The sequence below is a fragment of the Ochotona princeps genome, chromosome 18 (assembly GCF_030435755.1).
Source record: "Ochotona princeps isolate mOchPri1 chromosome 18, mOchPri1.hap1, whole genome shotgun sequence".
NCBI lineage: Eukaryota > Metazoa > Chordata > Mammalia > Lagomorpha > Ochotonidae > Ochotona > Ochotona princeps.
Window position 1 is genome coordinate 49,498,128 of NC_080849.1, and position 72,089 is coordinate 49,570,216.

Below are 72,089 nucleotides of genomic sequence, written 5' to 3' on the forward strand. Positions count from 1 at the left end.
TGGGCCAAGTCTTCTAGCTTTTTTTTTTTTTTTTTAAGATTTATTAATTTTGGGCCCGGCGGCGTGGTCTAGCGGCTAAAGTCCTCGCCTTGAAAGCCCCGGGATCCCATATGGGCGCCGGTTCTAATCCCGGCAGCTCCACTTCCCATCCAGCTCCCTGCTTGTGGCCTGGGAAAGCAGTTGAGGACGGCCCAATGCTTTGGGACACTGCACCCTCGTGGGAGACCCGGAAGAGGTTCCAGGTTCCCGGCATCGGATCGGCGCGCATTGGCCCGTTGCGGCTCACTTGGGGAGTGAATCATCGGACGGAAGATCTTCCTCTCTGTCTCTCCTCCTCTGTGTATATCTGGCTGTAATAAAATGAATAAATCTTTAAAAAAAAAAAAGATTTATTAATTTTATTGGAAAGGCAGATATACAAAGAAGAGAGGAAGATCTTCCATCCAATGATTCACTCCCCAAGTGGCTGCAATGGATGGTGCTGAGCCAATCCTAAGCCAGGAGCCAGGAACCTCCTGGGCCTCCCTCGTGGGCGCAGGGTCCCAAGGCTGTGGGCCATCCTCCACTGCTTTTCCAGGCCGCAGGCAGGGAACTGGATGGGAAGTGGAGCTGCCGGGATTAGAACTGGCGCCCACCCATATGGGATCCCTGGGATCCTTGCACATTCAAGGTGAGGACTTTAGCCATTTCGCTATTGTGGAGGGGGGGGCGCGCATTTTCCAGCTTCTGTGATGACAACTCTAACAGATGGGGATTGGTATGTTGATTCTGTCCTTTTTTTCTCCCTCAAGGAGGGATGCGAATGTGCTTCTGGGAGTGTAAGAAATGGGAAGAAGCAAGATTTTACATTTTAAAGGGTAAACTGACCAGGGACCCTAACTGCCTACTCTCCCATCTGACTCCTCACACTGTGAGGAGAGTGGTTACACAGCAATGCAATACCGCCCCCTCTCAAGTTCCAGGTGATAGGTTAGTATTACAGTTGGGCAGAAAGCACCACAGAGGTGGGGAAGGTGTGGCTTCTACTTCCAAGACCCTGACTCTGAACTAGCCGCCTAAGACCACAACTCTCCCTGGTGGAGGATGGCCTGGGACCACTTCCACCCTGCAGGGTGACCACGTGAGACACATGGCCTTCCAAGGTATATAGCACTGGGCCTTTATACATTATTGGTATGGGCGATGGGAGAAGGTATCAGGTCCTGAGTTTGTGCATGGCAGTGACCTGTAGCACAGGGTACCCATCCTCGTGGGCTGAGACAAGGTCTGAGTGGTTCCTGCAGGGCATTCCAGACATTCCTGAGGAGATAAGGCCGGGCTGATCCCTTGTGGACTCACTGTCACTGCCTCAGACCAGCATCCTGCTCTGCCCAAACTAATATTATGGATATTAATCCTCTGTCAGTTGCATAATTTGCAAATATTTCCTCCCATTCTCACAGTGGTCTCTTTACTTTGTGGAGTGTTTTGTTTGCTGTGCAGTAGCTTCCCAGCAGGTTGTAGGCTCGCTTGTCTGTTTCTGCTTTTTAAAAATTTATTTATTTAAGATGCAAAGTTACAAAGCTAGAGAAATCTTCCATGTACAGACTGCAGTGCATTGGTCATCAAAACCATCCGGTACTGGTACAGAAGCAAGGAAAATCAGTGGAACAGAATGTAAAGCCTAGAAGGGAGCCCACACATACAGCCAACTGATCTTCGACAAGAAAACTGAAAATAATCCAGAGAAATAGTCTGTTCTCTTCAACAAATGGTGTTGGGACAGTGGGATAACAGCCTGTAGAAGAAAGAAGCAAGACCCTCCTCTTTCAGTTCATACAAAAAAGAGCTGTAAATGGATCGAGGGCCTACATCTGCTCTCAGAAACCATCATTCTATCACAGGAAAATGTAGGAAGCACTTTGCAAGATACAGGCATTGGTAAAGACTTCTCAGAAAAGCCACCAAAAGCACAGGTAGTCGAAGTCAGAGGAACAAATGAGATTGCATCAAGGCAAGAAGCTTCTGTACAAGAAAGGAAATGATGAAGTCAATAAACAACCGATTGGATGGGAGAAAATTTTTGCATAGTACACAACTGATAGGGAACTAATATCCAGGATTTAGAGAGCTTCAGAAACTCAGTGACAGCATAACAAACAACCTTGTGAAGAACTGGGTAAAGGAAATGAACATTTCTCCCAAAACAACAAATTCAAATGGCTAATATACATGAAGAAATGCCCAGGCTCTCTAGCTCTCAGGGAAATACAAATGAAAACCACATTGAAGTCCCACCTAACTCCAGTGAGTTTGGCCTACATTCAGAACTCTAATAACTCATACATTCACATGTATGTGGGGAGAAAATGCACCCTCCTTCACTGTTGGTAGGAGTGTATGGTAGTGCAACCACTGTGAAGTTAGAATGGAGAGTGCTAAGAGAACTGAAAATTGATCCGCTGTATGACTCAGCTATCCAACTTCTGGGAATGTATCTAAAGGAAATGAAATCTACATATGAGAAAGTGACCTGTACTCCTATATTTACAGCAGCACAATCTACCATAATGAAGGCATGGAAACAACCCAGATGACCATCAAAAGAGGAATGGGTAAAGATGTGGTAAATCTACTATATGGAATACAACTTGGCCATTAAAGAATGAAATTTACTATTTGCAATAAAATGGTTTCAATCAAGGCCCGTTATGGTCAGTGAAATAAGCCTATCTTAAAAGGACAAATACCATATGTTCTGTCTGCTATAAGGCAACCTTTATGCAAAATGCAAGATGGCTAGGTAAGTGTGTGTGTGTGTGTACCACGGTCTATACCTACAGTGTCAGGATACAGTTACATAGAATGGTAGACTTGTGACTTGTTGAAGGAGTAAACTGTTGTTACAACATAGGAGAAAACTGTGTGGAAGAGGGTAGGGGAAGATGGAAGGGGAAATCCCTGAGTCTAAGAAACTTTATCATGAAAAATAATTTATTTAAAAAATTATACCAAAGGCATTAAAAACATCTCATGGCTTTAAACAAAGCAGAACAGCAACACGATTGAAAGTGAATACTGTGTAACATTTGTAGTAGTTAGGGACTGGCTGTGGGTTTGGAACTCAATTCTTTCTCCAAAGTTCCAGGCAAATGACTCGGGACTGCAACTTTTTTTTTTTTTTTAAAGATAAAATCCTTTATCCAAAAAAGAATACTTTTTCTTCTGATATATTTCTTCCCTTGTAGAGTTTACCTCACAGATCAAAACAAAATGTGCCCCTGACTTCTTCCTACTGCTAGTTTGTTGTTTGGGGACCAGGGCAATGAGCTTGCGTGAGATGCAAGTTTGTGATCTTGAGACCTCACCTCGGCCCACAAGTACTATTAACATTTCATTGCAGTGACAGAACATACTATATAGCAATAATGTCAACACTCCCAGAGGGATTATGGATATTTTGAAAAATTACCAATTACCAAATGCAATTACAACTTTCTAGTGAACATCTCCAGAGAGGAAGACAGTATTTTTGTGGAACTTCTTTTCTATAATTCATGTAAACCCTCAGAGGCTCAGGGTGGCTGGAGCAGAAATTGTGGTGGTGTGAGATGTAAGGTACTGAGAGCAAAACTTTATCTTACTGGAGTCTCTGCTTCCCTGAGGTGTTCCAAATCTAATTTTTTTGGTCAAATACCCTATCTCAGCAGTGTATTTTCAAATAAAATTTTAAAAAAATTTATCACCCCATACCCAACATTTCTACTGTAGGGCCTTCACCATTTAGAAGTAAAAACACATGATTTATCCCCAGCTCTAGACAACTGTCTAGGCTGCCTCGTACCCCTGCATGTGTTAAACTCTTGGAAGAAAGACAGTCAATAGCTAGTGAGCATTCTGGGCTTGGTTAATGCCAAATCTGTGTTAACTATACCAATGGGTCAGTGTAGTTGCCTATTTTTTTTTTTTTTCCAAGATATGCAGGGAACTCTCGTGGTAGATGGGGGAACCCCAGCATGAGACATGCTGCCCTGGCCCCTAGACACACCATGTGCCATGTGTAGTGGTGATGGTGGGGAGACAGTAGATTACCCATGGAAAGGGGATCTGGGGATATGTTGGAGTGGCAGCCATTGGGGGAATGTTTGACAGGTAGGCAGTACCTTCTGGGGGCTTCCATGGAATGGGCCACTGCTCCCACAGGCCATGGAGCTGAGATGGAGTGGTTTAACGGGTAGAAACTAGAGGGCATATCTGGGTCAGGCCAAGATACCCACCAACATGGGAGACCTGGGCTGGGTTAAGTAGCATCACCTACCACCTACCAGCACACATAAAAGCTGGGGGCCCTGTCTGGCTGGACTAGACCTCAGTATTCACCAGTGAGTGTTGGGGCAGGGGATGGGCCACATCAGACTAGGCCAAAGCACCTGTCAGAATACAAGAGAACTGAATCTGGGGGCAGGTTCTGTAGGGGATTTGTGAGCTTGCTCTTTGTAGGGCTATGGAATTCACTGATTTGTGTGAGGGCTATGAGTGGTGACAGGCTGAGCTAGGCTTGACCATGGAACTCACTGACATTTGCCAGGTTGGGTTGGATCAAGCTACAGCATCCACCAGCACCTGCAAAACTGCCAGGCAGGGCCAAGGCACCCACCAGCACGTGTGGCAGCTGGTGCTGGGAGTAGGCCTGGTAGTGGAACTTGGGAAACTTGCCTGGTAAGCAATAGCTCCTGTTGGGGAGCAGAGTAAGGGCTGGGGATAAGCCAGGCCACACTCATTGTGTGTGGTCTGGATCTGGAGGCAGGCCAGGCTGGGCCAGTCCATAGCACATGCTGGCATGTAAGCCAGGATGAAGTGAGTTGCAGGGTGGGTTGAGCTGCAACACCTTTCAGTTCACATGAGGGCTTGCACTGGGGTGGACTAGGTGGGCTAGGCTGCTGCACCTACGAGTGAGAGCTTGTATTGGTGACAGGCTGGACTAATGCAGGCTGCAGCACCTGCCAGCAAATGCTGACATGGGTTGTGGGTTGTGCCAGACTGGGATGCAGTACCCATCAGCGTGCGCAGGACCTGGGGCTGGGAGTGGGCCTGGTAGGGAAACTTCAGGGACTCCCCTGATAGGCTGCTGCTTTCACTGGTGTACACGAGAGCTTGGGACTAGGAATGGACCTGTCTGGGCAGAGCTGTAGCACCCACTGGTGCATTTGAGAGCCAAAATGGATATGGGCCTGCCGGATTGGGCCACAGCTGAGAAGTGCTGGAACTGGGTGCAAGTCATGTCACCCACAGTACTCCCTGGAAAGCACAAGATTGGGGCTGTGGTGGGCCTGGTGGCAGTACTGTGGGCACTTGTTTCCTAGGCTGCAGCTCCTGTTGGTGAGCCTAACAGCCAGGGGTGAGCCAGGCTGGATAAAGTAGCAGCACCCGTTGGCTTACATGTGGGCCATGTCTAGGGATAGGTGAGACTGAGCTAATTGCAGTGCCCAGGTGTGTGCACGAGAGGTGGATTGGATGCAGAATGGTGTGGACTAGGTTGCAATGCATGTTGACACTTGCAAAAATGGGCTGACTTTAAGCCTGGTGGGGGTTATTGTGGGTCACTCTGACTAGGCCACAGCACCCATAGGTTCATGTGAGAAATGGAGTTGGGGGAGGAACTGACTAGGCAACTACATTCACTGGTATATGTGTTGGCTAGTGCAGGTGATGGACCAAGCTTGACCCTTCACTGGGGCACACAAGAATCAAGTCTGGGGTCACCTCAGATTAGGTTTCTTTGGGGACCTCCTATCTAGGTTACTGGACTCAAACGCTGACCACAGGAAAAAATCACGAATGTGGTTTTACATTTGAGTGTATGTATCAGGACTGGATCTCACTTGATGCTCATACAGTGGAGTGCATACACCTATACACATAGAAGACAAGGCAGCCAGCTCGTGTAGGTCAGCAGAGGACACTGAGTGCCATGTCGGAGGATGGAAAGCAGAACAGATCTGAGCACTCTCCTGGCCAACCGTTGCAGCAAGTGTCTGTCCATGGATGCAATGAAGTGGACTTGGTCAGCCAACAGACCCTGGAAATATTTTTTCAACACTGCAATTATCTGACAATGTATCAGAACTATTAAAATCATGCAAGTAACACCCTTGGAACACTCTTCCTCAAATCCAGGTTCCTAAGGAATCATCAAAGGACCATCCCAAATTCCTGGGTGCTGATACAGCACGGAGGGGCCCTGACTGCTTCCCCTTCAGTAGACACCGGAGGGAAATAACAAAAAAAGAATTGAAATATTTGTCCCACCCACTTTCCTTCATCCCTCTATCTTTCCCATCCTAATTATAGTCCCACTGCCTCCCTCTCAATAAAATGAAATAAAAAGCAAAAAACAAACCAAAAAACCACATGGTTTAAGAATGCACATCTCGGGCTTGGCGGCGTGGCCTAGCGGCTGAAGTCCTCACCTTGAACGCGCTGGGATCCCATATGGGCGCCAGTTCTAATCCCGGCTGTTCCGCTTCCCATCCAGCTCCCTGCTTGTGGCCTGGGAAACAGTCGAGGATGGCCCAATGCTTTGGGACCCTGCAGCCGCGTGGGAGACCCGGCTTCGGATCGGCGCGCACCGGCTGTTGTGGCTCACTTGGGGAGTGGATCATCGGACGGAAGATATTCCTCTCTGTTTCTCCTCTCTGTATATCTGACTTTGCAATAAAATCTTAAAAAAAAAAAAAAAAGAATGCACATCTCTACAAATAACATAATGTTTCTATACTTTAAGCAGCCCAATGTCCAAAAAGAAGAAAATGGATAATTATTTTGTAATATATACATGTAAGATAAAATTATTCTGTCATAAAACAGGAAACTACTTGCTTTATTCACATGAATATAAATTGGATCTCAAAAAATTGTTTCAAGATTTAAAAAAAGTGGAAATAAAACAGGGCACCTTGTGATTTGTTTAGTTTTTATGAAGTTCAAGAGCCAGTGGATCTGACACATACTAACAAATGAAAATAGACTTGATGGGAATGTCAGTTGGCTTGTGTTTTCTGAAAAGTTACAAGCTGGTTAATTTTAGTGTTAAGAAAGAATGTGTCAGTTGGTATGTGCTTTGGACACATTAGGATAGTTTTAGGTTTTAAGATTTCTCAAATTGTATGCTTAATATTATGATTAAATACCTTTGGTTTCTATATTGAATATATCAGCTACAAAAGAAGGAAAATTGCCTAATAATGGAGACAAGCATATTTTATTTACAAAAATCCCTTCTCAGTACCTTCATGTGATCAATTCAGGCTACTCTTGTAGGACAGAAAGAGAGCTGGAGGAACCACAATTCCAGACCCCAGGACATACTACAGGGCTGTGGCCATCAAAATAGTTTGGTATTGGTACAGAAAAGAAGTTAGTGGAACAGAATAGAAACTGGAGAAGGGAACCCACACACATACATCTTCAACAAGAGAACTGAAAATAATCCAGGGAAGATTGGTCTCTTGGTCCCGGCGCAATAGTATAGCAATTAAAGTTCTTGCCTTGAATGCACTGGGATACTATATGGTCACCAGTTCTAATCCCACGGCCTTGCTTCTCATCCAGCTCCCGGCTTGTGACCTGGGAAGGCAGTTGAGGATTGCTCAAAGCCTTGGGTTCCTGTGCCCGTGTGGGAGACCCAGAAGTTCCTGGCTCCTGGCTTCCGATCGGCTCAGCTCCAGCTAATGCTTGGACGAAAGATTTTCCTCTCTGTCTCTCCTCCTCTCTGTATATCTGCCTTTCCAATAAAAATAAATGTTTAACAAAAAAAAAAAAAAAGGAAGATTGGTCTCTTCAACAAATGCTGTTGGACAGTTGGACAGTTGGACAGCAGCCTGCAGAAGAAAGAAGCAAGACCCCACACCTTTCACTTTGTAAACAAATCAGCTGTAAATGGATCAAGGGCCTAATAAATATGCACCCAGAAACCATCAACCTATTAGAGGAAAACATAGGAAGCACTCTCCAAGATACAGGACACACACACACACACACACACACACACACGCAAGAAGATGCCTTTCTTTAGCTGCGATTTTTATAATCTTCCTTTTTTTAAAAAAAAAAAAGATTTACTTATTTTTATTGGAAAGTCAGATATACAGAGAGGAGGAGAGACAAAGAGGAAGATCTTCTGTTCATTTGTTCACTCCCCAAGTGACCGCAATGGCCAGAGCTGAGTCCTCAACTGCTTTCCCATGCCATAAGCAGGGAGCTGGACACGAACCAGTGCCCATATGGGATCCCAGCACGTGCAAGGCAAGGACTTTAGCCACTAGGCTATGAACCAGGGCTTCTTCCCACTTTTTATTTTCCTAATTGTGCCTTGCCTCCCTTTCTAGCCCTGTTCACGCTGTGTGGGCTACAACCCGGAGGACATAATTTTCAGTGAAATAAGTCAGGAAGAGATATACAAATGCTACATGTTCTTCCTTGTATTTTAATAAAGAAGCTTCAAGCCTGGTGAGGTGGTCTAGCGGCTGAAGTCCTTGCCTTGAACGTGCCAGGATCCCATATGGGTGCTGGTCCTAATCCCGGCAGCTCCACTTCCCATCCAGCTCCCTGCCTGTGGCCTGGGAAAGCAGTTGAGGACTGGCTTTTGTGGCCGTTTGGGGAGTGAAACATGGGCTGGAAGATCTTCCTCTCCATCCCTCCTCCTCTCTCTATATCTAACTTTGCAATAAAAATAAACCTTGAAAAAAACTTATGTAGTTGAAATAGCTTATATTTTTATTGGATTATAGTTTATAGGGAAGGCTCCGCTTTGGCCTGAGCAACATGTCCAGGGTTGGCGCTGGATAGCACCAGGCAAGACAAAGACTATGGAAGCAGTTCATGACCTGTTCAATCCGCAGAAAAAAATGAGTTTGGTTTCACTGTTTACAGAGGGACACATACAGTCCCCACAGCCCCCAGTTTCCTCATCCCCAAGATTTCTACTTCTCTATTAAAGTTCAGAGCTGGCCCACGGCTCTGGTATTAGATGCTGCAATGGCCAGATCTCCAACAGTGCCTTAAGCCAGAGATTATCATGGTCAACTCAGCAAGCAGGGGGGCTGGTGTCCATGAGAGGGGGCTGGACTGGTCCTTGACAGGTTGTTAACTCTTACTAGCATGTTCCTTGGTCTTACAGTCCCCAGCTGTCTGTGTTCAATGTAAAACTCGATCAAGTTTGTGCAAGCTGTTTTCTTCTCGCAGCAGCTCCTGCTGCTCCCCCTGGACTATGATCTTTTGGTTGGTTGAATTCTTTATTTAGTATTATTAACTTTGACAATAATGTAGATGAAAAAATTTTATATAAAAAGATACTAAATTTAAAAATTTAAATAAAAAACCAACCTAGGAACACACGCATACACAAATATTAAAAAAATTTACCTGCAAAAATACCCACTATATTTTAGAATTAGCATTTTTATTTCTCATTTAAGTTTATATTTGGTTTTATTTTTTCCATTAGGTTATGAGTAGAATAACGGTATCTTAAAAATAGAATGTTTGCCTTACAAACTCTTCTAGGAAATTATCTGCTTTTAAAAATTATACATATATGCACACATATATGGTAAACAAATCTCATGTATATCACAGTACAGATTTAGCAGCGATACATCTCTTCCTGCCCTCCCTCCCAACCCATGTTCCCACTCTCCTTCCTGTTTTCTTTTTCCCCGTTTTTAACAATTTTCTTATTCTTGAAAGGCAGATTTACAGAGAGAAGGGGGAAGGAGAGACCTTCCATCCAGTGATTCATTCCAAGTGGCTGCAATGGCCAGGGTTGAGCCACAGGGTGGCGGGGAACAAAGCACCCAAGCCATCCTCTCTGGGTTTCCCAGGCCAGAAGCAGGGAGCTGGATGGTAAGTGGAACAGCCAGGACATGAGCCAGTGCCCAGATGGCATGCCAGCACTGCATGCAGAGGTTTAGCCTGAGATACCACCATCCCACATCTTTGCATTTCTTCTTTGTTTGGTTACAAATTTTAAAAATCATTATTTTATGATACAGTTCCATAGGCCTTGAGATTTTCCTTTCCCCCACTCCAAGTCCCCCCCCCCCATTGAGTTCCCCTATATTATTACTATAGAATAATTCTTCATTAAGTCATACCTCCATCATTGCAGGCATAGACAATGACAGAGTCTCCAGCATCCTATTGTCAAAATATAGTTAACAGTTTCACTGGGAGTCCATCTTTGATCTTGAAGGAGAGATACATGCTGCCTCGTATCCTCACATCTGGATACAGTTCATCACCCAAATTAGCCTATGCACACTGGTAGTCGCAATTGTTGGGTCAGTTCTGTCTCCAGCCCTGTGTTTTACGCAAACCAATGGGTGTTGGAATTCAGCCTAGTTCTGCCCACGACATACTCAGCCTTCGCATAAACAGGTGTGTGCTGAAGCCTAGTTTGAGTGATCTGCATTCACCCCCACCAGGCCTGCCCCCTGCCCTGGTTCCTGTGCTTGCTAGTATTTTTAGGAGACTGGTCCTGTTTGTCCCACATCCCATTCGGCTCTCGTGCATGTCAATGGCCACTGAAGCCCAGTTCATCCCAACCAGCCCCACTATCTAGTCCACACTGGTGCCAGCGAGTGCCACCATCTGTAATGCCATGTCTGTGCCTGACAGAATTTGACCCCCATGCCAGCATCTGCCAGCTGATGCTGTGGCAAAGCCCAACCCATCCACACCCACTTTGGCTTATGCATGTACCATAAGGTACAGTCAGCCCAGCCTGGCTTTTCCCTGATCCAGCTCAAATATAGGCAATCAGATGTTGTAGCCTTTCCTGGCCCAGTCTACTCCCCCATTCCAGCTCTCATGCTCACCAGTGAGAGTAGTGGCCCAGTAGGGTGGCCCACAGCCACCCCATTGGGTCCATTCCTTCCCTCTTCACCCCCGGGTTTCACATGTGCTGGTTGGGTGCTGCAGCCCAGTCTGGCACAGCCTGTCCCACTTCAGCATTTGCCATTGGGTGCTGCATCCTGGCCTGGCCCAGCCCACCCCCAATTCCAGCAGTGCTGGGCTGTAACCTAGCCCAGCCCTGCCAGCCCCCAGTCCCAGGCCTAATGTTGACTTGCTGGTATTGAGTCCCAACCCAACCTGGCCTCACACGCCATTCTGGCACTCGGATTTACCAGTGGGTGAAATGAATTGACCAAGGCTGGCCTGCCCCTGACCTGTGTCACATATGTATCTGTGGGTACCATATTTTGGCTTGGTCTGGGCTGCTCCGCATCTTGGTTCTTGCACTAACCCGCAGGGATTATGTCTCGACAGAGGAGTTCTCCAAGCTCCTCCATCAGAACCTCTCCCAAGGGGGCCCGGCAGCGTGGCATAGCGGCTAAAGTCCTCGCCTTGAACGCGCCGGGATCCCATATGGGCGCAGGTTCTAATCCCAGCAGCTCCACTTCCCATCCAGCTCCCTGCTTGTGGCCTGGGAAAGCAGTCGAGGACGGCCCAAAGCTTTGGGACCCTGCACCCGCGTGGGAGGCCCAGAAGAGGTTCCTGGTTCCCAGCTTCGGATTGGCGCAGCACTGGCCGTTGTGGCTCACTTGGGGAGTGAACCATCAGACGGAAGATCTTTCTCTCTGTCTCTCCTCCTCTCTGTATATCTGACTTTGTAATAAAAATAAATAAATCTTTAAAAAAAAGAACCTCTCCCAATGCCAGATTTTGTGCACACCAGTGGCTATCCCTACATAGTCCACCCCCTGTCCCACAGGACAAATGGCTTTTCCTGACTGGCCATCACTCATTCTGGTTCTTATTGTTGGGTGCTACAGCTCAGCCAAGCCTGGTCCATACCCAGACACAGCTCATGCATGGCTCAGCAGGGGCAGATACCTAGCCTAGCCTAGCCCATTCTGTTTTGGTAAATTTCCAGGAGTGGGACAGTGGATTGTATGGTAGATCTAGTTTTAGATCTCTAAGAAACCTCCATCCTTTTTCACATAATGTTTGTACTACGTTATATTCTCACCAACAGTGTTTTAGGATAACTCTTTTTCCCCCATTTGAATTTCATCCCTTGAAAAATGCCTGTTCAAGTTCTTTGCCCATTTCTTACTTGGATTGTTTATTTTGTTGTTGTTGTTTCCTGGAGCTCTTTATAGATTCTAGATATTAGCCTTTTATTTGTTGGGTAATTTGCCAATATTTTTTCTCATTTTGTCAGTTGTCTCTTCATTTTTCTTTTTCAAGTTTCCTTTGCAATGTATAAGCTTCTTAGTTTTCTATTTTTACTTTAATTGCCTAAGCTTCTGGGGTCATTTTGAAGAAGTCCCTGATTATGCCATGTCTTGTAAAATGTTTCTGATGTTTTCCTCTTGTAATTTGATGGTGTTAGGTTATAGATTTAGATCTTTGATCTATTGTGTGTTGAATTTTGGATGAGGTATAATGTAGGAATCTTGTTTCAGCACCTGGAAGTCTGCTATTCCTAGCACAAAGTTTTGAAGAGACTATCCTCTTTCCAGAGATGATTTTGGCTCATTCATCAACAATTATTTTATTTTACGTGTATGGATTGACTTTTGGGGCTTCTAGAATGTTCCACTGGTCTACATTTCCATTTTGTGCCAGACTCTTTTGATTGTTGATCTGTAGTATGTTCTGAAATCTGCTTTTGTGATGCCTTCAGCTTTCACAAATGTTTTTAATTAAAATATTTATTTATTAATTATTTTTTATGATTTTTACATAGTTAATTAGGGTGATAAGGGCCAAGGGCCATAGGAAGGTGAGTGAGACCATCATTTCCACATTATCTTTTTTCCCTTCCTATATCTGGGGGAAGAGGGAGATAAGGAGAGGAGCCACACTCAGCCTCCTAAATGCCTCTGCAGCCTGGGATGGTGGACAACCACCTGATACCACCCCAAGGTCCCTGATGTGGGGCATGCTCTGAGTGTCCTGCTCATGAGGTTTTGATATTTCAACAGTTACGAATTACTGCTGATATTGCTACTCCAAGCATGATAAAATCTATCCAGAATTCACTGGTTGATATAGTCCACCTTAGAGTCTCTGTCCAGATTTTCACTGCCAACACATGCCTGGGGTAGTGGATTGATTTGTTCTGTCCTCTGCCATGGTGCCAGATGTCTCCGCAGGTGCCAACGTACTGCCCTATCCTCCGTGTGCACCTGCATATTCTGTCCACTGCTCTGTCTGAGCCACTGAGGCCCAGCTCTGATACGTGCACTCCACAGTCATGGATGGGGTTTTGAGTCCAGCGATTCAGTTGGGGGGATCCCCAAAGAAGCTTTATCTGAGATGTTCCCAGACCTGATTCTTGTGTGTGCCTGCTGTTGCAGGTGCTTGGGGAGTGAATCAATGGATGGAAGATTTTCCTCTCCGTCTCTCCACCTCTCTGTACATCTGACTTTCCAATAAAAATAAATAAATATGTAAGATTCTAAAAATTGATGCATAACACTTAATATTTTTATTATTTTTAGCTAATTTATTTTAATTGGAAGTCAGAGAGACAGATCTTTAAAAAACATTTATTTATGTTTCATTACAAAGGCAGATTTATAGAGAGAAGTAGAAAGAAAGATCTTCCATTTGCTCATTCACTCCTCAAATGTCCTCGACAAGCAGGCTGAGCTGATCTGAAGTCAGGTGGCGGGAGCTGCTTCTGGATTTCACGCATGTGCAGGGTTCCAAGGCTTTGGGCCGCCTTTCTCTTCTTTTCCCAGGGAATAGCAGGATGCTAATACACATTATTTTCAAAAGCTGGACAAGGGTATTTAAAGTGATCTAATAATAGCATTGTGTTCATGATAGCAGAAATCCAGCAACACCGGTGTTATCAAATAATAACAGGAACTATCAAAGTGTGATGGAGTTCAGAGTACTTATCAACGTGCTAAACAGCTTTTACAACTAATAGTTTGAGTCAAGTTACACAATACATACAAAAATCGGTTCCATACATTAACAATGTCAGAAAAAAGTAAGAAAAATAATTCTGTTTACCATATCATCAAAAGAATGGAATACTTGGGAATATTTAACATAGAGAGCAAAAAAAAAAAAAAATCCATGCACTGAGTTACACTGAGGGAATAAGTTCCTCATATCACACAGCATAGTGATGTCTGTAATTCACAATGGCCTGGGGTATGTTGGGTGAACAAAAGTTTCAGGCCTAAAACTATAAGGACATTTATGTATGTTACCTATAAATTGTGTACGTCTAACATTATGAAAAATTTAAACTAGCAAGTACTTGAGGCTGAGAATGTTTGAAAGGAGGGGGGATGCTGGATAAAGGATGCTGAAAGACAGTAGGGTGAATGCAACAGATTTTAGTGTTTTCCGTATAGGAAATGCTTTGGTCGATTAGTTTTGATCACTAGGCATCGCATACATGAATCGAAATATATGTAGCTCAATTAGTGTGTATGACTATTACTAAAAATTTTTAAAAATTAGCAAAATAAATTGAAAAAGTCATAAATAAATGTCATTGCATTTCATGCCTGTGAGTTCAATGAATTGTTTTTGAACATCCATCTTGTGATTTAATTTAAAGATCTAATGCAGTCTTAAAAACTCAAATGGAAGTTTTGATGAAAATAAAAAGCCAAGGGTCTGGTGCAGTAGCCTAGCAGCTAAAGTCCTCACCTTGCACACACTGGGCGCTGGTTCTAATTCCACCAGCCCCGCTTCCCATCCAGCTCCCTGCTCGTGGCCTGGGAGAGCAGTTGAGGATGGCCCAATGCTTTGGGACTCTGCGTCTATGTGGGAGACCTGGAAGAAACTCTCGGCTCCTGGTTGGGGAGTGAATCAGCAGACCAAAGATCTTCCTCTCTGCATCTTCTTCTCTTTGTATATCTGACTTTCCAGAAAGAACAAATAAATCTTTAAAAAAAGGACACCATAAATAAACCTTGTATAAACCAGTAGATTAATTTTAATGAAGTCACAAGAATACACAATGGAGAAAGAATAGACTTATCAGGAAAGGTAATGGAAAAACCAAAAATGCATATTCAAAACATGTGAAAACCTACATTAAAAATGTAAATTTAGAATGAGTTAAAGTCTAAACCAAAAGGCATGAAACCATACATGTTTTCTTTTTTTTTTTCCCAGCTGCCACAGAGGAGGCATTAAACTTAAATTTTATTTTGTAGAATAGAGATATAATATACAATTCTTACATTTCTAAATGCTGCTTGCTAAAGAATTCAATGTGATATTGGCAAGGCCCAAGATGGGGACGTGTAACTTACCAGAGACAGAAATATCCATTAGGCTTTGTGGTTGGGCATGCTTCTCAGTGCTGGGTATGGCACATGATTGATGCCTGCTGAACCCCAGAGTCTGAAGCCACCTGGCACTGATGCCTGCGCCAGGGCTATGTCCTGCAGGGTGGAGCTTCCCAGGGGAAATCTCTAAGGGACCGATGCTCTACTGTCTCCTCCTGCCTTCCCCCACCCGGACTTCCTTCCATGATCTGAATCTACATGTATTCATTTTATAATGACTACAATGAAACATCTAAGAAACATTACTCAGAGAGGAAGCAGGCTTGGTTTGGTTATGGTTGTGAGGGTGCACAGTGCCTCGTGGTTCCACGGGTTGGGCATTGCTGCTGATGGTTTAGGCGGCAGAGCCTGAACAGGCACGTTTTCTTAAAACAATCAAAGGGGCGCTTGGCGCAGTAGTATAATGGTTAAGGTCCTCGCCTTGAACATGCCGGGATCCCATATGGACGCCGGTTCTAATCCCGGCAGCTCCACTTCCCATCCAGCTCCCTGCTTGTGGCCTGGGAAAGCAGTCGAGGACGGCCCAAAGCTTTGGGACCCTGCACCCGCGTGGGAGGCCCAGAAGAGGTTCCTGGCTCCTGGCTTTGGATCAGCGCAGCACTCAGCCATTGTGGCTGCTTGGGGAGTGAATCATCGGACAGAAGATCTTCCTCTCTGTCTCTCCTCCTCTCTGTACATCTGCCTTTCCAATAAAATAAATAAATCTTAAAAAAAAACAACCAAAGGGGGACATTTTTGAGCCAGTGTCAGCATTTCGTAACATAAACAAAATAAAGATGTATGATTACATCAAAGCAAAATATTTTTGCACAAAAGGAAAGTTAGCAAAATGAGAAATAGCCAAGAAATATTTATAAACCACATATACCATAAAGGGTTGATATGCAAAATGTATCAAAAATCATACTATTAAATATAGAAAAGCAACAACAAATAACACATTTCTTCACTTTAATTATTTGAAAAGAAACATTTTCTCAAATGCACTGAAATGGATGGTAGACATGTAAAGATATTCAATAGCTCTATTAAGAAAATGAAAATCAAAACCAGAGTTGATGTAGCTTCACACTTTCGGAAGCAGCTGTTATCAGAGTCAGATGCTAACGAGTGTTAGTAAGGAGTCGGAGAGAAGCAGCCCGCTGTTCCCTGGTGGGGGATGGAAACTGCTGCAGCCAAATGCAACAGGGATGGGAGTTCCTGAAAAAGTGAGACTACGACTACCACACGATCTATCAATCCCAACTCTGAGACATCCCAGAATCCCACAGTAATACAACCAGCATCCTGAAGACAAAGCTGTAGTATCTTTGATTATACAGTGGATTAAAATTATGTTTTTTCAAAAATGAAAAAAATGCAGGCCCGGTGTGGTAGCCTAGCTTTGCATGCATCAGGATCCCATATGGGTGCTGGTTCTAATCCCAGCAGCTCCACTTCTCATCCAGCTCCCTGCTTGCGGCCTGGGAAAGCAGTCGAGGACGGCCCAAAGCCTTGGGATCCTGCACCCGCATGATGCAGGAAGAGGCTCTTGGTTCCTGGCTTCGGATCGGTGCAGCTCCAGCAATTGCAGCCACTTGGGGAGTGAATCAATGGATGGAAGATCTCCTCCTCTCTTTAAATATGACTTTCCAATAAAAATAGAATAAATCTTTAAAAAAAAGAAAGGAAGGAAGGAAGGAGTCAGATCTGAGGGAGGAGCGAGTGAAGGGAAAGGGGAGATACTATTTTCTTAGACTATTAAATACATGAAATATATTCCCTTTCTATTAATAAAGTTATTTTCAAAAAGAAATACATTACATAGCCTTTGGTACCATCAAATTAAAAGTTATTTATACATACTGATAGTATAAAGCTATACTTTTAATCAGATAGCCAATTCTACATTTCTTGAATCATTTAACTGATGACATGAACTTGTTAAAAATCGGCGGCACTTTCATATTATATTTTGTAGAATATTTATTATTCTTTTATCAGAATTTATTAGTACAAAAGGGCTGAATGTGGCATAGACGTTAACCACGAGTCTGTTGAAACTCAGAACAACGGGGTCACTTGCCCACAACATGGTTAAGAAAGAAGAGATGAGAAGGTCCACCCAGTACATGACTACGAAGAAACTCACCAGCAGCAGGATGCTGTGTGTGGCCCTTTTCACTGGGGAAATTCTTGGGCTGACACTGGCTCTGCGCAGGTTCTGAGACGTCCTCTGGTGCCTGCACAGTAGACTAACCATGTACGCACTGAAGATCAGCATGAGGCCTACAAAAAAGACATCTCTGGCAAATGTCAGAGTGAGAAGCAGCGCCCTGACGGTGGTGTTCATGTGCAAAAGTGAGCAATATTTACTCAACTTCAGTATATCTGTCTGGGTCACGTTGGTGTAAGTTACAGCATAGATGATCATTTTACCACTGGAAGTCAGATTAAGGGACCAGAAAAAGAAGAAGGCGTGTACAAGGTGACTTGTGAACTTTTGCTTGTACTTGGCCAACCAGGAGCTGCTGGGGCTGATGGTGGTGGCCTGGAGGACGCTCAGGAGACAGGTGGTACAGATGGAGAGACCCCTCATGACCCTGTGGACGTAAAACAAAGCCTTGCACTTGAAGTCATTCTCAACACTCAGTGATTCAAACATGGCTGGGGAATAAAAGTCCACGGAGATGAGCAGCATCACTGTGTGGACAAAGGCCAGGTGACAGGTGGCCAGGTCAGTGGCCTTGCGCCTTTGGTCTTGAAAAAATGTGCAAATGTAGAAGAACAGGAGACAGCTGTTGCCTGAGACGCCAACACCCGTTTGGAAATAAAGGCATTTCTTGATGATAACAAATGTGGAAGGTGTGCTCATCGTAATGTTATATGAGGAGTATATTTTGTCTGAAAAAAGAACCAAGAGACCGCAAAACATCAGTGTTTGTTCTTTAGTGATCCAAATCATTGCCGTTAACACCATTTGCTTTTATAACTTGTTCTTGATTAATTATGAGCAACTGTATTTAAATTATTGACAATACAATCCCTGTGTTTACTAGTATTTGCTACTTAAAATGATTTATATGTATGAAAAAAAATCAACACCTTTCTGATCACGGATGTGTAGGATACACACTGTGGACCCTCTTGTCGCACCACGGGCCCCCTATTTAGAAATAGCTGATCGTTCTGCATTGTTTCTGTTTATATTTACCACTAAGAGAGATCTTAAATAAAATCAATAGTTTCTTACAGTTGAACTGAATAGATGTGATAATCTGTAAAGAATAAAACACAAAGCATCAAGAATATTCATCTGAGTATTTCTTGCAATCACTCTGATACATTGTAGTCTTCAATGTTCTATGAATCTGGACCTTTGGGATCATGTACAGGAGCCTCCCTGTTTGTAATAAGCAGTGCAGTGACCTCAACCCCATCTGTAACCTTATGGTTCCTTTTTCCATGAAATCCAATGTATTGGGGAATCAGAGTAGACATATTTGAAAGGGCAGCATGGTCTTAAAAAAGCTATGATCTTGGGCCCAGCGCAGTAGCCCAGCAGCTAATGTCCTCACCTTGCACGCACTGGAATACCATATGGGTGCTGGTTTGTGTCCCTGCTGCTCTATTTCCCATTTGGCTCCCTGCTTGTGGCCCGGGAAAGCAGGAGAGGACGGCCCAAAAGCCTTGGGACCCTGCACCCGTTGGGAGACCCAGGAGAGGCTCCTGGTTTAGGATTAGCCCAGCTCTGGTCATTGTGGCCACTCAGGGAAGATCTTCCTCTCTGTCTCTCCTCCTCTCTGTATATCTGACTTGGCAGTAAAAATAAATAATAATCTAAAACTATTATTATAAAATAAATAATAATTTATTTTTACTGCCAAGTCAGATATACAGAGAGGAGGAGAGACAGAGAGGAAGATCTTCCCGATGATTCACTCCCCAAGCGAGCGCAATGACCGGTGCTGAGCTGATCCAAAGCCAGGAGCCAGGAACTCTTCTGGGTTTCCCACACACGTGCAGGGTCCCAAAGCTTTGGGCCGTCCTCGACTGCTTTCCCAGGCCACAAGCAGGGAGCTGGATGGGAAGTGGGGCTGTGGGATTAGAACTGGCACCCATATGGGATCCCGGCGCGTTCAAGGAGAGGACCTTAGCCACTAGGCCACCGTGCTAGGTCCAAAATAAATAAATCTTAAAAAAAATATAATCTCCAATTGGTCCTGGCTTTTTCAGTTTAGTTTTTTCCCTAGATACCTCATCTGTGAACTTTCTTGATCTCAGCACAAGATTTCTAATGTCCAACTTTCAGTTATTAAGAAAGAATTACTTTTTCTGTTCATGTTTACAACCATAAGGTTAAATCGGGACAATGGCATGTTAAATATTTCAGTCTCCAATAATAAAGCTAATTTCTTTAATGTTTTCTCAGTATATATCTAATAGCATAATATCTTGTAAAAATTCAGAGAACAATCTTGCAATTATTGTTTCATGGTACTTAATTGGACCCAGGTGTGGTTAGTTTTCAAAATCTAATTTACTCCAGGCCCTAGACTACGTCATGTCACATACACACACACACACACACACACACACACACACACACACCATGAACCACATTCATTCATAGTACTACTGATTACACATTAAAGATCATGTATTACTGTTCTTCTATCTCAGTAGGGCAATGTGAGTTGAGGATGAGTATTCCTGACTTACAGAAATTGATGCTTGAGGGAGAAAAGTGCTAGTAAGTCATCTGCTGTGTGATTTTATAAAGCATATATTCATGTGGTGGACATATAGGTTGCTATGCCTATTCCCAAAACATAATATGGCAAAAAAAAGATTGCATGGATCTCAGCGTCTAGAACCAAGCAATGCAGAACTCTTTCCACACACACGTGCGTCTCCAGAGCAGCCGTTATTGCCGTCACCAGGAACAGTACAAAATCATCGAATTAAAGACTAACATATTGAGACCACATGCTAAGAGTAGGAAATGGGTATTTTTGGGTGAATTAATGATAGAAGTATATACAAAGCAATTGACTTGTTATATATCTATACGACTTTATTAGTATACTCCATATGTCAAAAATAGACCGTAAGTAGCAAATGTGTGGAAGAATTGGAAAGGTCAGATCGCAAATGCTGTGCCCTGAGTTTCAGAGGACCCTGCAAATGCTAGCGTGTGATTTCTGGCTTTTTGTTTATTTTCCAGTCATCTGAACCAAGAAGACATCACTTAAGCGTAGCCTGTTTAGGGCCCGGCGGCGTGGCCTAGCGGCTAAAGTCCTCGCCTTGAAAGCCCCGGGATCCCATATGGGCGCCGGTTCTAATCCCGGCAGCTCCACTTCCCATCCAGCTCCCTGCTTGTGGCCTGGGAAAGCAGTTGAGGACGGCCCAATGCATTGGGACCCTGCACCCGTGTGGGAGACCCGGAACAGGTTCCTGGTTCCCGGCTTCGGATCGGCGCGTACCGGCCCGTTGCGGCTCACTTGGGGAGTGAAACATCGGATGGAAGATCTTCCTGTCTGTCTCTCCTCCTCTCTGTATATCCGGCTTTCCAATAACAATAAAATCTTAAAAAAAAAAAAAAAAAAAAAAAGCGTAGCCTGTTTAATTTTCTAGAAGTTTCAAGGCCTTAGACTGTTGTATCTGCGAAGCATGTTAAATGACTGATGCTGACCCAGTGTGTTCAGCATTGAGTCTAGAACCTACTGTACACGAACACTGGACTGTAACAGTGCAGGTCCTTCCTCCCCGACACCATCCTTGCACACTGTGATTTAGTAACATTGGGAAACGCTTTAATTCCTTTTTCTGAGATTCAGACTCGGTGTCTGTCGTTAAACTTCTTGAGCTTTGATGCTGCGAGACTTGTGGAGCACTGTCAGGCTCATTTGTTTGCTTTTATAAATGTCTTCCAGTTTCAGCTTGATTTATTTACACCATTCCCCCTCATCGATTTGAAGACAAGGACACTAGGAGATCCCGTCTCTACTGAATTCAGACAACACTGACATATATCTAGCAAATTGTTATCTACTTATCACATGTTAGACCGTTATTTTATTCTTTTCATTGAACATTAGATTTTATGAATTTTCAGCAAACTACCAATATGAAACTTTTAGTGGAAATTTTGTATATAAAATTTAGGAGATTTTTTTTTAATAATAAAGGAATGCTACATTCTTTATATTTTGGAAAGTATTAGTCTCTTATGAAAAATGTTACTCCATTGAATGCAGAGAAGTTAATATAATTTCAGTTTGCTTATAAAGTATGAAATACTGAAATGGAATTTATAGTAAATATTTTAAATCATGATTAATATAATAAGCTCCATTTCTGTAACATAGTAACTAATTATCCAAAAATTGAATATGTGACCAAAGGAATTGTATAAAAATCATAAAAAACATATGCTATATTACTGTAACAAAACAAAACAAATTATCTTTATGAATATATACAAAACACTAATTAAGATGCCACAAAGAAATCTCATGACCTCATTGGTTGTAAACATAAAAAGATATTAAAGGTTAAATTTCCGAAATATTTAAAATTTTGTAGCTATTTCTTTGTTGATTTTTTTTCCCCAGCAGGACTATTATTGATATAGAAAATGCTACTGATTATTGTTGTTGGTTTTGTATCTTGGTAAAATAAAGACATCTGACTACATACTTTTGAATTACATCAGATTTCTCGGTTATATCACATTTTATCGTAGTAAGCTAAACTGAGCAAAATAGTAAGAAATGTGAAATGCAGTTACTGCAAAATTACAAAGCCCATTAAAAACCTATGTCCTCAGAAAATCCACATTTTTTTCTCTGCTTGGAAACATCTCCTGTATTCAGTTACTACTCATTAAAAAAAAAAGATTGAAATGAGAAGTTTAACACTTCATTGAGATGACCTTGCTCTATCCTACCACCCACCTGACACTCGAGCGTTGTTACTGAAATTGAGACAGACACTCGTCCACCTGGGCTTAGACGTTAGTTCACATCTGTGATGTCAGACCCAAGATGCTTTATAAGAAAGCAATGATTTCAGCCTAGCTCCCTCCAGACCCATAATTTTCATGTCACCTCTAGCAGCGGGACAGCTTTGGCTTGGAGACTGTTAGGAAGTAAGCCACTGCAGGAAAATTAAAGCTATTTAACTTCTAGAAAACAAAATAGAAACAGCTGGGTTCCAAACTTTTCCATGTGTGAGCTCTCTCCCAGGGTTGTACTCACATGGTCTCAGCCCTTTCCCATTTTATCACTGAAGGTTCAAGGATCCATGCCTTCTGATGTGTTGCCCAGTGATGGCTAATTTTCAGTACCGTAGTTAGACCGTAAGCACCTTAATGAAAATTAGAAAAATGCCAGCCCCGTTACAACTACCCCAGAAAAATGCTTGGTCCTTCAGAGGACACTGAGTCAGGGCTTCAGACATGGGGACTGAACTCCAGATGGACTTGGCCTTCTGTTTCCTTTCTGCTTCTTCTACTCCTACGGTGTTTGGTTATATACACTTTGCAGTGGGAAGTCCATTCCTTAGCCGAAGTCTTTTTTATTCTGTTGACATTCATGAAATATACCCCTGACATAAGCAAGTCTCACATTAACAAAATCGTAATTATATCTTCACTTTTAAAGTATTTGATGATCAACTAATATCTCATGTTAAAAGCATGAATTTTCCTTCTATAAATCAACTGATCTTATCACAGGGCATCAGGTCACCCAGTATGGGGTAAGCATTATGCCCGTTGTGATGTTCTTTGTTTTAAATTTCAGATTTATTTATGTTTTTATTCTGAAGTCAGATTTTACAGATAAGGGGAGACAAAGATCTTCCATCTGTTGGTTCACTCCCCAAATGGCTGCAGTGACCAGAACTGAGCTTATCCAAAGCCAGGAGCTTGTTCCAGGTCTCCCAGGCAGGTGCAAGGTCCCAAGGCCCCAGGCCATTCTCTACTGCTTTCCTAGGCCGTAAGCAGGAAGCTGGATGGGAAATGGAGCAGCCAGGACATGAACAGGCACCCATATGGGATCCTGGCACTTGGAAGGTGAGGATTTAGCCATTGAGCCATTGCACCAGGCCCATATCTTCTTAAAAAGCATAAGAATGAAGTTGGCATCTTATGATTTGCTTACTTTTTATAGATCATTCCTGTTTTCCTGAGGAATAGTGAACTTTCTACCTCTCATTTGATGAACATTAGGATCAGTTTTTTCATTACACCTATGATTATAAAGGAAATTGAAAGTATGTTATTGCAAACATTAAAGGGGAAAAAAAGAGCAGCAGTAGACATTGAGGGAGGAGAGTGGGAGAGGCAAGTATGGTTAATTTCTTAGAATTGTATCTATAAAATACAGGAGCTCGTTCTCTTTATATTAATAACAAGTTGTTCAAAAAAGAGATCCAACTATGTCTTCTCTTTTTAAGTTAATTTTTTAACTTACATAAGGTGAACAAATTTCATATATTTCATATATATGGATTTCAGGGCGTATGACTCTGCTCCCCCTACATCCCTCCCACCCATTTTCCCACTCTTCATCCTCTTCCTCTCATTTGTTCTTTTTCCCTCTGAAGTTTTACTTTACTGACATATTTTGTTTATTTTCTAATCACAAGCTTAACCCTCCCCTAAACAAAGAATTCAACAAAGAGTAAATAGGAAAACTATTCTTCCTCAAGGCAAAGGCTGTAGACAGCAATCAAATTTCACAACATCAACTTCACTAATATGCATGTGATTTAAAAAAAATGCCATAATTGTGGCAAGCTGGGCTGCCTTTTTTCTTCAGATTTTATTTATTTGTTTTCATTGGAAATGATTTACAGAGATTTACAGAGAGAAGGAGAGACAGGGAGAAAGATCTCCCATCCACTGGTTCACTCCCCAGGTGGCTACAACAGCCGGAGCTGAGGCGATCCAAAGCCAGGAGCTTCCTCCAGGATGCAGGGTCCCAAGACTTTGAGCCCTGCTCTGCTGCTGTCCCAGGCCACAAGCAGGAATCTGGAAGGGAAGTGGAACAGCCGGGATATGAACCAGTGCCCATGTGGGATCCTGGCACATGCAAGGCTAGGACTTCAGCCACTAGGCTACCATGCTGGGCCTATGCATGCAGCTTTTGTGCTTCGTATATTAATGGCCTGGTAGGGGAACTGTGGAAACTCCCCTATGAGGCTGCAGCTCCATGGTTCTTACACATGCCAACAGGTGATGTGGTCGAATCTGGCATAGCTTGACTCCAGTCTCAGCTTTCCCCAACAGGAGCTACCAATTGGCACAGTTCAGCCCACTTCCAGTCCCAGCTCTTGCTGGCAGGTACAGCAGCTTAGCCCAGACTGGCCCACACCTAGCCCCAGGCCTCATGTGAACTGGCCGGTGTTGTGGCCTAACTCACCCTAACCTGCGCTCCGTCCTGACTCTTGTTTGTGCCAGTGGGTGCTGCAGACTGGTCTAGCCTAACCCACTCCCAGCTCTGTTTCTTATGTTCACTCATTGGAATTGAAGCAGGGGAGTGCCCACAGTTCCCTCACCAGATCTGCTCCCAGCCCTGGCTCTTGTGATTGCCAGGGAGTGCTGTGGTCCAGTCTGACATGACTTATACCCAGTCCCAACACCTGCCAGTAGGTGCTGTGGCTTAGCTCAGCTGGTCCACACCCATGTTGGCTCTTGCTTGTGTCAGGAGGTGTGGAAACCTAGCCCAACCCGGCCTGCCCCAGACCCAGTCCAATGCCAGTTAAAGGGTACTGCAGCCCTATTTGGCTCAGCATGCCTCAATTCAAGTTCTCATGCTCATAGGTAGAAGCTTCAGCCTACAGGGTTGTCCCTGAAGTTTCCCTACCAGGCCTATTCCAAGCCTTAGGTCTTATGCATGCAGACAGGTTCTGTGGCCCAGTCTGGCATAACCCACTCCCAGTACCAGGACTTGCCAACAGGTGCTACAGCCTTGCCCAGCCTGGCCTTCTTCCAGAACTGGCCAACCTGTGAACTGCTGAGTGTTGTAACCTAACACAGCCTGGCTTTCACCATGTTCTGACTCTTACACATGCCAGTGGCTGTTGTGGACTGGCCTAGCCTGGCCTGCCACCAGACCCAACCCACACACATGCTAATGGGTGCTGCAGCCCAGCTTGGCCTGGCCTGCTCTGAGTCTCAGTTCTTGTACTCAGTAGCAAGGGCTATGGTCTAGCAGTGAAGTTTCCCAAGTTCCCCTGATACATTACTCCAACCCTATCGTCTCTTGTGTGCCAGCAGGTGTTGTGGCCCAGTCTGACATGGCCTGCCCCCAGCCCTGACACTCATTGGTGAGTACTGAAGGCTAGCCTTACCAACCTGCACCCGTTCCAACTCTCACTGGTAAATGCTGCAGCCTAGCCAGTCTGACCCACTCCTATATCTGGCTCTCTTATGAAGCGGCAGGTGTTACAGTCTAGCCCAACCCATTTTTTTTTTGAATTTTGAAATTTTAATTTTGACAATCTTTACATAGTTGATTAGGGCACAAAGGGTCAAGGGCTACAGAAAAGTAGGTAAGACCATTGTTTTCACATTATTATTATTATTTTCTGTATCCGAGGTAAGGGGAAAGAAAAAGAGAGAAGCCCCACCCAGCCTCCCACCCATCCCAGGACCCTGATGTGGGGCATGCTCTGAGGGTCCTGCTCAAGTGGTTTTGATAGTTCAACAGTTCTGAATTACTGCCAATCTCGCCATTCCAAGCACGATGACATCTCTCCAGAATCTGCTGGCTGACATAGTGTACCCTAGAGTCTCTGCCCAGATTTTCACTGCCAACATGGCTGAGGTAGTTGATTGATTTGTTCTGTCCTCCATCCTCTGTTGTGGTACCAGGTGTCTGCTGTGGGTTCCAATGGACCTCCATATCCTCCGTGTGCACCTGGATATGCTGTCCACTGCTCCGTCTGAGCCTCTGAGAAGGCTCAGCTTTGACACTTGCACTCCATGTTCAGACATGGAACCTGCAATTCTCTCCATGGTTGGGGTTCTGAGATCAGCAGTTCAGTTGGAGGGATCCCCAAAGAAATTTCATCTGAGGTGATCCCAGACCTCACTCTTGTGTGTGCTTGCCAGTATAGGGTGTGGCATGGTCCATAGCCCCAATCAGATTATGCATACGCTGGTGGTTGCAATTGCTGGGTTAGTTCTGTTTCCAGTCCTGTCTTCCATGCGAACAAATGGGGTTGTAGTCCGTCCTAATTCTTCTGCCCAGCACACACTTTAACCCAACCCATTTTGAACCCATTCTGGCTCTCATGAATGCCAGTGGGTGCTGAGGCCTAGCCCAGTCTGACCTAGTCCTAGACCTGGTGCATATGGTGGGTAATGCAACCTAGCCAAGCTTGGTCTACCCTTGGCTCTAGCTTGTGCACTCACTAGTGCTCCTGGATTTGGATCAGCTCAGCTTTAGCTGCTGCGGTCATTTGGGGAGTGAACCAGTAATTGGAAGATCTTTCTCTCAATCTCTTCTTCTCTTTATAAACCTGCCTTTCCAAAAATCATTTAAAAAATCCTTTTATTGTCATAATTTTTAAAAAACTTCTTGATGACCACAATTATTTCATTATCTGAATTCATTTATACGTGATCACCATTCTGAAACTTCCTTTTCTAACCAGTCCTAATGTTTTATATTTTATATTTTATTTAATACCAGTAAGAATTTTTCTTGTTTCTCCATTTTTTTTTTTTTTTTTTTCACATGGAAAGACCCAAAGGTTCTCATTTTGGAAAGAAATTTCCCCCTGGCGGTAGGCAACAGAAGCAGCCAATAGCTTGCAGGCATTCTGGGCTTGGTTAATGCCAAACCATGTTAACTATACCAATAACTCAGCATAGCTGTTTATTCTCTTATTTCCTCCCTCCTTTTTTGCTTCCTTCCTTCTTTCTTTGTTTCTTCCTTCTTTCCCTTTTCGCTCTTCTCTCTTAAGACCAGTGGGAAACTCTGGGCCAGGACATGCCTCTCCAGCCCTGAGGCTGGCTGCAGATTGTCCAGGAAAGGGGATTGGGGATATATTGGACTAAGGCATGTTGGACAGGGAAGGAATGACTTCTGGGGTATTCCGTGGACTGGGCCACTGCACTAAGAGGTAGGCAAGAGCTGAGATGGAGTGGTTTAGAAGGGGAAACCACAGGACATGTCTAGGTCCGGCAGAAGTTTCTACCCAATGTGGAAGACCTAGGTTCAGCTAAACAGCATCACCTGCCCACCTGCTGTGCTTACAACAAAGTGAGAGAACTGGATCTGGGGGCAGACTCTGTAGGGGCATTATGGGCTTGCCTCCGTGGGACTGTGGCATGCCGGAATCCAGCTCCAGCTGAGTTTGGAACTCGAGAAGGGTGCGTGGATGAGGCGTAAAGAGGAAAGAAATGGAGCACTATGGTTTCATGATCATAATGGACAATGCGGGAAAGCTGTCCGCTTTATCTGTACAGAAACAAACTCTGGCTCAGACTTTTTACGTCATGGTCAAGTGGGTGTTTCTAAGGATAATTCTGCCATTTGTTTTACCTAAAAACAACAGAAGCTCCTACTACAGTTCTTGTTCTACAACTCAATCTCAAAGAAGAGGAGAACCTAAAGATCAAGGAAAGAATGAAACCCTAAGTACAGGTCCCTTGATTACCATAAGGTCAATGGGGATAGCCAAGACAGTATGAACAATAAAAGGCCCTTTTACAAGACGTTATTATTGACATTAACCTCCAAGCTCACATTGAGTAAAAAAGCCAACTCCACAGTAGCAAACAATGCCTGAATGGATTAGAATTCTTCCACAGGGTGGTCCAGTGTCCATGTAACGGAAGGTGGGGATCTGCATTCAAGTGGTTGTAGAGATATCTGTGGGCCCTGCCATATAGCGGGAAGTTCCTTGCAGCCCTGCCTGCAATGGAACAATACTCTTCACACCTTTCTGTCCCCCACATCCACTGCAGGACCCCAACAGTGGCACCCTGGGGAGAACTGGGGCAGTGATGGGCCAGGTCAGCCTGGCCCACAGAACTCACCTGACAGAAACCCACTCAACATTCATGGGGCTGGGAGAAGGTCATGTACGCGCAAGTTGCAGCACGCATAGGTGCTTGGAAAGGGTCAAGACTGAGGGCATACCATGGCAAGTAGGGCTGCTGCCCCCACTGGCACATGTGAGATCTTGGACTGGGAGTAGGCCTGGTGAAGGAACTTGGGGAACTCTCCTACTAGGCTGCAGCTCTCAGCATTTTTGTGGGCTGGGTCTGGGGACAGTCTGGGCTGGACCAGGCCTTAGTTCCCACTGGCATGCATGAGAACCAGGACAGGGTATGCAATACACCTGACTTGGTTGAGCTGCAACACCCACCAGTGAGAGCTGATTGTGAATGAGCCATGCCAGGCTGGGTCAAAGCACCCTCCTGCAGGTGCAAGATGTACAGCTGGGAATGGGTATGGTAGGGGAACTCTGGGGACTCTCCTGCTGGGTTACATTTCTCACGGATGAGTGTAAGAGCTGGCTCTATGGATGGAGATATATATATATATATATCACTATGGATATATTCCTAGAAGTGCTACTGCTGGATCATATGGTTTGCAGGTTTTCAGTTGTTTGACTGTTCTCCATAACGATTTCCATGGAGGCTGCATCAACCTGCAGTCCCACCAGCAGTGGAGTAGGGTTCCTTTTCTCCGCATCCTCGCCAGCAAGTGCTGTTAATGGTTTTTCGTATGTGAGCCATACTTACTGGTGTTAGGTAATGATGTCTTAATTTGAATTTCAGTGATGTCTTAATTTGAATTTCAGTGATGTCTTAATTTGAATTTCCCTTATTGCCAGAGAGCTTGAGCATATTTTTTTCATATGTTTGTTTGCCATTTGGATTTGTTCCTTTGTGAAGTGTCTGTCCATTTCCCATGCCCATTTCATGAGTGGTTTGTTTGTTTTGGTGTTTTGGTTGTTTTGGAGATCTTTGTATATTCTGGAGATTAGCCCCCTATCACCTATGTAGTGTGCAAAGATCTTCTCCCGTTCTGTGGGTTGCTTTTTCACTTTCTTGATTGTTTCTTTTGCTGTACAGAAGCTTCTTAGTTTGATGCAGTCCCATTTGTTTATTTTGGTCTTGATTGTTGTTGCTTTTGGTGAGTTTTTTAGGAAGTCAGGGCCTACACCTAAATCTTGCAGGGTGTTCCTCATTAGACATCAGCAAAAACTTTATAAAGACATACAGTGGGATCCACGAGCAATCCTGACAGCCTCTTAACAGGAAGGAGGTCATACGCACAGAGCAGGGGGGGACCCCAGAGTGGAACAGGAGGACAGGAGGAGGCTTGTATCCTAACCCTGGAGACTCCTGGTAACTCACCAAGGACTATCAGTATGGCACCAAGGAGTATATCCCAACTGCCAAGGAAATCACAGGCAACTGGAGTGCCCTCGTAGGCCAAGAACTCTGAGGTCAACCATTCTCTATCAGCTTTCCCACACGGGATGGAGGAAGCCCAGAGCCTTCCTCACAGGATCTAATGTCATTGGAACAACAGCCAGGAGCCCTGAGCAGTCCTCAGAAACAGAACAGTAAACTTCCTTCAGGATTCAGGAGAGGAGCTTTCTCTGGTCCTTACTTAGTTCCAACATTGGCTCTCCACCCTCTCTTGCAATGACCATCAGGGTTGCTCTTGAGCCCCCCAAATTAGATCAGATAGACAGAGAGCAATAAGGAAAGCTTAGAACAGACAGGAAAAAGTCAGCTTGGACTACCATATACCTTACTAGGTAGGACACAAAGATCAGTTACTCCTCACTAAGGTATTGAAGATTTCTCTGCACATTCCTCCTAAAACTGTTCTGCTCCCCAATGGTTAATATATGGCTTGTTAGAGTTATAAGCCCATTTGGACTATATTAAAATTCATGAAGTTCAGTAAAAATCATGCCTGAATACTATAAGCTGCTAAATATAAAAATGAAAATAGACACGAGACAGCTGAATAGTACCCTATAACCATTTTAAGGTTTATAGCATCCGGTTGTGTATATACTAAAATTGAGATGTCAAGGAAGTAGTTATAGCATGTGGTTCAGAACTTGCATTCTCTAACATATTGGTCACTCAATACCATGTTAATTAACTTCATGATGGTGTTAATTTCCATGTTTCTTCCTGTTGTTGAAGTTGTGTAGTGACATCTCATTGGAGGGGATGATATTCTGCCAGCTCTATTTTCAGACCAAGGATGGTCTCCCAATGAAACTGTTGAATTTATCTGGACAATAAGATGCTGGGCTTTCTGTATGGTCCACGCCTGCAATGAAGGAATCATAACTGGTTATGAACTGTACTACTGTAACAATGTGGAGGAATTCAATATGGGGGGAGGGTTTGGGGAGAGGATGGGGGAATCCCAGAGCCTATGAAACTGTGCCATAAAATGAAATAAAATAATATAAAAAAAGCTGGTGCTGTGGGCAACTTGGGTTTGGCAAACCTATAGCACCCATTGGCATGTATGTGGGCTAGGTCTGGGAATGGGCCAAACTGGGGTGCTCATGAGAACCAGAACGGGTGTAGGATGGGCAAGGCTTGGCTGTGGCATCTGCTGAGTCACATGACAACTGGTTCTGGGAGTGGGTCAGGCTGGGTTAGGCTGTAGCATCCATTGGTGAGAGCCAGAATGGATGTGGGCCAGCTCGGCTAAGCTTCCCCACACACAGGTGTAAGCCAGGAGTTGGGGCTGGCCATGTCAGTTTGGGTAGCAGTACCCACCAGCACACATGGCCTCTGGGAAATTCCCTTGCTAGGCAGAACTTTTGCTGGTGAGTGCAGGAGTGGGGGCTGGGAGCAGGCTAGGCCAGGCTGGGTTTCAGCACCCATTGGCATATGTATAAGCTGGATCTGGAGCAGGCCAGGCTGAGTTGGACCACCAAAACCTGAAAGTTCATATGAGGGCTGGAGGTGGGCCAGCCTGGGCTAGGCTGCTACACTCATTGGCAAGAGCTGGGACTAGGAGCATGCCAGGCTGAGCCAAGCTGTATTACCTGGAGCAAATGTTGAGACTGGGGGCAGGCCATCTCAGATGGGCCATAGCAGTTGTTGGAACACACAAGACCTGGGGCTGGGAATAGGCCTGTTAGGGGAACTTTGTGGATTCCCTTGCTGGGATGCTGCTTCCACTGGTAAATCTAAACTGGGACTGGTGGTGGGCCAGGCCAGGCTATGCTGCTGCACCTGCTGGCATGTAACGTGAGCTGGAATGGCAGTGGGTCAGCCATGCTAGAGCACAGCACGAGCTGGCAAGTGCCAGGAATGAATATGAGTCATTTTTAGCCTAGAGTGCAATATGTTCTGGCAGACGACTCTCATGTTGTCCATCCCTGAGTCCATGCACCAGCACTGCTCCCTGATATTTAAGAAATACTACTATGATTACGTATGTGACAGAGCCAGGATTGTAGCACAGTGGGAAAAGCTGCAGCTTGTACTTCTGGAATTCCATCTGCGACCAGCTCATGTTTTTGCTGTTCCTCCTCCATTGCAACTCCCTGCTAATGCCCTGGAAAGGAGTGGAAGATTGTTCAAATGCTTGAGTCCCTGCCACCCTCAAGGGAGACCGGGAAGATGCTCCTGGCTCCTGGCTGCAGTCTGTCTTTGCTGTTGCCATGCTGATTGCAGATGACTTCTGAGGAGTGAGCCAGGACATTCAATTTCTCTCTTTCTTTCCATAACTGTGACTTTAAAACAAACAAATAAATAATAAAATTGGATTTATCACATGCTGGGGAGGCAGAGTGTCCAATGACAAAAAGTGTTGTCAGTCTGCCATGCCTCCCGCATCAGCAATTTTTGTTCACTCCACGTGGAACCTGGTCTGTCTCCACGGGTTTTGGAAAAAAAGTCTCTCTTTAACTTTCCTCTCTAGGGATGTTCACTACAAAGTTGTAATTGGCCTTGATAATTGGTAAAGAGGACAAAGTTTTGCAAAGTGCCATTACTCCCTGTGTGTGTACTGTCATCATTGCGACATGAATGTGTTATGACACTGTAGTGAAGTGATCATCGCAGTAGTGCGAGGGGGGTGTGGTCACAAGATCATGGACTCATGTCAGAGACCTGGCTGTCTCCCTCCCACACTCACCGACTGTCCTGAACCCCGCCTCGAGCTCAACCAATAGCCTGGCAGCTGACAGAAATCAGGTGAGTATCTAACGTTTAGGTCTGTGAGGCAAGCTCCACAAGGAGATGCATCAGGAGATAAAGTGCTCTTCAGCTGGAAAACGAGCCCCGTTAAAGCCGGTTCAGAGAAGGTAAGTCATGCGGTGATAGGAAACATACAGCGTCTGTTCATTACATACCGACTGTATTTCTTTTTCAAAAAGCATTACAGAAAGGCATTCAAGCATTGATTCATATGCTCGTACATCTATATTGTAAAATACATGGAATTGGTTCACTTTACATACATAAAATGAGTTAAAAAAATAAAATGAACTTTATCAGTTTTCAAAATTAGGCTTTTAAAAGAAGTACTTTCTGTGAAACTATGGTCTGGGGTGGAATTGTGAGAGAGCGCGTTAAGCCTGTATTTGGGATGCTACGTCGGTGTCAGGATGTTGGGTCTGATTAATCTCCTGCTCATGGATCTTAGCAAGCAGCAAATGATGCTCAGTTGTTTGGGTCCCCGCTACCCCTGTGCAAGTTCCAGGTGGAGTTCTTAGTTCCTGGTTCTGATTTGGCCCAGGCCTAACTCTGGAGGGGATAAGTGTGCACTGAGCCAGCCAGCGAAAATGGTCTCTCTCACTCTTACTCTCTTTTTTTCAAATAGGTGAAAATACATATTTTTAAAAAGAAAAATATGTTAAATATCACTCCCAGGCTAAATGTTTGTTTATTTATTCAATGACTAACTGGCCCAATCTTGTTTCTCTTTTTGGATAATGGACTTATAATTTGCTATATCTAAAACGTCTATCATTGAAATAATTTAATGTGATATATTTCATGTACAAATAGCTCTTTCTCTAGAATTAATGGCAATTTATTTTTCCTCTGTAAATGGTACCCCTTACATTTTATATTCCCTGCTTACTATTTCACAGTGTGTTCCTTGTTGGTTAAGATGGAAAAGACTCTTTTAATACCAGCATGGACTATTTTATACATTCCATAACCTTCACTCTATGTATCAGTATTTCTGTTAAGATTACATTAAAGGTATCATATCTACATTGATATTTTGCCTGAATCCCTGAATCATTATACTTCACAGAACTTCTAGATAAAAATGTCCAGAATCATAATTTATTGTTTAAATATGTAATCATCCTGTGACTAGACACAGGACAGCAAGATATGTGAAGCGTTAGAAATCAAAACCTGCTCCAAGTTTTAGGTACATAGCTGTTAACTACAATGTCATTTCCTGACTCTGCCTCTCATAAGAAAAACTTGAAAATACATCATACAGGGCCCAGCAGCGTGGCCTAGAGGCTGAAGTCCTTGCCTAAAATGTGCCAGGATCCCATATGGGCGCAGGTTCTAATCCCGGCAGCTCCACTTCCCATCCAGCTCTCTGCTTGTGGCCTGGGAAAGCAGTTGAGGACGGCCCAAAGCTTTGGGACCCTGCACCCGCGTGGGAGACCTGGAAGAGGTTCCTGGTTCCCGGCATTGTATCGGCACAGCACCGGCCCGTTGCGGCTCACTTGGGGAGTGAATTTTCAGACAGAAGATCTTCCTCTCTGTCTCTCCTCCTCTCTGTATATCTGGCTTTCCAATAATAATAAACCTTTAAAAAAATAAAAAATACATCATACAGCTTTCCTGTAAGATGTGATTAAAAAAGCATTTAATTTATAGGATTATTGAAAGTTACTGGTAAAACATTCAATATATGTCATTATAGGAAAATTCCTAGAGAAGTCGATTTCAGTAAGAAATGTACGGTCAGTGGACAACAGTGGGTTTCGGCTGAGCAGGTCACTCCCTCCCGCTGCGCTCAGCAGTCACTGGACTATGACTCATGACCTCCAGGGAAGGGGTGATGCAATCATCTTCTGATTTCAGACCTTAGTTGGATTCTTGGGGAATACTTTTCTTCTTTACCATTACAGTGATCTTGATTTTACCAGACGCACACTAAGATCCGTAGATCTACTTTTCAAGCGTTCGACTATGGTGAACACCTTGTCATACTCTTAAGGCGTCCCACGCGTTTTCTTTTGGGTTGTAGCATTTCCTCAGTGATATTGGGTTCAAATTTGTTTTCTGTTATTATAGACTGGGCAGGGCTGTGTCCACTGGCAGCATCTGCCTGTTGAGTGTCTTTCAGGCTGTCACCATCCGTTCAAGTCCAGTGGGCTCCAATTGGGCAGAATTGAAACTACAAGCTCCCTGATTCATCTGGCCTTCCAACTTGCTGTGCTGTATTCTTAACATGTTGGCAGATATCATTATCCCAATGATGTGACCCAAAAATCAAATATCATAAACAACACAAGGAAGAAAAGGAAATTGACCTTGGATACTGTCATGGGCCACTTACTAGTGGTGCTTTGAGATCCCTGCATGTGACCTTGTTATCGTCCTGTTATGTTTTGTGTTTGATGTTCGTGATTGGGTTCCCTGGTTTTCATCGGTAGGCACAGATAGCACGGCCAACATATTCACAGCACCAAGCTCTCCCCAAGACTTTCCTATGAGTCCAGAATCACTCAGAACATCTTCGTTTGGCTGGGCTATGTCGTACTATCGTCCTCCCTCTCCTCCATTCTTTCACAGTTGGTGGCTGGTGAACATCTGTGCACTGAGCAGTGTCTGTTCCTGAAGTCAGCCACTTTGTTCTCATGAAGCTTTGATCAGAATGTCCAGGATTAGGTTTGCCTGCCTTGAAAAGAACACACCATTTCATATACTGGCCAGATAGCTCCACAATATGTGTGGTTTGTGTTGTTTCTTACAATGTGCAGGATTAATATTTTTCTTTTTTTTTCTTTAAAGATTTATTCATTTTATTACAGCCAGATATACACAGAGGAGGACAGACAGAGAGGAAGATCTTCCGTCCGATGATTCACTCCCCAAGTGAGCCGCAATGGGCCGGTGCGCGCCGATCCGAAGCCGGGAACCTGGAACCTCTTCTGGGTCTCCCACACGGGTGCAGGGTCCCAATGCATTGGGCCGTCCTTGACTGCTTTCCCAGGCCACAAGCAGGGAGCTGGATGGGAAGTGGAGCTGCTGGGATTAGAACCGGCGCCCATATGGGACCCCGGGGCGTTTAAGGCGAGGACTTTAGCTGCTAGGCCATGGCGCCGGGTCCATGATTTATTTATTTTTTTATTACAAAGTCAGATATATAGAGAGGAAGAGAGACAGAGAGGAAGATCTTCCGTCCGATGATTCACTCCCCAAGTGAATGCAACAGCTGGTGCTGTGCTGATCCAAAGCCAGGAGCCAGGAATTTCCTCCAGGTCCCCACGCAGGTGCAGGGTCCCAAGGCTTTGGGCCGCCATTGACTGTTTTCCCAGGCCACAAGCATGGAGCTGGATGGGAAGTAGAGCTGCCGGGATTAGAACTGGCGCCCATATGGGATCACAGCACGTTCAAGGTGAGGAGTTTTATCCACTAGGCCACACCGCCGGGCCCAATATTTTTCCTTTGAGTCTTTAAGCACCACATAGAGCAGTCACATCATATAAGTGTGAGAGGGAACTGATGTAATATCTGCCGTCATGATTTATCATGTGTTAGAACATAAATATTTCCCTCTGTAATTAAATATTGCATGGAGATGTTTAGAGGCTGAGATTTCTTTTAAAATGACGTCTCCTGGGGCTCGGCATGGTGGCCTAGTGTCTAAAGTCCTTGTCTTGAATGCGCTGGGATCCCATATGGGCACCAGTTCATGGGAGTTCATCTTTCGTCTGGAAGTATCCTCACATCTGGATATGATCGTCTCCATTACACAGTTACTATACATCCCATTAAATGAAAAGCCACAAAACAAAATCAACAACAGCAAGAAAAAATAATGAACATCACCATGAAGTTAAACAACATGCTACTGAATGACTAATGTGTTGCTAAAGAAATGTAAAAGAAAACCAAGACCCTTCTTGAAGAAAATGATGCTACTGTATGAGCTATGGGTCAGTGAAGAATTTAATGATAACAAAGTGTTTTGAAAAGGTGAAACTAAAAAAAAAAAATTCAGAATCCATGAGATATAGTTTCCACTGATCTTTGTTAGTGAAATGTGTCTTCTGTAGGCAACTAATAGGTGTTATTTGTTTTTTTTAATCCAGTCTACTAATCTACGATGTTTGATTGAGGAGTTTAAGCCATTTACATTCAGGGTTAATATGAATGGGTGGTAATTTGGTCCTGTCATTTTAGCAATGGGTTGTTCATTGATTTAGTCTTCTGTTGTCATTTTACTGGGATGTTCTTTGCATTTGCCTTTGGTTTTGGTGGGCGCTATTCCTCCTGTATGTTAAGTGTCATCATTAAGTATCATCTGTAAGGCAGGTTTAGAAGAGGCAAATTCGAGGGCAAGATGCCTGACATAGGAGGATGGATGTGAGGGCGATTGCAGCGAGAGAGGGTTAAAACACGACAGAAGCGTAAGTGGAGCAGCAAAGAACTACACGGAGAGGTGCATGAAGTTCCCTGGACAGTGTGGAGACTTAAGAGGAGACATAGATACAAATACAATAATTGTGGGTGACCTCAACACCCCATTAACACCAATAGACAGATCAACGAAACAAAAACTCAACAAAGAAACAACAGAGCTCCCACAAACAATAGAACAACTGGACTTGGTAGACATTTATAGAACTTTTTATCCTAAGACCACAGATTATACAATTTTTTCAGCAGTGCATGGCACCTTCTCCAGGATCGACCACATGATAGGACACAAAGCAAATCTAAATAACTTCAAAAAGATTGGAATCATACCATGTACCCTCTCAGACCACCATGGAATGAAAGTGGAAATCAACAATTCAAAATGCCCCAGGAATTACAGAAACTTTTGGAGGTTGAACAACATGCTATTAAACGAACAATGGATCAGAGAAGAAATTAAAGACGAGATTAAAAAAATTTATGGAAACCAATGAAAACTCTGATACAACATTGCAAAACTTGTGGGACACTGCCAAAGCAGTGCTACGGGGTAAGCTCATTGCAATTGGGGCTCATGTCAAGGCCCAAGAAAGGCACCACATACAGGAATTAAGCACACACCTCCAGGAATTGGAAAAACAGCAGCAGAAGGGCCCCCCACACAACAGGAAACAAGAAACCATCAAAACAGGGGAGGAGATAAACCAAATAGAAATAAAAAAACTATACACAAAATCAACAAATCACAAAGCTGTTTTTTTGAGAAGATAAACAAAATAGACACCCCACGGGCCCGACTGACAAAGAAAAAAGAGAAAGCGAGAATTAACAGCATCAAAGATGAAAAGGGCAACATAACAACAAACACTGCAACCATTAAGGCCATAATTAGAAATTACTACAAAGAACTGTACTCCAACAAATCAGACCACCAAGAAATGGAAAAGTTCTTAGACTCCCACCACCTACCGAAACTTGGCCCAGATGCAACAAAAGACCTGAACAAACCCATAGCCGAAGCAGAGATTGAATCAGTGATTAAAGATCTCCCAACAAAGAAAAGCCCAGGCCCAGACGGTTTCACTACAGAATTCTACAAAACATTTAGAACAGAACTAACCCCAATCCTCTACAAACTCTTCAAAACAGTAGAAAAGGAAGCAACCCTTCCAAACTCATTCTATGAAGTCAACATCACCTTAATCCCAAAACCGGATAGAGAACTAATAGAGAAGGAAAACTACAGTCCTATCTCTCTGATGAACACTGATGCTAAGATTCTCAACAAAATCCTAGCCCATAGAATTCAAAAAAACATCAGACAGATCATTCATCCGGATCAAGTAGGATTGATCCCTGGCATGCAGGGATGGTTCAACATTTGGAAATCCATAAATGTGATACACCACATCCAAAGACTGAAAAACAAGAATCACATAATAGTATCAACAGATGCAGAAAAAACTTTCGACAAAATCCAACACCGCTTCATGCTAAAAACCCTAACCAAGGTAGGCATAGAAGGAACAATCCACAATATAATCAAAGCAATATATGAAAAACCCAACGCCAGCATCATACTGAATGGAGAAAAACTGGAACCCTTCCCATTGAGATCTGGAACAAGACAAGGATGTCCGCTATCTCCACTGCTATTCAACATAGTCCTAGAGGTACTCGCTGAGGCCATAAGACAAGACAAAGAAATCAAAGAGATTCAAATGGGAAACGAAGAAGTCAAGCTTTCACTGTATGCAGATGACATGATCCTTTACATAGAAGAACCAAGAGACTCAATACAGAGACTCCTAGAACTTATACGAGAGTTTGGTAGAGTGGCAGGGTACAAAATCAGTGAACAAAAATCAACAGCCATAGTATATGCAAACAGCCCCAAGATGGAAAAAGATCTATCCAGCAAGGTACCATTCAAAATAACAGAGAAAAGTATGAAGTATCTAGGAATAAATCTAAGCAAAAATGTAGGAGACCTTTTTGAAGAAAACTATAAAATACTTAAAAAAGAAATTGAACAAGACTTCAAAAGATGGAGTAACATCCCATGCTCCTGGATAGGTAAAATCAATATCATTAAAATGTCTATACTGGCAAAAGCAATATATACATTCAATGCAATCCCAATCAAATTGCCCAAAACATTCTTCATTGAACTGGAAACAATGATACAAAGGTTCATCAGGAAACACAAAAAAACCATGAATAGCTAGAACCATCCTGAAGAATAGGAAATTAAAAGGGGGAATCACAGTTCTGGACCTCTGGACATACTATAGGGCAGTGGTTATCAAAACAGCCTGGTACTGGCACAAAGATAGAGAGGAGGATCAATGGAGCAGAATAGAAACAACAGAAGGGAACCCACACAGATACAGCCAAATAATCTTTGACAAAAAGACAAACGACAATCCAGGCAAATGGGAAGGTCTCTTCAATAAATGCTGTTAGAACAACTGGATGATAGCCTGTAGAAAAAAAAAGATAGACCCACATCTTGCACCATACACTAAGATCCAATCTAAAGGGATAAAAGACCTAAACCTACATCCAGAAACCTTCAAACTTTTGGAAGAAAATGTTGGAAATATCTTGCAAGATCTAGGGGTAGGCCCCGACTTCCTAAAAAACTCACCAAAAGCAATAGCAATCAAGACCAAAATAAACAAATGGGACTGCATCAAACTAAGAAGCTTCTGTACAGCAAAAGAAACAATCAAGAAAGTGAAAAAGCAACCCACAGAATGGGAGATCTTTGCACACTACATAGGTGATAGGGGGCTAATCTCCAGAAAATACAAAGAACTTCAAAACACCAAAATACCAGCACAAACAAGCCACTCAAGAAATGAGGCATGGGAAATGGACAGACACTTCACAAAGGAACAAACCCAAATGGCAAATAAAAACATGAAAAAGTGCTCAAGCTCTCTGGCAATAAGGGAAATCAAAATTAAGACATCACTGAGGTACCACCTAACACCAGTAAGATTGGCCCACATACGAAAAAATGCCAACACTGGATTCCAGACGCTAACCATCATGTGCACGTGGTGAGCTGTCCCCAGGCCTGCCTGGGCTCTGGGGGCTGCTCCCTTTGGGGTGAGTACACTGAGGGTGTAGGTCTCCGTGACTGGGCAGGTCCGGGCCCACCTGCCGCCCTCATTGGGCGGTGAATGGGACTGGGGAGGGGCGCGACCTTGGGCCTGGGAGTTTAAACTTCCAGCAGCCTCCTGGATGCTGGTGGGTCTCAGGACAGGTTGTCTCATGCCTGGATCCCAGATGCCAGCCACCACGTGTACGTGGTGAGCCGTCCCTGGGCCATTTATTCTTCAGTTATGAATTTCTGTTCTTTTCAGACATCCAGCAGAAGGAAGGAGATTTAATTTACTAGACTGAATGCATACTTGAGTTTTTTGGACCCTATTGAATGAAGTCTAAGAAATTCCTTCCAAAACTCACAGCTCTTAAGTTGAAATTCCATCCTATGTGAGAGGTAGCTTTGGCGTTTCATAAGCATTGAGGGCGAAGGAGCAGGCCAGCATCACTTTCTCAGAGAAAAACCCACAGAAATCAGTTTGAGAGTCTAACGTGCTTGATTCAGGGCCACGGTTTGGTTCAAGACATTCATCTACCAATGTCTGTTGTATTGGCCGATATGCCTTTCCATTTTCCTCAGTGCCTTGTTTCACATCATTGCAATACTCCAAAGTGCTCAGCAGGAGCCTAGAAGGGGAGGAATTTACTGGAATATGAGGACATACTGGAGCAGAATCTGCTATCTTTATGCACAATAGAATCTGCCTCACACAATACGGAGAGCAGGGTGGGGTTCATCCATTGATTCAGAAGATCTCTCTATCTTTTTAAAAGAATTTGAGATAGGTTGTTAAAAAGGAACACAATCGAAATAAGATGCAAATATAGTAGAAAGAGCCATTACCAGGACATCTCTGCAGAATATTTTTTGGCCAGTACAGTTTGAGCCAGTACAGTACATCCTTGATGCTGGAGAGGGCGTGGTCACTTTGGTACACTGGAAAGAAAGTCATGCAGTGCCTGAAACAGTTAATTTTATTTTCTCAAAAGATTGCTGGCATCTTAACCAATTCACTCTTGCTATCGATATCCATGTTGCCAAGCACTGAGACATCATTTAGGATGATACCATAAAGGCATTTCACACTGCTCACTGGCGTGCGTGACCAATAGTAAGACCTGGGCAAGGTGGCTTGGGGAGAACTGAGGGAAGAGCTATTCACAGTGCTGTGGGAAGAAAATGGAGGTTTTCTAGAAGCATCAGGGGACCTGGAACTCATCATAAGCCTGAGTAGGGGGAACAGGAATCATCTTAGGATGAGGGGGAGGATGCTGGGATGCTGGGAGGAGAGGCAATGTCTGCTGATAAGCCTGATGTTCCTTCTCCTCCTGGGGCTCCTGTGGCTAAAGCAGAGAAATGAAACAGTCCCGAATGCAGTGCCTACTTGGTGCTCTCAGAGCAGAGATTAACAGAGGCTGGGAAGGTATCACAGGCCACTGGGGTCCTGAGCAGCCCCGACGAGCGGCCACGTGGCCCCAGAGAAATCAGAGCCTAACCTGAATCTACAGTGCCCGGCTGCCAAGCTGGGACCAAGCTTCTGCTCCGGGGAGACAGCTGATTTCCTCCCGTATGAACCAGCACCCTTCCCAAGCATGGCAAGTGACAAACCACCCAGTTTCTGTGGTGCCCGGATCACAGTCAGCACTTCAGTCCCTCTCGTCGGATCTGAGCTGGACTCACGTGCTCTCTGCTGCTGTAACTTGAAGACAGAGCTGAGCTTCCGTAGGTACCAATTTCTCCCCATCAGCAAGAGACAACCAGGATGATCCCCAACACACAGCCATGAGTGATCCGATCCCTGGACAGGGGCACGCTGCTCGGTGCCCCTACTGAGAGACAGCCAAAATGGACTTTACCATGGGCCCCCCAAACTTCACACAGGTAGGCAAGTAGTCCCTGCCTCTGTGTGTGTGTGTGTGTGTGTGTGTGTGTGTGTGTGTGCTGGGGACAGGGTCGGGGGAAATGTTGGTTCCTGTCCCAACAGCATGGGAACCCAGGACAAACCCCTTATAAGGTCACACACAAAGGACAATGATCAACTGGCAGGGAAGAGCCCCCGGAAGTCCTTTTACCATCCAAGCAATGTTTAGACATCCAGGAAACAAGCACACCGACACCCTCTTATTTTTCTACCCTAGAGTGAGTGAAGCAGTCAGGGCAGTGGGCTCCAGCACAGTCCAGAAAGGAGTCCCAGGGATGGTGGCCTGTGTAGGACAATAGCTCTTACTTTCTATTCAAAGCAAAAACTCTATGTCACTTGTTGCAAAGTTGCTAGGACTTTGATGAGAAGATGTTTTTGATGGAGTTTAACCTGGGGTTTATTTGGGAACATTCACCCAAGTCCAATTCAAAGACTCCAACTCCGAAGGGCAGTTGTGATGTGGCTGCACCCCGGATTAGAGCGCCCGGATGAAGTCCTGTGTCCTCTACTTCCTGTCAATGTAGAAGTTGATGGCTCGGAGAGCTGGGTGCCCACCACCCAGGTGGGTGACCAAGACTCATCTCTGAGCTCTGCTTTGGCATGGCCTAGCCTTGACTGTTGAGGCATCTGGGGCCCCTCTCTTTTTCTTCTCTCTGCCTTTCAAATAAAATAAAATGAAAAAACTAACATAAAATCATTTTCCTGGCTGACATGTTCTCTTGCCCACTGAACTATGCTTTATAAACATTAAATACCAAAAACCGAGGGTGTACATGGAACTGGCTAGGGTCCGATCGTGTATCATGCAGTTAAACGAGGGAAATGTATTCATTTAGATAGTGTAAACTTATCCCATTTGATCAAATTACAAAAAGAAATAAAAGAACATAAAAGAACATTTTTGTACCTTTCCCCTTTCACTTATGAGGAAGATAAATACATCATCACTCTTTTATTGACCCAAATATCCAAAATTCTGCGTGCCAAGTCTCTCCCCAAAATGAACTCAACTTGCTTGGAGGAAAACGTTTTCAAAGGGAATCGTATTTCACAGCGCTCTTAGTCTACATCCTGGTGCTCACATCTAGTCCTAACTACCTAACTTGTTTCGAAAATCACTTTTAAAATTTGGTGCGAACAAGCGCCAAGTTCCGAGGGCACTCATGCTTTCAACCAATCATTTTAGTGACAGTCTTTCATCCTCCCTCTGCCCTTTCATGCACAGACAAGATTTCCAACACAGACTTACAGACTCTGTGACCGGTGTTTTTCTGCTAGGACAAGGTAGATGAACAGAGAATGGGGAATGGCTTCACAGGGTTGTCACGAAAAATCCGGACAGCATCAAATCGGTAACACTTGAGCCATCCAGTTGAGGAAAGAGGAAATTAGTACAGCAGTTGTCATGAAGAAAATCCTCTGGACTTCCTTCACTTTTCTCTCAGAAATGCAAGAAGTTTCCCCCACTTTGGCACAAAATGATTGAAAAGACCAACTGTTTTATGGAAACACAACATTTCAAGAGCTGCAATTTTTTGAGTACTCAGGAGTCTTGGAGATGAAAGCCAGAAATGAAGGAACTGGAGTCGGGGAAATTCCTGACAAAAGCCCTGTTCAGAGTGAGAACGGGCGGGTGCCTCCACAGTGCTGGGAAGAAACTCAGCAGGAACTCAGGAGCCGCTGAGCACAGCCCAGAGGGGCAGCTGGAGTTTCCTGGGCTCACTCACTGTTATTGTAGGAGTGGAAACCCAAAGGAAGTGCTGTGAGTTACACAGCTAGTGGGAAAAGACGCTCTCTCGAGTTACCAAATGAACAAAGCACAGCTGCCGGAAGCTGGAGGAATGACCTCTTGCTGAAAACTGACGACAAAGTGAAAAAAATTGTGAAAACCCTAGGGTTCATGGTCATTTATTTTCAGTTAAAGGGGGATTCCACTAAGAAAATTGACCTAAATATCTCAGTTTCTTTTTATGTCAGGAAATACTAAGGAGTGAGAATGGGTTTTAAAACGCAGAGTTGGCACTGTGGTGTAGTGGGTAAAGCCGCCATCTGTGACATTGTGACTCCTACAGGCTCCGGTTTGAGTCTTGACTGTTCCACTGCTTCAGCTCCCTGCTAAATACCTGGGAAGAGCAGCAGAAGATGGCCCCAGTGCTTGGGTGCCTACCACCCATACAGGAGACCTGGGTGAAGTCCCTCTAGCTCTTGTCACCTGCCTAAGAGTGACCCATTCCTGGGCAGCCGTCTGGGCAGCAAATCAGCAGATGGAAGATCTCTCGTTCTCTCTTTCTTTCTCTCCCCTCCCTCTCTTTGTAACTGTCTCAAACAAATAAATCCTCAAAAAATAAAAATAAATGTTTAAGCAGGCTAAATGAATTTTCAGGTTCAAGGGAAAAAAACAAAGATTACACCTTTGATTTTAGATATGTCTTCCTTCATCCGCAGACGGATTTCTCCCTGGGCAAAAAATGAGTACATCAACTGCTGTACGTTCACATTTCTCTCACAATGGGGTCTGAATAACACTAGTTTCCACGGAGTTTTAGCTGAGAGGCACAGAATCAGCAGTGAGTTGGTGCAGGTAACGTGCAAATTGCCAACACAGAATTTATCGCTTTGCCTTGTCGTGGAGCCACATAGAACAGTTGAGAATTTGAAAGTTGAGGGCCAAAGTCAGGAATTTTCAATTCCATTCCTGAGTGGCTATCAACTGCTGTTCAGTATTTTTAGCCAAAAATTACAGAATTCAAGGTGCCCCAAATCTGAAAACTTCTTGAGTACTGAAGCAATGTCCCAAGTAGAAAATTCCACACCTAGGGCCCGGCACGATAGCACAATGGTTAAAGTCCTCGCCTTAAACGCACCGGGATCCCATATGGGCGCCAGTTCTAATCCTGGCAGCTCCACTTCCCATCCAGCTCCCTGCTTGTGGCCTGGGAAAGCAGCTGAGGACGGCCCAAAGCTTTGGGACCCTGCACCCACATGGGAGACCCGGAAGAAGTTCCTGGTTCCCGGCTTTGAATCGGCGCAGCACCAGCCATTGTGGTCACTTAGGGAGTGAATAATCGGATAGAAGATCTTCCTCTCTGTCTCTCCTCCTCTCTGTACATCTGCCTTTCCAATAAAATTAACAAATCTTTAAAAAAAAAAAAAGAAAATTCTACACCTGACTTCAGGTGACAGATTACAGTAAGGTATAGATACACTAAAAATACTACACAAAATTACACTCAGGCTATGTAAGGAAATTAAAGATGAAACATAAATAAACTTTGCTTTTAATATTAGATCCTATCCACAAGATGTCTCATTATGTATATGCAAATACTGAAAACCTGGTAAGTCTGAAATTCAAAATATTTCTGATCCGAAGCATTTTGGATGAGGTTGGATAAGGCATACTCAACTTACATTTGCTTTTTTTTTTTAAGCCTGTATTTTTAAACAACTGATCTATTACAAACTGAACAGGTTTTAAGATCCCTTAAAAAATAAATAAGTAAAAGATCTGCTCACTAGAAAGGCTGATCTGCCTTCCAGGTCTCCCATGCAGGTGCAGGGTCCCAAGGCTTTGGGCCATCCTCGACTGCTTTCCCAAGCCACAAGCAGGGAACTCGATGGGAAGTGGGGCAGGCAGGACATGAACCCGCGTCCACATGGGATCCTGGCAGTTGCAAGGTAAGGATGTAGCCAGTTCAGCCATTGCACCAGGTCCCTCTTTTATAGATCTAGTTTATTTGAAAGGCAGAAATAGAAACAGAGATCTTGCATCTACTGGTTACTCCCGATCTCACCGCAGTGTACCAGAGTGGGCCAGGTAAAAGTCAGAGACAAGAAATCCATCACACATGAGCAGCAGGACCAAGTCCTTGGGCCACTTTTTACTGTTTTTCCAGGCACGTTAGCAAGGAACTGGCTCCAAACAGAGCAGATGGGACTGCAATTGCTGCTCCTATGGAATACCGGCATTTCAGACAGCAGCTTAACCCATTGTGCCACAACACTGGCTTCCTTGAGGCCTTTTAATGCTTGATTTAAAAATGAGTTGATGTATTACTTGGAAAATGATGAATAAGAGTTGGTAGTATAGTAAAACAGGGAAAGCCACGAGCTGTGACACTCGAATCTTGAATATATAGACACCAGTTCATATCCTGGATGCTCCACCTCAGATCTAACTCTTTGATGAGTGCCTGGGAAAAGCAGTAAAAAAATCAGTCTTTGGGCCCCCGACAACAGCATGGGAGAGCCAGAGAGAGTTCCTGGATCTGGCCTGGTCTGCCTCGACCATTGCTGCCATTCGGGAATGAGCCAGGGGATGGAAGATCTCTCTCTGTGTCTCTCTAACACTGAATTTCAAATAAAACTTTTCTTTTGAAAAGGGTGGCTATTTTGCAACTTTCCATAGCACAAGAAAAGTTCTAAACTTATTTCAAACGAGTAGAAAAGCAGGAGAAAGACAACATTTAGGAGACTGTTTAATTTGTCTTTGATAATATAATTAGTGTCTCGCCACAAATAACACAACTGCGTGTATCACCTTATTGTTATGGAAACAGAACTAAAGCATCAGGATATTTAATCCAACTGCATTTCCTGGGATTTTGCTACTAATTCTATTCCCGAGATTAATTTATCATGGAAATTCATTGTAGGTGAGAGTTCAAGATAAATTCACATAACACCTTGGACCGCACTTGTATTACTGTGACAAAAGTTGATGTCTAACTGGGAAAGTGAGATTAAACTAAGTATGGCTGGGAGTCGTTCACTCTCCAAGAGGACATAAAGTCACTTGGCAAGTTTTAGGGTCCTGGATTGCTTTATAATCTCGTGAAATGAACCCACCTTTTTCTCTCAAGAGGACTTCAACCTCAAAACAAAATTCCTCATTTCAAAAACTCATGCTTCATAATAAGCCATAATGGAGGCAAGAATAAACTTCCACAGTAAACAACCCAAATGTTAGGGAACTATTCACGCGGGGCAATAAAGCAGTGGCAGGTGCTCATGTGTGGCCGGAGATGCTGTTGAGAAGGTCCGGATTGGAACACATCTTACAGCACACAGAAAAGGCACGAACACTCGGACAGATGTTGCCTCTCTAAAGGCCAGATTTATCTCCTGACAAAAGTACATTGACATGGCATAGAAAAAGTTTAAGAACAAGATTTTAAAAAATTGCTTATTTTCACCTATTTAAAGGCCGTGACATTTTTCATCTACCAGCCACTCCCTAAATGCCTACAACAGCGAGGGCGAGGTGAGGCTTGTTAGATTTGCCACTTGCCAAAATGTTAGATTCGCCGACCACCAGGGAAAGAATAACTCAACCAAATATACGAAAAGAATTCAGATGGCCTTTATTTCAGGGAACCACGGTCATGGGTTTCCCTTCCCCGTGCAGCAGAAAGGACAGACAGATGTGAAGGAGTGGGCTGCAGAGGAAGAGGAGCACGGAAGAGATGGAGAAGGGGCCCTATTAAACTCTCCTTGACATGGAAGCCGAGACAGGGGTCGCCTAGGCTCTACTGGTGAGGGGATATGGGTCTGTGTCCCTCATTGGTGCAACGATGGCCTCACAGCCTGAGTGGCCTGCCAGAACTCCACCATCTGTTCCGGGTTTGGTTGGAGGCATACTCCACCCTTCTCCAGCCACCATGGTAGCCATCACACGGCTCTCAACTATGTAATCATTATTGGTTGAAAAGAGGAGAAGTCACAATGCGGGCCAAACCTGCATTCTTTCACAGTACCAAAGGAGACCTCCTTCAGTTCTACTTCTATGTGGCCTAGAGTCACATCATGGGACCTACAAATACACATCAAACTTGAAGCACACTAGGAAATTACAGCAGGAAGAAAGACACAAAAGCAGCAAACAGAAATCAGTAGAAAAATACAACTGAAGCTCACACTAGTGATTTCCTTTGCGTTGTCTCTTACACTGGTGGTCCAGTCCACTTGGCTGCATGGCCACAACGTATGCATACAAAGGAGTTGGCGGGAGAGTGTAGAGACGAAACACAACACACACTCTGGGAAGGAGTGTCCCCAAGTGCCAGGCACATTGCCATTTCAACACGGTTTCCCCCTAACTATGGCACGGATGGCAGCTCTTCTACAACAGGAAGAGGAAAAAGAGATACAGAAATGTCCAAGGGGGAAACAAATCCAGGAGGCAAACCACAGGACAGTCATCACGCTGGAAAGAAAGAAAAGCTAAAAACAATTCAACACAGTGATGATTCTCTGCCAGAAAGCACAGGGAGTTTTGATCCGAGAGGACAACATTCAAGCTTCGGCATATCAGACTGAAGGCAGGCAAGCCTTGGAACCACCCAAGAAACAGCATCTGTAGAATCAAGCTTGTCTGTCACACTCAAAACAGAAAAACAAAACCCTTTTTTCAAAGTTCAAAATTGTCAACACTCACACAAAGTTCTATAACCTGGCATTTGGAAAGCCGAGTACTTAGACACAGTACCCAGACGGGACAACTGCAGAATGGTCGCAAAGCTCCTCCTGTCAACCAGAGCACTTTCAAAGACAACGCCATGACAAAACATACCATTGGACGCACTGCTCACGGCTGATCCTGCAGAGGCCACCTCGCAAACTGCTGCTGGAACCTCCACCCAAGACGCTCCACACGCTTCTACCTGTCAGTCACTGTCTGAATCCATCTGCTGTGCTCGACCAACTGGACCTAAAGTCTTAGGAGATGAAAAAAAAAGATTTAGATTTTCAAAACTCAAGTATATTTCATAAAACCAATTACCACTCTTGTATGTCTGAAGTGTTGATTGTACCTGTTAATAGTAAACTTTGAAAGGATACACATATTCAAATGAGGCATGTCTCTTTTCCTTCTTGTTGTTACACACATGCTTACAGAGACCAGGAGATTCAGAGATCTTCCCTCTGCCGCCGAAATCCTCAAATGGCTGCAATGGTCAGAGCTGAGCTGATCGGAAGCAGGGAACCAGGAGCTTCCCCTGGGTCTCCCTTGTGAGTGAAGGGGGCCCGGGCACTTGAGCCATCTGCCCTTGCTTCCCCGGGCCATTAGCAGAGCGTTGCACCAGAACTGGAGCAGCTCAGACTCCAACAGGCTCCCATAAGGGATGTCAGCACTGCAGGAGGAAGCCTCACCTGAAACACCATGGTGCCCACCCCGTACCTCAAGACTGCTCAGGAATCCAACTCAGCCGAGAGCAGCAACTGTATCAGACCCTCACTACTAGGCCACCGCTTGAGCTTCTGAGGCCCTCAGCTTTAAAAGAAGGATGCCATACTACACAGGAAATGTCAACGCTAATCTCCTCTGTGTGTCCATGTGCATACATGAATGCTGCACAAATGATGAAATGCCCAGGAATGAAAACACTCCCCCAACACAGACTCTTCTGCTTTCTCCAGGACTAGAGCCCTGAAGCATCACAGGCTCAAGACGAGGGACTGACGCAGCCACAGGGCAACAAGGAGGACAAGGAGAGACAAAACACGAGGAGAGGCAGGGAGCGAGGGCAGGAGTCCACCCAGGATAGAAAGGAAAGCAAGTGCTGACCAGGACAGAGGCAGGAGCCAACACTGCAGGGCAGAATTCTGTCACACCACCTCCAGTGGAGCCTGCGTGAGGCGGATGCTTCAAGCAAGGATGCCTCCTGGATTCGGCTGCATCTCTAGTAGTCTTGGCATTCCTGGCTGTACTCTCTTTGCTCTTATCTTTATGGCTGGAATAATATTGTTTATGTGCCGCAAAGGCTCAATGTTCCTTTATAGTTCTATGAAGCCTTCTGACAGGAGACTGGACAAGGATAGCAAACAATATGAGATTAAAAACTATCAAGTCACTAGCTTTAATAAACCTACCTGGAACTATTTTTGAGAATTCCTAAAAAGAAGATTATAGTAGAAATCTACAGCTTAAAAAGCCATACAGGAAGAAAAACTAAGAAAAATTGACAAGTTAATATTAAAACCAATGTAAGGCACAAAACACGAGAGCTAACCACTTAATGATTAAAACTGCAGCTGGTGCCAAACTGCGTCCACAAGAAACAGCAACTGCAGTCTGTCACCAGGCTATTAGAGAACAATCTTTTCTCGACAGACCTGCTTACCTCCCTGGAATAATTATTTGTAGAAATGTAACCACATGAATAAACAAAGAAAAATGTCCCTTTGCAATAATCTATTGTATATAAGCTGATGCCTTGCTTTTGCAAAATGCACTCAGATACTACTGCCTTGAGTTGTTGTGTCTTTGTCACTCGCCGAATCCTTGTCCACCATTCCTGGGGTCCTGTTCCCATCAGACTGATTGCTCCTGGCAGAGCCGGTCCATCGCAGAATTCACGGGCAGGAAGAGGGAGAGGACAGGAAGCAAGCACGACCACCTAGGACAACAGCACTCCATGACAGCTGAAGCTGAATGAGGACACAACCAACAAGGGAGTCAAGACTGAGTGCGACAAGCAGGGACATGGGCAGAAAGGAGGGCTGCACGGGGCACAGGACATGGCAGCATGCTGACCCCCAGGAGGAAACAGAGCAGTACAGAGAGACAGACATGACAGAGGCAGAAAGAAACCAACGCATGCAGAGAGAGAAGAAACAAGCTGATCTGTTTGTTGCTAAATGTGTGGTGAAAGGCCAAAGGTCTTGGCATCCCAGACATTCAGAGACCTGGCCTAGGAACGGAGGCTGGCACTCCTGAGGCCCAGGACCTCCCAGGCATCTGGGCCAAGTGCTACAGGAAGGCACCATCAGGAATCAGGTGCCCTCAAGAGGATCCAGGGGCTCAGGTCTTGTGGAGCCCTCTGAGTGATCCCTCACTAGGGTTCCTGGGCCTGCTGGCAGGACTTGGGCTAACTGCTCAGGAGCCCTCAGGGAATTCACGGAACTGCCTCCATTCAAAGTGGCATGGCAGCTCATTGCCAACAAAACTTCCTCCAAAGTGACCCACTCTGTTCTGCTCTTACTCACTCTGAGGTCATAGCAAGTTGGGTCCCCAAAGCAGCAGTGCCCCAGTTGTCCAGCATGGCTGGAGACAGCAAAAGCATAGCCTATCTCACCGTAGAATTAACCACCAGGAAAGCCTTTGCTGCCAGAGAACATGAACTTATCCCCCACTAAGAGCTCTATCCAAACCCATGAATGACAGCCCTTTCTCAACCTCCCCAGACTCACCACGCACAAGACGCTGGCTCCTGGCTTCCCATCAGCTCAGCTCCAGCCGTCGCAGCCCATGGTTCATTCGGGCAGTGAACCAGCGCATGCAAGGTCTTTCTCTCTCTCTCTCTCGCTTTCTCTCTCTCCCTCTTTCCTGCTCTCTGCGAACCTGAGATGCCTTTCAAAGAACAATCAACAAATCTGTTAAATAATAAGAACAATAAAAATCCACATAAGCAAAATAGAATTCCTAGCCCTAACTCCTACTGTTTTGTTTTTTTTTTTTTTAAAGATTTTATTGTTATTATTGGAAAGCCGGATATACAGAGAGAAGGAAAGACAGACAGGAAGATCTTCCATCTGCTGTTTCACTCCCCAAGTGAGCCGCAACAGGCCTGTGCGCCAATCCGATGCCGGGAACCAGGAACCTCTACCGGTCTCCCACGCAGGTGCAGGGTCCCAAAGCTTTGGGCCGTCCTCCACTGCTTTCCCAGGCCACAAGCAGGGAGCTGGATGGGAAGTGGAGCTGCTGGGATTAGAACTGGCACCCACATGGAATCCCGGGGCGCGTTCAAGGTGAGGACTTCAGCCGCTAGGCCACGCCACCAGGCCCCCTAACTCCTATTGTTTCAAGCATCTGTCTCTTTTGATCTGAAAGGCAGGTTTAACAGGGAGAGGAGGAACAACGCAGAACTAGCCCCTGCTGCCTCACGACCCAAAGGGCAGCAACGGCCGGGAATGGGTCAGGTCGAGGTCAGCAACACCTTCTGGGTGGCTCATGTGGGTACAGTGGCTCAAGGACGTGCGTGGTCCTCCACTGCTTACCCCAGTGTGGCATTTACACAAGCAGGGAGCTAGACTGCAAGTGGAGGAGCCAGAAATCCAATCACTGTCCATTGGGGGGCTGACACTGCAGACAGAGGGTTCACTTACTATGCCATCGTGCCCGCCTCCACACAACTTGGCCTAAACCTACCAGAAGCATCGCTTCAGCCCGTTTACCATGTCTTCTGGTACAGGTTTCATTCTCACCAGAGCACAGCCAACTTATACAAGGTCATCCCCTTGAAACGGAAGGTACCTACCCCTTGTACACCTGAGTAGCATCTCCACTTGGCACTTGGTGGCTCGAGAGAGAGCAGCAGGACTCAAGGGCCACCTGGAAGAGCAAAGGCAAAATGGAAAATGGGCAAAGCTCTCTATATTCTGCAACCTCTTCGTTCATTTCTTCCCTTGCAAGGACTCAAAATTCACAATCACTGAAAGAACAATAATCTTACACACAACAACCTTTTACAAAGATACTGTGAGTGGTTTGCATTTCTTGTTTAGGTCTAGCACACCACTGGGCAAGAGGAGTCATCTAGAATCTTACCAGCCTAAACAAAGCATTCATTATTTGCTGTATTTTGGCTAATATATGATCACGGGCATTCTAGAAAGTGCTCTATAAATGCTGAATGGGTCCGGCACGGTAGCACAGTGGCTTAAGGCCTCGTCTTGCACGTGCTGCGATCCCAAATGAGCGCCAGTACTACTCCCACCCAGCTCCCTGCCTGGGGCCTGGGAAAGCAGTCCAAGACGGCCCAGGCCCTTGCAGACCTACACCCTCAGGGCTGGAGGAGGCTCCTGGCTCCTGGCTTCAGATCAGCTCAATTTCGGCCGTTGTGGCCACTTGGTGAGTGAATCAGCAGACAGAGATCGTCCTCTCTGACTCTCCTCCTCTCTGATAGCTGACAGTCCAACAGAGCGAGGGCTCTGTGGGCTGTGCCAGGAGCGGCACTCTCCTACAGCTGCAGAGCCCCAGCACCAGGGGCCCAGCTGCTGCGCCTCCAGGCACACAGAGTGGCACCCAGCAGGCTGAGCCGGCCTCAACACCATGGTGGTTCTTCCCCACCCACAAGCTCTTCCCACCAGGCCAGCTGCTCAGAAGGGCTGGGCGCTGCATGTCACCTCAAGGGCCTCAACGAGCCTAAGTCCTTGGCCACGGACCTGGGCCATGTGCTACACGTCTGCAGGGACGGCCATGTGAGGGCTCCTCAGCCCTCCCAGACCTCTTTTTTTTTTTTTAAAGATTTATTTTTATTACAAAGTCAGATATACAGAGAGGAGGAGAGACAGAGAGGAAGATCTTCCATCTGATGATTCACTCCCCAAGTGAGCCGCAACAGGCCGGTGCGCACCAATCCGATGCCGGGAACCAGGAACCTCTTCCAGGTCTCCCGTGCGGGTGCAGTGTCGCAGTGCAGTGATTGGGCTCGACTGCTTTCCCAGGCCACAAGCAGGGAGTTGGATGGGAAGTGGAACCGCCAGGATTAGAACCAGCGCCCATATGGGATCCCGGGGTGTTCAAGGCAAGGACTTTAGCCGCTAGGCCACGCTGCCGGGCCCCCTCCCAGACCTCTTAACAGGACCAGTAACCCTGGTGAGGGAAAGCTCACAGGGCCCAACAGGGACTCAAAACCCTGTATCCCCTTGAGGGCATTCGATTCCTGACCATGCTTCCCTGCAACACCTGGCCCACATGGCTGCGAAGTCTCTTGCCCTCACCACGGTCAACCTTCGTTCCTGGGCCAGTACTCTGGACATGGAGCTACTTCCATATTTTGAGCCACACACATGTCTCCACTAGTCATGGATGGAGGACCCATTGGGGAAGACCAGAGCCCTGAATGCTGTTTGGCTCAACTGTTGTTGACTTGTCTCTGCATGAAAAGTTTGGCATCCTAGTCCAGGCTGCGCCCCAGAAAGCACTACAGCTAGCCTCCCAGAGCATGCTGGCCGTTCCCCTCACACGGATCATGCTTGTGATGTTCATGAGGAAGAACCCAGTGACCAGCACTAGAGATTCTGTGTGTGCAAGCTGTACGGTGATTGCTGAGGCTTCGTGGGTAGAGGCCTCAGGAACTATGTCACCAGCCTCATCTTTAGCAGGAGGGCCTTCCTGGTCACTCTGCACCTGCTGCACAAACCACTACTGCTTTAGCTTCTCAGCAGGGGAAAAGGATCAACTGACTACCTCCACTACTCTAGAACTAGCAAAACCTGGGCTGGAGTGGATACAACATTTCTAGGATGGCCTTCTTACCAGTTGCTTTCCCCCTTTGATGGAAATTACACTCACACATATGTATCATACTGTACTCATGACCTGTGTCTAGGGCACACTCTGGCTTTATTCATGTTCATACCAAGCATATAACATACTGTTCTAAGGCATGGGCATTTGGCTTTTGTTTTCCTTTAGCATTCAAAAACTGCTGCTTTGGACACAAATACTCTAGGGGCTGGTGTGACAACTCAAGTGGCTATTCTCGGTCTGGCAGTGCTGGCATCCCAAATGGGTGCCAGTCCATGCCCAGATGCTCACTGCCCATCCAGCTCCCAGCTGATGACCCGGGAAAGCATTCAAGGATGGCCCAACGTCTTGGGAACCTCTACCCACGGGGGTGGACAGGAGCAAGTTCCTGGTTCCTGGATGCCAGTTGGCTCAGCTCCAGCTGTTGCAGCAGACATCTGGGGAGCGAACCAGCAAACGCAAGACCTTTCTGGCTCTCCTCCTTTCTGCCCATCTGCCTTTCCAACAAAATTAAAGAAATCTGTAGAAAAAAGAAAAGCTCCTTAAATGTAACTCTAATGCCTATTCCAATTTTCACAAGCTCTCAAACAATACAACAGAAAGAGATGATCCAACTGCACTCTACTCATTTCCAGCTCTACGCCAACAAGTGGTCTTCTGGCTTTGTGTTCCCCCACTAGACAGTGGAAGAGCAGAGACAGACACAGAGATCTTCTACCTCCTGCATCACTCTCAAAGGCCTGTCCTTGGCAGGGATGGGCCAGGCTGAACCACTGGTGGCAAGGTCTCACCCAACTGAACCACCCTCTGCTGCCTCCCATGGCATAGACATCATCAGGAAACTGGATCCGAGGCAGACTCAGTGGTGCTCAAAACAGGCACTCCAATCTGGAAGGCAGGCAAACACTGTGATGGAAATACCAAGCCCTGTGCTTACTCCAAGGAATGCTCTTCCCAATGGCGCTAGATGGCTCGGCTCCATTTGAGGATGTAAATCCCCCTCTGCACAATCAGTAGACAAATGGACTCCAGCGTGACCCACAGCTGAAAATCAGACTCACTACAAAGTCCAAAACTGCAAAGATCTTGGGAGGTGAAAGAAATTCTCACTTGACAAAGCACCTTCCTATGACACCATCCTGATTCAGAGGACTTCTTCATGGTTGACCAAATATTCAAAATTACTGATAAGATATCTACGTTCTGAAAAGCTATAAGCTAAGCAGCAGAGAGAGACAAGGTTCAAGAGGGCTGGAGTTGCTTTGTTCCTCCAGCAGTCCCCCTTGCCTGTTCCCCCAACAGCAGGCAATGAAGTGACACCTGCATGCGGAGTACAGGAAAGCCAAACAGGATTCGTTGCCCCCTCAACCAACCAGGCGCATTCTTCTTTTGCTTGGGAGTTCCCTTCGGATTTCTTGGAAAGGCAGAGTTGGAGAGACAGGAAGAGACAGAGAGAATGAGTTTCTCCCTAGATGGGGAGACTCCCCAAATGGACACAGGGGCTGGGAATGATCTGAGCCGGGAGCTGAGCCGGGAGCTGAGCCAGGAGCCAGGATCCGGGAGCTTCCCCTCCTCTCTGACATGGATGGCAGAGATCCAAGGACTTGGCCCATCAACCAGTGCTTTCCCAAATGCATCAGTAGGGATCTGGATCAATAGTACAACAGCCAGGCGGGACGCCTGCATCACTGGTGCCAGCTAGACTCACGACACCACAGCTCTGCTCCCAAACACACTGATTCTGTAACTCAGTTGACTAATATGGAACATGCACACTCTCTCTCTCACACACATATAAATCTAAAAAAACCTCATGCAAACTGAGTATTCTCAAGAGTATATACAAGTCAGGCTTCATTTGTATGTTATTTCTCCTTTGTTGTTGTTACTTTTACTTATTACAATGGCACAGCAGAGACAGAGAGAGAGAGTACCAGCTGCCATGTGCTAAGGCCTCACTCTCCCAAAGCCTGCCACTGCCCACACAGGGCAGGCAGAAGCCAGGAGACAGGAACGCCAACCTGTGCTGACACCAACATGGCAGGAGTTCAGACACGTGAGCCATCATCAAATGCCTCCCAGAGCACACAGGAGTGGCAAGCTACACTCTCATGGGGATCCAGGAATCAGCTCCAACGCCAGGAAGAACCATAGCACAGAGGGAGGGGGAGCACTGGAAGGACAGGCCCTGTATCGTTCATACCTATTATGCTCACACACTCTAGGGGAGGGACAGTTCATTTGGGGGCTTTCAGGGCTATCATGAGGATGTGAACAGGGCCAAAGACCTAGTGGGCTTTGACGAGGAGGGCCGGGGCCCATGCCCGAGTTCCGGGCATCTCCAGGCAACAGCTGGTTGCTAACCAACGCCCATTGTGGGCTGCCTATATAAGGCCCAGCATGCACTGCTCCCGTGACATTTTGTGGGACTGTCCGACTGAGCTGGACGCTCTCTGAGCGCTCCAGTCCAGTTCAGTGACCCACAGCCATGTTCTCAGGGATCCGTGGCCTAGGCACCAGGCTAGGCCACTACCTGGGACTGGCAAAGATCGGCAGCTATTTCACAGACAGACTTGGCAAAGGCGTGTGGGGGAAGCACCTGCAAGGATGTGAAGAACACATGCTGACAAGTCTCTCCACAGACGTGGAAGCACGCTATCAGGCATGGGAGCTGCGCAACAACCAGCACACCGCCACTCAACACACCTTACCCCAAATTCTGGATCAATTCACAATTGAATCAGAACTCTTCAGCAGCAACTGCACCCATCACCATGCAGATAACAAAACACAAGCGGGAAAGCTGGGAAAGGAAGGCGCCCAGCACCTGCAAACTCTCGGGCACTTTCCCACCAGAGAGGATCTCCTCACAGCGCCCCAACCGCGACCAGAAGCCTCCAACAAGACGACCTTTCACCAAGAAACTCGACCTCTGGCCTGCTCTGAGCCTCCTCAATGGCTCCTGCAGGAAAATCAAGAGCTCAAGACATCACTAGCCACCAAAGATGAAGCAATCAGGCTCCTCTGGGAAAGCATCCACACACTATGTCAGGTCGTGACAGAAGCCACACACGAGGACACACAACACCGGCAAGTGGCCCTTGAGATCAAACGATTCCAGAAGAAGCAACAGTTCTTACACAAGCTAGACAAGGGCAGAGAGCTCTTTCTCAAAGCCAAGAAGAAGGAGGTGCACGATCTGCAGAACCAGCTGGCAGAGATCCAGCAGGTAAACGAGACGATCAAACAATCCATGGACAACCTCGCCCAGTTCAGGAGGCTTCTGGACACTACACAAAACCTTGGCCAGGACAATCCAACTCTCACTCACTTGGCACACAATCTCCACAACAACAACATCACAGCCACAGAGTTTGAGGACGAATCCCGCCAAATCCTGCAGACTCTTGGCAACTTCCCTCCCAACAAAGAAGATCGCCTAAGACACCTCCAAGCTTCCCCAGACGCCTCCCACACGACACCATTCACACCAGAGTCTCCAGACCTCACGCAACCTGGGACCTCAAGCCAGTCTTCTCAACTCCTCCAAGGGACCAGCCACAACCTCAAACCATCACTCGCACCAACACAAGCCAAAACCACGCTCCTCCTGGAACAAACACACACAAAGCCTTCTTCCAAGAACACCACCACCACACTCGAGACGCAACAACACCAAATGTCTCTGCACATCAAGCAACTCGAGGACAAACAGCAATTCTTGCAAAAGTTACTCAAAGGCAAAGACCTCTTCATGGAGGCAAAAAACAAGCAGCTACGAACTCTCCGCAAGAACCTCGAGGACAAAGAGAAGGAAAACAACACTTTACGGCAAACCCTGAGCACACTCTCACACTCCACCACCGACACCACGTCACTGGAGACACAACACGACCCAGAGTCTTCAGCACTCCAGGAAATGAGGAACAAACAACAGGAGCTAGAGAAGCTCGTGCGAGGGAAAGAGCTGGTTCTCAGACACAAAACTCAGCAGCTGCGTACGCTCCAGGACACCCTTGTCCAGAAGGAGGAGGAGAACAGGATCTTACAGCAATCTGTGACCCAGTTAGAAGAGGCCGTGTCCACACTGCACATGGAGATTCAGCAACGCACACAAGGACACGAGAGAAGACCCGACACACCTCGGGAAACGAACAAGGCACTCCAAGACTCCAACTCGGAGAGCCCCACGTCAATCCAAGAGGACCCGTTGGCTGCCTGTGCACTCAGGGAGGAGCTGCACACTCGTGAGCGGCTGCTCCGAGAAAAAGAAGACAGATGCCAGCAGCTCTTCAGTGCCACAGAGGCCATCCTGAAGCAGATCCTGGTGCTCCAGCAGGAGAAAGACACAGTGCTGCTGGCCCTGCACCAGAAACACCTGCAGGAACGGGCCCTGCACAGCTCACTGCAGAGCTTACAAGACATGTTCAACCACCAGCACCACAGGGACCACCCCCATCTTCCACAGTCCCAAGACTCTCACCTGCCTCAAGGCCTGCCTGAAGCACATGCCCTAGCAGCAGTTCAAGCCGAAGCCGGAGCCAGAGCCGGAGCAGAAGCAGAAGCAGGAGGAGGAGGAGCAGGACAAGGAGAAGCAGAAGTAGGAGGAGCAGGAGTAGGAGGAGCAGGAGAAGGAGGAGTAGCAGGAGACAGAGTAGGAGGAGCAGGAGACGAAGTAGGAGCCGAAGCAGGAGACGGAGCAGGAGACGGAGAAGGAGGAGCAGGAGATAGAACAGGAGGAGCAGGAGGAGGAGGAGCACCAGGAGGAGCACCAGTTGGAGGAGGAGCAGGAACAGGAGCAGGAGACGAAGTAGGAGCCGAAGCAGGAGCCGGAGCAGGAGATGGAGCAGGAGGAGCAGGAGATGGAACAGGAGGAGCAGGAGGAGGAGGAGCAGGAGACGGAGCAGGAGCAGGAGGAGGAGTAGGAGCAGGAGGAGGAGGAGCAGGAGCCGAAACAGGAGCCGAAACAGGAGCCGGAGCAGGAGCCGGAGCAGGAGCCGGAGCAGGAGACGGAGCAGGAGACGGAGTAGGAGGAGCAGGAAGAGATGGAGCAGGAAGAGACGGAGGAGCAGGAGGAACAGGAGGAGCAGGAGGAGGAGGAGCCGGACCAGGAGTAGGAGGCAGAGCCCTGAGCAGCACCACCAATGCTGCTGATCCAGGGACACTGACACACTGCGGGAAGCAGCCCATGATGACACAGCCGGCCCTGGCCACTGAAACCAACACCCTGAGAGGCCAGGCCAAAGCCGATGCTGACAAGACCCAGCAGCAACTGCCCGCCAACCATGAGCCTGAGCCTGAGCCTGAGCCGGAGCTCATGCCCGAGCACGAGCCTGAGCCCTCCAGGATGGAGAATAAAAAGCCCAAGAAGTACCTGTCCGACCAAGGAGATGGCAAGAATGGGCAGATCGACATGGTGCAGGGCCAGAAGGCCGTTCAGGCTGCCAACATCACAGGCCCCAGAGCAGCTGCATTCCACGGCAACAGACACCTGGCCCAGTGCGGCCATTCCCAGCCAGGCCTAAGACACAGGGCTCCTCACTGCCAACTCCCACAGGCTCACCTCACCTGTGACAAGGGCAGTTCTGACAGCACCTAAGGCCAGGCCCCGCCTCGCTGGCTCCAAGGCTGCCCAAGCCTCCCATCCTACTACCAGCGGCCACCTGATTGGAGCCAAAGGCAAGATTCCCACACTCTGCTGCAGGGGCAGGCACAAGGGCTGCAAGCTGCCAGGGCCCAGCTGCATGCAAACACCAAGGGCACACCCAAGAACAGGCAGAAGACACCCAAGCCCAGCAGCCACCTCTCAACTGCTTCCCATGCAGCCGCCCACACAGCCCCAAACACCAACATGGCTCACACCACAGGGCCGCACAGTGCTCTGCCCACAATCCACCTGCTCCTCAACCTTGCTAAAGAGGCCCCGGCTCAACAACACCACCCCCGTCCCCTTTACTCACCCAGCAACCAAGCAATCGGACATGCAAGTCACACACCTCAAACACCACCACTCACGGCAAGACCACCCTCAGCACTGACTGAGGATGATTCGTTGACCACTGAACCCTACAGACACACAATTCTTACAGGCTTCACGCAGCTGACGTTGACGTGAGGCTGTCTTTCCGGATCATCAACACAGACTTTCTTTCCTCAGGACACCTTGCAAGGTTTACTGAGTGAATTATTTCCCCTCTGTCCAAGTGGACATTTTGAAGATATTTGGATTTGGCCACAGTCATCTGCCAACTGTAACTTACCAATTGTGCACAAGATAATAAACCCATGACAAAGACAAGATGATGCACTGGCTCACCTCATACCATTCTCCTAGCAGAGGAATGGTGGGGACAGGCTAGTTTGACCCACACAAGAAGGACAAAGGACCCAGACACAGGCGGCCTCATGCCGTCAATACACAAACACGTCAAGAGGCCGAATCGGCAGAGACACAATGGCCATTGCAGCTCTCTGCTTCCCAAGACAAAGAGACGCACTGGAACCTCTCACTCATGCAGTGAGAAGGAAAGCTGACCCCTCCACCACAGAAGTCTACACAAGAAGATTGCAAGAAAACAACTGCCAAGAGCAGACTGCAGGACGAGCACCAGAAGAGTTCCAATGGAAGCACCACGTACTTTCCAGACACTAACTGGACACTCAGAAAGTGTCCACAACACTACGTCAACAAGGTTTTAATAAAGTTTCTTACATCCAGAAACTGCTTGGAGGAGTTTCTGTAGAATCCTTCAACGAGCCCCTCACAGAACACACAGCAAGCCAATTTGTGCTTGAGGGAGGGTGTGGCATGGGAGTGGGAGAGGGGAGGACAGACAGTAGGACTTCCTGGGGACCAGCACGGTGTCACCATACATCATGCACACATCTCCCTGCAGGCCAGCATCGTACATGGGCACTGAGTCTAGTCCCAGCGGCTCCTCTTGTAATCCAGCTCCCTATTCCTTGGCATGGGCAAGTAGGAAAAAAATCAACTAGGTACCTGGCCACTTGGCTCAACACATGGGAGACCTGGACAAACCTCCTGAGCCCTGGCTTCACTGTGGCTCAGCACAGCCCTTGCCCTGCCTGCCATTTCAAGACTGACCCAGCACACGGTACATCTGTCTCTCTTTCACTCCCTGTCATTCTGCCATTCCTAGAAGGATCATTTTCTCATTACCAAGATCTACATTTTGTTGGTTTTGCTTTTGTGCTTTTATATTTGAAAGGCAGGTTCACGGGGAAAGTAGGAGAGACAAAGATCTTCCATCACCTATTGGATCACTCCCCAAATGGCCACAGCAGCCAGATCCGGGACACTCTGAAGCCAGGGGACCGGAGTTTCCTTCGAGTCTCCTGCGCATGTGCAGGCGTGCAAGGACTGGAACCATACTCTGAGGCTTTCTCCAGCACAACACCAGACAGCGGATTTCTAATTGGAGCTGCTGCCACTCAAGAAACACCTCCCAGAGGAGGCTTGGCCTGCCAGGCCACACTGCTGGCTCCTCAAATCAATCTCTTCTAAAAACATTCTTGTGTACCACGCAGGGCAATGAGTACACACCAATGGCTCAAATCCTACCTTCTTCAAGGACAGGAGGGTGGGGAAATGGTAATCAATTGTTTAAGGATTAATCGCTCTTGGTCCTGGCCCAATGTCCTAGTGACTAAATCCTTACCTTATGTGTGCCGGGATCCCACACAGGCACTGCTTCGTGTCCTAGCTACTCCACTTCCCATTTCCCACCCAGTTCCCTGCTTCTTGACCAGGAGAGCAGTAGTGGAAGGCATTACACCTTGGGAACCCTCACCCACATACAGCCCCCCAAATAAGCCTTGGCTGCTGCCTTTGGATGGGTCTCCTTAGTCGTGGCCATTGCAGACGCATGGGGAGCAAACCAGAGGACAGAAGAGCTTGCTCACTGTCTCTCCCTCTCTGGGAAACACAACTTTCCTGGAAAAATATATATGTCTTTATTTTTCATTGCTTTCCATTTCAAATGCAAAAGCACAACAGAGAAGGATGGAGAGACTATGAGATCCTCCCATCCAATGGTTCTCTACCAAAATGGCAGTGATGGTTGGAGATGAACCAATCTGAAGAAAAAAACCAGAAGCTTCTTCATGGTCTTCCTTGTGGCTGTAGGAGCTCAAGGCCTTAAGCCATCCTCCGCTGTTTCCCAGGCAATCAGCAGGGAGCTAGACTGCAAGAGGCACACCAACTGGCACTTCTATGAGACACAAGAGTCAAATCTTGGTCAAACCCTCAAGCGAGGGTTCTTAGGGACTCCCAGCTAGGTCACTAGACTCAAACGTAGGGTAGCCTCACGGAAAATCCCAAGACATGTGGTCTAATCTGAAAGTGCATGTGTCCAGAAAGGACCGCCTCATTCCTGATGCCTGAGCAGTGGGCAGCAGGTCCGGAGGCACATGTGGAACATGATGCCCAGTACTTCTAGGCCAGCAGGGGATGCCGTGGGGCTCCTCAGAGGATAGAAAGAACAGCTTACACAGCTCTCCTGCCCAAGCCTGGCAGCAAGTCCCTGCATTTGTGGATGCACTGGCATTCACTGGGACAGCCAGCAGACCTTGAAAAGATGTTCCCGACCAAGCTGCAACAAAACTCACACTGTCTCAGAAACGGCAAACCCACTCAAGGAATACACTCACAACGTGCTTCCCCACCTTGGGGTCTCTAAGGCATCATCCCATCACCATCCCCCGACCCCTCCCAGGCACTGATGTGCTTGGACCAAAAGCAGCTGTCTCCTTCCCTTCACCAACACAGGACCCAGGAAGAAAACAGAACAAGAACTGAAACAGTTGTTCCACCCACTACCTCCATACCTCAACCCTCCCCACCGAATCCAAGGACCACATGGGCATGCATCACTCTCAGCTACGTAATCAGTATTACAAGTAAAATATGAATTAAAAACAGACTAAAGTCAGGGCCTTCTGAGAAGGAGTAGTTGCCACTTGATCATGTTCTTTACCTCTGTGAGGCGTACAGAGGACTTAGCATTTCCCTTTCAGGGGATCCTAACAATCCTAGCAGAACATCTACAGAAAGATTTTCACCTGGAGACCGGATGAATTCCAAACTCCAATCATGTATTCACAACTTCAACATGAACTTTCTTAACTGCAACAGAAAGTGATGTGGTTTGGCGCTTCTTACGAGTATTCAAATCAGCACTGCCTCAGTGATATCCTGCTAGAACCGCACCTCCATCTCCAAGGGCTCCATCTTTATCCTAAACTTTATCATTCACATTCGAATTTGTCAATACTTTACAGGGAAAAACAAGCTGGCATCCTGCACCAAGCACCACATGGGTTTGAGGAGACAGATGAGAGCCAACAAAGTCATGCCCTCAACAGTGACTAACTCCATAGAGAAACAGAAAGCCCAGAATAATATAAGATCAGACCAACAGTGAAATACACTGTTGTATTAATACTGTTTGTATTATAGCAACATAATTCATTTGATCTTTCCTACTTCTAACTTGTCAGCCAGCATACCAATGTTAGAGGACATTTGAACAACATTAGAACTCAAAGTGTTTCAGAAAGCTTCTTCAGGAACATAAACATAGCAGGCATTTCAGTGCAGCAACAACAAAATGTCAAACAACATGATTTCAGCTTTCAAAGGAGAAATCTAACAGAGAGACAGAGATCTGCCTTCCACTGGTTCACTCCCCAAAGGGCCACAACGGCCAGAGCTGGATCAGTCTGAAACCAGTGGCCTGGAGCATCTTCCTGCTCTGGCACGCAGCAGTGCAAGCCCTTGAACCACACTCTGATGCTCTCCCAGGCACAACAGCAGAGAGCTCATTTGCAAGTGGAGCTGCTCTCACTCAAAAAGGACCTCAATGGGCAGTACAGGTGCCACAGGGGAGGTTTAGCCTGCCAGGCCACAGTGCTGGCTCCTCAAGCAATTGTCTGCTAAAAACATGCATGTGAAACATGAAGATCATGCAGTCCACAGCTGTGGCTCAATTCCGAGGCTCCTCAAGTGGGGCAAAGGCAGTCAATCTTTGAAAGATCAACTGCTTTCCAGCCTGGCCCAATGGCCAGGCAGACACATCCTCACTTTGCATGCACCACAATCCCATATAGAGAATCTGTATAATAAGGCCCTGCGTGACAGCCTAATGACTAAATCCTTGCCTTGCACGTACTGGGTTCCCATATGAGCACATCAAGTCCCAGCTGCTCCACTTCCCATCCACCTCCATGCTGGTGGCCTTGGAAAGCAAAAGAGAATGGCCCAAAGTCTTGGGACCCTGCACCTGCATGGGAGATCTGGACCAAGCCACTGGCTCCTGACTTGGCAGCCACTTGGGGAATGAACAAGCGACACAAGACCTTTCTCTCTGCCCATCTCTCTCTGCATCTGACTTTCACATAAAGATAATCTTTAAAAACAAGATGCACAGCATGAAAAACTGACACATTCACAATAAAATGTCTTTGTACCAAAACCTTTTTCAATTCCATGTTCCACACAGTTTTGGAAGTACCCTGTATCTTTTCTGCCTTATTTTCTCTTCCAAGGTCTCAGATAGTATAGAAGACTTTAATGAACCAGTAGTTCTCTTACCATTTGGCTTATGCTCTATCCTTCTTCTCTCCTTGCTTCCACTGAGATGATTTCCTCTATCTTTTATCTTCCAGGTTTGCAAAACCTTAAGGCTCGTCTCTCAGCTGCTTCTTCCTAAGACAGCAGTTGGAAGGCAAATAGGGCACAAATCATGCTGGTCTCCCCTCTCTGGACTTTCTTCTTCTTGACTCATCTCCTAAGGACAGATTATCTTGGCAACACTTGGTTTGTAAGAAGAACAGTTTCTTAGGTTTTGTTCAGACTCTTCCCTTATCCTTAACAGGACTGTGTCACTCAATCTACCATTATCAGCATCAGAATCTGCAGTGTGCTTATTTACAACAGCTTCAACAAGCTTTGATCTTTCTCTCTGCCAAGACACAAATGCATTCTTTCAATTTATAACAAAATATAAGACATCATTATTTAAACACAACATCGATTTCCTTACATAACACAAAGTCATAAATGACTGCATGGTCATTAAGCCACCCTGCTCATAGCCTGGAAAAGCAGTTGGCCAAAGTGTTTGGGTCACTGCCACCCATGTGGGTGACCCAGATGAAGCTCCTGGCTCCTGCCTTCCACCTGGCCCATTCCCAGCTACTCGGACTTTGGGAGTGAACTCACTCATGGAAGATATCTGCTTCTGTCTTCTCCTCTCCCACTCTAATTCTGACTTCAAATTTTAAAGCCAAAACAAAACAAAAAGGCCAAAGACTACACGCGGGTATGATCTACAGCAGCAGGATAAGGTTTCTGTGTCTGACCGTGAGGTGCTTGGATTGGATAATTCATGTCTAGTTCCCAACTCCAGATTCCTGCTAATGCAGATCCCGAGATAGAATAATAACGGCTCAAGTAACGTGAGGTCCTGCCAGCCATGTGGGAGACTTGACCGAATCCTGAACACCAGCTTCAACCCACCTTGCCAGCAGATGCAGGCATCTGAAGAGTGAACCAGTGCATGGAAACTATTTGTCTATGTGTGTTTTCTTTACTCTCTTTTTTAAATAATTTATTTTTTTAAAGATTTATTTATTTTTATTACAAAGTCAGATATACAGAGAGGAGAGACAGAGAGGAAGTGAACCAGTTCTGTGTACTGGTTCACTCCCCAAGTGAGCTGCAACGGCTGGTGCTGCGCCAATCCGAAGCCTGGAACCTGGAACTTCCTCCTGGTCTCCCACACAAGTACAGGGTCCCAAAGCTTTGGGCCGTCCTCCACTGCTTCCCCAGGACACAAGCAGGGAGCTGGATGGGAAGTGGAGCTGCTGGGATTAGAACTGGGGCCCATATGGGAACCCGGGATGTTCAAGACGAGGACTTCAGCCGCTAGGCCACGCCGCCGGGCCCTTAAATAATTTTTTGAAGTTCTCTTTTTTTAATTGAAGGCAGACTTATGGAGAAAAGGAGAGACAGATAGGAAGACGTTCTGTCTACTGGTTCACTCCCCAGGTGGCGGCTATGGCCACAGCTGAGCTGAAACCACTCTCGACCACTTTCCTAGGCCACAAGCAGGGAGCTGGATGGGAAGTGAAGCAGCTGGGACACAGATTTGCATCCACATGGGATCCTAGCACATGCAAGACAAGGATTTAGCCACTAGGACACTGCGCCAGGCACCAATGTTTCTTGAAGTATTATTTCATAACCAGGGAATTAAAACTTTAACATTTGAAATCTCTGTAATACTTCCATTCTGCAAAACTTCTCTAGCACCATAAACAACATCAAGGGACGCTTGAGTAAACTTTCTCTATCCATGTTAGGTAAAGATATTAAAGTATTAAATTACTCTAAAATCACTTCAAAAACTAAAGCTACAAAAGAAACTTTCACTAAAAGAATCTGTACCTTGTTGTTTTACGCTGAAGATCAACTTCACATCTACATCAGCCTGAGAACACTTGGAAAGCTAAAGTGTAAAAAGCACCAAACAAACCCTGTGGGAGAAAAAGAAACAAAAGTTAGATTGCATTTCTTCTCCTACAAGTAACTTATTTTTAATCCAAAAGGCTGGGACACACACAAAACACACAAATCTCCCATGCATTTGTTATTTTCCAAATGCCTACTAAAGCCTAGCCTGTCCAGCCCAAGCCCTGGAGCCCAGAACTCAGTGCCAGCATCCCATGGGAGCCAGCAGGGACCCAAGCACTTGAGCCATCACCTGATGCCTCCCAGGGTACACATATCTGGAAGCCGGCCGTGGAAACAGAGCTAAGTTCTAATACAGGCACTCTCATATTCTCTATGGGAATCTCAAGTGCTGCCATACTGTCATTTTTTGTAAGATTTATCTGTTTTACTTGAAAGTCAGAGTTGCAGGGAAAGAGGGAGAGATGGAGAGACAATCTTCCATCTGCTGGTTCACTCTCCCTATGGCTGGAAGACTAGAGATGGGCTGGTCCAAAGCTAGGACAAAGGAGCCTCTTCTGGGTCCTCCCACGTGGGGGCAGCAGCCTGAGGCCTTGACACATCCTCCACTGCTTTCAGAGACCACTGGATTATTGTCCAGTTTTATTCTAGTTCTATCACTTCTTTTCAGTCAGTCTTCTACGTGGGTTCTTTTGTCCTTACCTCATGTCTACGAACACACTGATCTAGGGGGCATGAGTCATATGAAATCCACAGAACTTCAACCATCACCCACAGCCTAGTATTAACAGGATCCTCTCCATGTTAAGTCAGACACCGACATCCTCTGGAAGTACCATCTTACTCAGGACCTTCAACTTTGAGAATGTCAAGTTTATACACTCCAGCTATTCTTTACCATGATTACCAGTGATAGCTACCAATACTATTTCCCCATGAAGTTTACCACTTCATAAATCTTGGAAAAGGACAGTATCTAAACTTCAACTAGTACATCTTGATCCAACTTATATCGAGTTTATACCCAAAACAAAACAAAATGTAATAATTTCTCTTTTTGATTTAATACAAATCTGTTCCCCAAAAGGAATCTTGAGGCACCTCAGAGGTGGTTCAGGCACTACACATTTTTATAAGGGTGTCCTTAGGTGAGAGGCAGACACACACAGAATCTTTCAGACGCCACTTTGTCTGGGCCAGGAAGAAGCCGTGAGCCCCAAACTCCATCTGGGTCTCCTGTGTGGTGGCAAAGGCCCAAGTATTAAAGCCATCACGTCCTGCTTTCCCAGGCACATCACAGGGAGCTGGATCAGAAGCAGAGCAGTTGCAATAAGAACTGATGCTCTGAGGTGGCATGCCAGTGTCACAAGCTGTGGCTTACCTCTTCACCACAACGCCTGCCCTGTATTTCATACCTTTAGCTGTAACAACACCATTTAGAGAAGTTCTAAGAAACAGTAAAGTACTTAGGGTAATTTCCATAAACACTATGTATTATAAATACATTTCTCAAAAATGAGAAAACACTGGTTAAAATACTTAGGTTCCACATCAGAATACCTGGGTTTCAGCTGCAGCTCCGGTTCCACTCCAGCTTCCCACTGACAGAGAGAAGCAAGGAACCAACCAACCAAGGCCTCCTCTCACCATCATGGGAGATCTAGATTGAGTTTCTGTCTCCTGGGTTTGCCCACGACAGTCCTGGCCATTGTGGGCACCTGGGGAGTAAACCATCAATGGAGTGATGGCTCTCACTCCATGTGACTCTCAAATAAAACAAAACTGATGTTTGTTCAACATCTGGCTCATGTGAGTGCCTAAAGAATTAAAGGTAGGTGTGTGTGTATATGCATGTGTGTGTGCGTGCATGTACAAATGAAGAAAAGTTTTAATAAAATCAATCTTCAAACCTTTTGGATGACTAAATCTGGGTAGGGATCTCTCGCTTTAATGAAACAGAAAGCTGCTCTCGTGACGGACTGGAGGAGAGTGGAGTCTTTTCTGGTCTGAAGAATTTTAACAATTGCACTTCTGCTGGTGGCTCTGAAACAAACACAAAAAAGATCAAACTGTTTTGATTCAAGTAAAGTTGCACACAAAACTTAAATTTATTACAGGTAATAAAAACTATGAACACTAAAGTACATTTCTCTATCATTTAAATTAAAAGTTGCTATCATATACTATTCTTGCTGGTTCGGTAGGCTTTAAAGGTTTACATCACAATAAAAATGCGTCAAAAATGCTGAAGGAGTAAAAGTTTAAGCACCGCTATTTAAACACATGACGCACTGTCGGTGTCTACATTATTGGATCATCTGCTTGCATTCTGTTCACATGCACATGTGCACATGCAATGTTTCCAATCGATGGAACAGCACTGGAGCTGCTCTGGTGCCCAGCAGCTTCAATCACTCCCTGTGATGCTGGCATCCCATGGGAGCACTCGTTGGAGGCCTACCTGATCCACCTCTGGTCCAGCTCCCTGCTAATGTGCCTAGGAACGGCGGGGGATGTGGCCAAAGCACTCGGTGTCCTGAAACCCACATGTGGGACCCAGATGGAATTCTGGACTCCTGGCTTTTACCTGGAGATTTGGGGAATGCTGGTCATGTGGGGAATGCAGCAGAAGATGAAGGATCTCTCTCTCTCTTTCTCTCGGTAATGCTGCCTTCTCAACAAAATCATTTAAAAAGAAGCTTAATATAGAATTTAGGAAAAAATAAGGCAGCACAGTCAAAGCTATCCCCAGCTGCCATACAACTCCAGAGAGCATCCCTTAGAGTTTGCCTTGTGCCAACCCACAATTCTATCAGGATGTGGTACTGTTACAGTAAATAAGAAAATACACTGAATGTTTCCCTTCCTCTTAAGCATATCAATTCTTTTCACAGCTAGGAATTCTACATTTACAAGACAGAAACTGCAAGATCATAGAAAACTGAACAAAAATGCTTTTTTTCCAAGCTGTCATAACACTTTCTATTTGAATATCATTTAAAATAACCTAATTTCTAATATCATCAGTCTTTTTGTCAAAGTCCTTTACCTAAATCCCAAAATAAACACCTGAACCAGCTATGCCTTTACAAAAACACAAATATCAGCCTCCCTTCCCCCAATACCCATACAAAACCACAGGGCAGTCCCAAAGCAACCCACGATGTTACCTGTTTCTGGAGTTTTAAAAAGCCTTCTCTTCCTACAGCAGCAAGAATAACATGATGCTGACTATCCAAAATTAGCTGCTTCCTGTCATTCACAATATTCCCCTAAAAAGTACAAAGCACATTGAACAACTTGGCAGTAGCCTCAAAAGCAGCAGCACAACCTTTGCTGGAGGACTGAAATATTGTATCTCATACCAACTCCCACACTCACAGCTGTCTGCATTTCCAAATGATTCAAGCAATATTCTGTCCAAAAATCTGTCTTGCTTCAAATTGACACGGATATTAAAGAGAGACACATCTTGAAATCTTTTCCAATCTACTTCAGAATGCTTAAGGAACTACTTCAAGGATTAGTAATGTCTGGTAATGCACACTAATCCTCTATCTTCAAGCACCAGCTTCCCTGGAGTTCATGTTCTGGCTGCTCCACTTCCCATTCAGATCCCTGTTTGTGACCTGGAAAAGCAACAGAGGATGGCCCAACTCCTGGAGACCCTGTGCCCATGTGGGAGACTTGCAAGCAGCTCCTGGCTCCTGGCACTGGATCGGCTCAGCTCCAGGCACTGCAGCCATTTGGGGGAGGAAGTGGATGGAAGATCTCCCTCTCTGTGTCTCTCCAATTCCCTATAAATCTTTTCCAATAAATACATAAATCTTTTAAAAAGAAACTACTTAAAAATAAGGATGCTTCCAGCCATGGAATAATAGTCAAAACATTTAGAGCTCATTATACACTTGTTTAATGCCTAATGCTTTACATTAAGGGGCACTGGCACTGAGCCTGAAATGAGATCCAGGCACTCTAAACCTCAGGGGTACTTCATTTGAAGCGAATAATGTGTAGCTCATATTTTAACACAAAACACGTTCTATAATAAAATTATGAATCTAATTAAGCAGTAGTTCATTTGAAATTCACACAAGCCCAGCTAAATTTAAATGCAACCCCCTCCTCTGCATGCCCATACTAACATACCATCCCAGGCCACCTGCCACCTGAGGAAGGGGACAGAGGTTACCTGCAGTTAAGCTGTTTCCTGCTGTGCAGGCATCCTATAGGTACCTTGCTGGAGCCCTGGTTTCTTCACTGCACACTCAGGTCCCTGCTAATGTGCTTGGGAAAACAGAGGGAGACTTGGCTAGAGTTCCAGCCTTTGCTCTGGCCAATCCCCCAGCGGCCTCTTGAGAAGTGAACCACTAGATAGCAGATCACAGCCTGGTCTGTGATCTCCCATTCCTTCTCTACATTGAAAATAATTACATGAATCAATCAATCAATCAATAAACTTTGATATCTAAAGACTCATCCCCAAAATCATTGTTAAATATGAAGAATATTCTAGAACAACTGAATCAATTCAAAATACATGCACTGACACATACTACAGGTATAGTTCTACAATGGTCTTACATCAGACAACTCAAATTTATACTATAATCACATTTCAAGGGAGTATTTTTGGACAAGGTACTTAATTTCAGTACAGAATCACGTTTTAGGACATCATGCATGTACATGACAAAAACGGTAGCAAAAAAGGCTTCAAGAATATAAGGCAATGTTAAACAAAAGTCATAGGATAGTAACAACAAATTTTAAAAATAAGAAAGCAGTAACTTTAACTGCAAAAAATCATCAATAATGTGCAGTTACTTTTCAGGTTAGGAATCAAACACTTGTGCAATCTCAGCAAGCAGTTTATTACCACATACTTTCCTGAACAGTATACTATTCAGAGCCACTGCACTTTTGAATCAACCTCACAGCATCCTCTACTGCTGTGTCTCTGTACGCACTGGGCTTGTAGCTTCTTCAAACCTGAAGATAAACTTCTATAAAAGAAGTCTAGATGCACATGGACTTGCTCAATTTATTCTCTGTTGAAACAAAGTATCTTGTCCAGCTAGTGATTTTAATTACGTATTATCAAAATGAATTCCAAAATGGAAAATCTTAAAAACTGAATCTCAAAGAAATAAATCTTGCCACAATTTGTATTTCTAGACTACTTATGGAACTTTCCAAAAACCATTCAATGACAAACATGACAAGACTCACAACCTTCATGTAATTTAGTGGTCATGCTGATATGTAGGCAAATTTAGAAAGTTTTTTAAGGAATAAGCAAAACTGGTAACTAAGGTCTTGAAAGCTAACTTCAACATTCAGGAAGCACAGAATCTGCCAAAGT

General features: G+C 45.6%; 1 protein-coding gene and 1 pseudogene across 1 annotated transcript; one reads left to right on the forward strand and one right to left on the reverse strand.

Annotated features, from left to right (window-relative positions):
* Positions 1 to 17,230: 17,230 nt before the first annotated feature.
* On the reverse strand, positions 17,231 to 18,175 carry LOC101529340 (putative vomeronasal receptor-like protein 4). The gene has a single exon (XM_004599594.2). It carries the CDS (start codon positions 18,163 to 18,165, stop codon positions 17,254 to 17,256), a length of 912 nt encoding a protein of 303 aa, XP_004599651.2. The 5' UTR covers positions 18,166 to 18,175; the 3' UTR covers positions 17,231 to 17,253.
* A 13,482-nt stretch (positions 18,176 to 31,657) lies between these two features.
* On the forward strand, positions 31,658 to 35,160 carry LOC131482516 (uncharacterized; annotated as a pseudogene).
* Positions 35,161 to 72,089: the final 36,929 nt, after the last annotated feature.

Coding starts and splice junctions, on each gene's coding strand:
- LOC101529340 (XM_004599594.2), bottom strand. CDS start 18,165: ATGAGCACACCTTCCACATTTGTTATCATCAAGAAATGCCTTTATTTC.